At 37.1% G+C, this 65216-nt stretch overlaps 1 protein-coding gene across 2 annotated transcripts; it reads left to right on the top strand.

Annotated features, from left to right (window-relative positions):
* Positions 1–25357: 25357 nt before the first annotated feature.
* Positions 25358–63753, top strand: MICAL-like (protein). 2 transcript variants are annotated; one of them, XM_089235817.1, is made up of 13 exons: positions 25358–25639; positions 42617–42792; positions 44378–44426; positions 46598–46739; positions 48552–48616; positions 49614–50148; positions 51723–53536; positions 55501–55618; positions 57426–57528; positions 57754–57827; positions 57950–58064; positions 60723–60772; positions 62622–63753. In XM_089235817.1, exons 2-13 carry the CDS (start codon positions 42641–42643, stop codon positions 62822–62824), a joined length of 3420 nt encoding a protein of 1139 aa, XP_089091943.1. In that variant the 5' UTR covers positions 25358–25639; positions 42617–42640; the 3' UTR covers positions 62825–63753. The 2 variants fall into 2 exon arrangements, with proteins under 2 accessions (XP_089091943.1, XP_089091944.1); XM_089235818.1 differs by having other exon boundaries at positions 25359–25639; positions 62640–62958.
* Positions 63754–65216: the final 1463 nt, after the last annotated feature.

Genomic DNA, 65216 nt, shown 5'->3' with positions numbered 1-65216 from the left:
AAATATTTCTGCATTAAGTAAGAAAAAATTACTTTTATTTCTAAATATTTTAATTAAAACACTTCAGGCAATCGCTTGTGGATACACAATATTTTTGTTTGTCCATCTGGTGTGTGATTTACAGAATCAACCCAGCAGTAGATTGACAACTTTCATTGATGTGATAGTTACTGATCCAATGAAAATCCCTGAAGAGAAGCAGATCAAATTTTATCAAGAACTATTCCCGATTATGACGATTATTATGAGATTTATAACCTGTGATTTACAATTGTGATTTATTTACAGAATCACCATTTTTCGATTACAAATTTTATACTTGTTTACTGGCGAGGTGCGTAATGGCACCTGCCCATGTATGTAATGTATCTTTCTCAAGATCAATAAATGGTTAGGTTTCCCCGGAGGCACCCGAGTCCCCAGGGACAATGTGCTTATATCACTGAGTGTGACAGAGCCTGGGTGTCTCTCGGTTCCTATCACTATCATCTGGTGTGTAGATGTAAAAATTTTCGGGATTACCAACACGCGACATAAAGCTGTCCGTGTGAAAATCAGGGCTCAAGTAGGTTGATACCTGCCACTGGTAACGACTGGCCTTGCGCTTTGTTGATTGTCATGGCAAAAGCTAAATGAATCGGGAACTGTGATCGCTTGAAAGTGAATGGCATTTCTTCAGTGATAATTGGGATTTACGTGGAACGAAGACGTCTTCTTTCCTTTGGCACATCCAGTTAGAATCGTCGCTTCAATGATGCAATTGTGCAATTTCTTCACGCAGAGTCTGACGCCATTGCAGAGTCTCGGTGTGTCCAAATTTCTTAAAAGCATTATAGGTGCTGCTCCGACTTTGAGGGTCAAATTGTGTGGTGGCACACCCGGAATATCCAAAGGAGTTCAGAAATTCTGCAGGACACAGAACTAAATCTCTGTGCCGTGTCTGTGACAGTGTCAACCGATTTGTAAGATGTGGAGTCTCCTGGAATAATGTTTAGGATTTTTTTCATTGATCTTGTTCACACTGTCATTTTTCGGTGCCAGAATCGCTCTCAGAAAGCCACTCATGGTTTTGGTCATTTTGTTGAATTTTTGGGAAGACTTTGTCTGCAAGTTCTTGAACTGAATTTAACAACTGGCAAAATCCATTTGGGAACGTAATCGGTCCAGTGCTTGGGTCTACTGGTTGTTCAACTGATGTGAAAATGATAGCAGTGCTGAGTCATTTTGCAGTTGAACTCGCATGTTGGTGGATAATGATAATTTTTTAACTTCGTGCCAGAGTGTTGATGATTTGAGGCAAGCATTGAGTTCATCAGTTGGCGTTGAACATTTTTATTCCCAGTTTTGTCAGCGTAGTTGTTGTTCTCTGTTGTTAGCGACGTCCTACGTCCAGCTTGTGCAGCGAATATTATTCAAACGCTTTTTACGCATTTTTTAAATTGAAACTATGCCTATACGATGGGCGGTTGATGAGATAAAGGCCGCATTATCACTTACAGGATTACAGGACAACCTGTATATAGGCTAGCAGAAATAACCGGCGCTTCCCGGGTTTTCTGCAATCAAATTGGAAAAGTGACAAACCGTTATAAAAGAATAAACTGTTATAATGGCAGAATTAAAGGTGTGAAAAACCATTGTAAAGGCATATATTCACGTCTGAAACGCATTGTTGGAAACCACGGTAACCAAAGTAAACGTTCCGAAAGTAATTGTTGAGGCCCCAAAACCATTGTTGCCCGACAGTTTTTCGCCCATTTTGGGCATTTGCCCAGCTCTGACGAACTTTTAAAGTAGCCTACGGTTCAATTCCGGACCTGTTTGGTATATATGCAAAATCTGGCGACGATCGGTCTAAAACTGTAGATTTGTATAAAGAGCATACATACATACATACATACATACATACATACATACATACATACTTTCACTTTTATGTATAAGATTTCTAGTTATTAGTACCGTAGCTGCTCACTAATAGAAAGAAAAAGTTGCTCGAAAAAGAAGCAAACTACACGTGCACACAAGTAACAAAACATGAATAATGTCAAAAATAGGCGGATTTTTCTCCTGAGATTTTACTTCTTTTTACTTGAAAAAAAAGAAACGACAAGCAAATAAAGCACCCGGGCTTCGGGTATGGTCCATGTAGCTAGAAGGTCCTTGGAGTTGAGCAACCAAACTATTTGAAAATGTCGAATTTCCGATTCGATAGACGATGTTGCCTGATCCATAAATCCATGGAAGTGAGCATGAATGTAATAAGTTCAGACTTTTAATTGTTCAGTTGGTCATCTAAACCGCTTTGATGATACGAAATTCTATGGAAAACGTCTTATACTCTTAGAGAATCAACTGATTTGAGATCAAAAATCAATTTCACATGACTAGAGTTCCGTTCAATCGTTAATATTAGAACGAAATGATCTCAAAGACGTCCCAATGCAGATAAAGCAGCAATTTTCAATAATTTTATGTTCTTACAGAGCGAAACGTGAAAATTCGTTTATAATGAGAACTACGTTACAGCGAAAACTTTTCTTGTGGTTGTGAGCTGTTGTTATAACGAACTTTTATTGTATTTATGAGCAATATTAATTTGAAAAATTACAAAAATTTAATTAATCTTCCGCACAACTTGAAAATTTGCACTTATTCTGAAAATTCTTCAATTACATACATTTATACACACATTAATGCTAAAAAGAGGTTAATTTATATAAATGCAACAAACAGGACTAATCATAACAAATTTATAAATAGTGCAAAAAAAAAAATGAATAAATCAAAAATAAAAAGGTCAATTTCCCGTGACCTTTCATTAAATTAAGTTGTATAATAACCAAGAATGGCCACTGAAGCTGTGCTTTCCAAAGTGTGAAACATCGACCCCTGGGGGAAGGGGTCGATGCAATTGTCCAAAGGGTCGATAGAAGCTATGGGTTTAGTATAGGATCCTATGGGTGGGCTTGAGTTGGGAGAAATGAGAAAGAAATTTTTTTTAAAGAAGAGCTATGGAACACAAAAAGTTTGGGAAACTTTTCACTGAAGCAGCGGTTCTCAACCGGTGCTCCGTGTACACTTCCCGGGGGCTCCGCACCCACTCGAAGAAAATAAATCAGTAAATTCGATAAATGAATATAAGAGGAGAGCGTACGGGGCTCCACCATAGAAATTTTACGCCAAATAGAGGCGGCCACTGATGCATATTTGTGTTTGAGTGCAGGTGATCATTTGTGGAGATTTTACTGTATTTAGGAAAATGTAATGGAACCCTTTGTATATATCTCCCTATTACGTTTCTGACCTTACTTATTTGTACGAGGTTTTGCTTCAGTTGCTATACATTTCTATACATTATCCCTGTATACAGGGCCTAATTTCTTCATGGGCAAATGAAGCCTTTATAACTTTGAGCCCCCGAAATTCAAACAACATACATTCACTGACCAATTAACATCTTTGACTCTTGTCGCAAGAGCCTCCTAATTCCTGCTTTACCCAGGACCCTGCCTGTATACACTTCAATTAATCGACGTTTTCATTTCGATTCGAACTCCCAAGTCTTTGGAAAACACCTTTTCTATCAATCGAATCACATAATTTTTCAATTGGTGAAAACGTGTCACTGAAATACAGTGTTTTACGGTTTTCAAAAACCCATCATGAAGAAACGTTGTAAGCGGAAAAACTAAGCGGGATCGACTGTAGTTTCTCATGCATATTTTTTACTGAAAAAGTAATAAAATTTAAAATGATTGACTGGTTCAATCAGGGCTGCAACTAGATCCTTGGTTACCCGGGGCAAGCGCGCATTTTGACGCCCCCCTTGTAATGTTGAAGGAGAGGTTTTAGAATGAAATTTGCACCCCATCCGGTCTAGCGCCCGGGGCACGAGACCCGCCTGCTCCTCCCTAGTTGTGGCCCTGTGTTCAATGGCTTTTGACAGGTACTGAAATAATTATTGAACGGGCTACGGTATGCTGATAGCCAGGGCTGTAACTGGGATTTTTGTCGCCCCCACATTCGATAATTTTGTAACGGTGTTCTCTGTCAAGTAAAGGACGTTTTACATAACGTTTAAATAACACTTTTTTTTGTTAAATCTTGAAATGAATACCGTAAAATTGCGTGAGACTTTAGCAACAGTAATGTTATGATAGTATTATAAGTATATTTCTTCTCAAGCATAAGATTTTGAATCAAAACGACAGATTTTCCACAAAATTTTTTTTCGGAAACGTCTGTAAAAAAAAGGTGGGGGGGGGGGTAATTTTCGGAAAAAGTTCGTTTTTCAGTACTGCTTTCGCATTTATACGACGCGTCGTATAAACGAGGTTCCATTAGAGCCTGAGCCCCCCCCAACATTTTCAATAAGTTTACGCCTATGCCCTTCTCCCATTGTACTAGCCGGTAATTCCTAAAATTTGCCGCCCCTTTGAACTTGCCACCCTGGACTACGACCCGCTAAGCGAACACCTACTAGATAACTGAAAATTCTCTAGTAGATGTTGGCTAAGCCCTCTGAAAAATACTTTTAGACTGTACGTGCAGTCTAGTCATTAGGAATGTTTATGCTGGCAAGAAAATGCTGGGTACGTAGAAATGACTGAGTGAACGCATGTGTACGGTGATACCCCTGCTAACGAAGATAATTCGTTTCGATTAAATCACATTCGTTATCCGAAACGCATTGTTCCATAGGTTTCCATAGAAGCACTGTAAAATAAAATTTAAAAAAAATGGGATAGGCTATGTCATAGCCACTGCCGCAAGTTCTGATGTGAATAAGTTCTTTGTATCTACCTTTGCGAGGTAGGTACTGACATAATGAAATCGTTATCATCGTATTTGACTTAGAAATATCTAACAGTCGTTACCATTCTCTTTTATCTATATTGTGAACATCCCGAGATATACCGTAAAACAATTTCTTTACGAAAGCGGGTCGCGAGTCTGGTGCCCAGACCAAAAGAGGTATTAAAATCAGAGTAGTACCACTGGGTTTGTTTTGACGAGATCTACCAGCAGACATACAAAACACTGCTTTATTTTGAATAATTCCTGAGATATGAACGTTTAAAGAATTTCGTCACACAACTTTTTGCGAATGCACCCAGTATCTTCAGATAATTTGAAGACGCATTCACGTCAAAAAAAAAAATTCTCTGACCGAAGGCTGAGAGATGAACAGCTTCTAAATTGAAGGAAAATGAGATAGTGAATATATTTTAATTTTATACTATGCACTCACCCACAATCGGGTTTGTAGGTATAAGAGGACGCACTTATATGATGTGATCAGCCATATGTGTAGTTATTAGAAATATTAGAAGGGTTCAAACCAAATTTTTCTGTAGCTCCTTAATGGAGATGGTGACAGATATTGGGGGAAGGGGGGGCCAGTCTCTTGACCCAAGAAGACCTACAATTATACGCTTGTGGACACCATATGTAGTTGCCGGAGGTGATAATGACATTTAAATTGAAGTAGCTATTTATCCATAGTTAAATTTTATTTGACTCCACTAAGACTGTTCAATTCTAGATACGGTTAAATATACGGTTTATTAATTAGAAGAAACACACGGCACGTTAACACATATATACGAAATAATAATACACGGACACACAGTCAAAAGACATCTCTACTCTGCAAGAAACCAAAGCCTTCTCTGCCAAAAAGCGGAAGAGAGGCTAAGAAAAGGCGCGCGCACATAACGAGGTGTTGGCAGATTTATGCTATTCGAAACCAACACCTACACACTCTTGCCGACAGCATCGCCACAGTACTCCCCCACGAGTCCGAAGGACGTTAAGCTTGATAAGGTGTTACAAAACGGACTTTCCGTCCGGACCTCGTGACGAAGCCCTGTGGCGAGGCTGGGGCATTACATATAGATGATTTGCGAACATTAGATTCTTTGCATTCGAGAGAATTAAACAAAAATGCAGGTTTTAAACGATCAATAGAAATACACTTAGATTCATTATTGATACGCAAAGTAAAAAATTTATCAGTCCTATTCAAAACTTCATAAGGTCCTTGGTAAGGCTGCTGTAGCGAACGCCTTACAGTGTCAACCCTCACAAAAACGTGTGTGGATCTGGCCAAGTCCTTGTGCACAAAAATGTTTTTTGAGGAATGATTGGACAAAGGCGAAGGACGAAGCTTTGACATAGTCATACGCAAGTTCGTGACATAATCAGATTTTGAGGTGTGCTTACCGGAATCTTTGAAGAAGTCTCCTGGTAACCTCAGAGATGTTCCGTAGACCATGTCCGCCGGCGTAGCACCAAAATCAGGTTTGAAACTTGAGCGTATCCCGAGTAGAATGGTAGGAAGAACGTCAACCCATCTTTCAGTGGCGTGACACATGATGGCAGCTTTCAAGTCCCTGTGGAATCTCTCGATGGCTCCATTGCTTTGTGGGTGGTAAGCGGTAGTACGCACCCTGTCCACACCCAGCAACTTCGCAAGAGATCGGAAGAGTTCAGATTCAAACTGAGAACCCCTGTCCGTAGTAATGCGTTCTGGAACGCCAAAACGGGAGATCCAATTCGACAGGAAAGCGAATGCCACAGTTTCAGCAGTCTGATCGGGTACAGGAATAGCTTCCGGCCATCTGGTGAATCGGTCACTGCAAGTCACAACGTAGCGATTTCCTTTACTTGGTGGAAGTGGACCCACGATGTCAATATGGACATGCGAGAACCTTGCGGAAGGTAATCCGAATGCACCAATAGGAGAATGTGTGTGACGACCAACTTTGGATCGCTGGCAATGGATGCAAGTTTTGCACCACTCTTTGCAGTCCCTTTCTAAAAATTTCCAGATGAATCGTCTGCGAACCATTTCAGTAGTAGCTTTGGCACCAGGGTGGGAGAGGTTGTGCACTGCATCAAAAATAGCGCGGCGAAACGTTGACGGTACGTAAGGTCTAATTGAACCAGTGGAAACATCACACTGTAGAGTGACTTCAGGAGAACCGAAAGTCATTGGTTTTAACTCGAGACCTGAGTCCATTTCACGAAGTAATCGCAATTCTTCCTCATCCTGAGCGCGAGCCATCTCGGCGAAATCGATACTAGGAGGTATTTCAATTTCCGATATTCTTGAAAATGCATCGGCTACTGCATTTCGATCGCCTGAAATGTGCTTGATACGGGTTGAAAATTGACTAATGAATTCTAGATGACGAATCTGCCTAGGTGAACATTTTTCACTTTTTTGGGAAAATGCATAGACCAATGGTTTGTGGTCTGTGAGAATTTCGAAGTCAGATCCCTCCAGCATATGTCGAAAATATTTAATTGCTGAATATATCGCTAGCAATTCTCGATCGTACGCACTGTATCTGCGTTCAGCTGAAGTTAGCTTACGCGAGAAGAATCCTAATGGCTGAGTTTGATCATTAACTGCTTGATTCAAAACTCCGCCAATCGCGAAATCAGACGCGTCGACAGCTAGAAGGAGATGCGCACTTGAAATAGGATGAGCCAATAGAGCAGCATTGGAAATCATTTCCTTGCATGACTCGAATGCAGATTTTGCTTCCTCAGACCAGACGATTTTTGTTTTATCCCGTTTTTGTTTGCCTTTAACTAGATCATGTAAACATGCTTGCGTAGAGGCAGCGTTTTTCATGAAACGATGATAAAAATTTATTAGTGCCAGAAAACGTCGCAGCTCATCGATTGTGTTGGGCAATGGATAGTCCAAAAGTGCGGTAACACGATCCGGCAACGGGGAAATGCCCTTTTCTGACACAAGATGACCTAAAAACTGAATTTCTTTGAGTCCAAATTGGCATTTGTCAGGATTGAGAACTAAACCGTATTCGCTTAGTCTCTTGAACAACACATCGAGATCTTGTTCATGCGACTTCTCATCAGCTGACGCAACAAGAATGTCGTCTAAGTAAACATAGCAGAAGTCGAGATCCGAGAGGATGCTGTCAACGAATCGTTGAAATGTTTGTGCGGCGTTCCTGAGCCCAAAGGTCATGAAAACATACTCAAAGAGACCGTGCGGTGTAATCACAGCCGTCTTGGGAATATCACTTTCTTTCACAGGAATCTGGTGGTATGCCTTTACAAGATCGAGTTTAGAAAATATTCTTTTTCCAGCCAGACCGAAAGAAAAGTCTTGAATATTGGGAATAGGATAACGATCAGGAGTAGTTACGGCATTCAACCGACGAAAATCACCACATATGCGCCAACCACCTGTCTTTTTTGGGACTAGGTGGATAGGACTAGCCCAAGGGCTTTTGCTAGGACGAATGATGCCTTGCTTCAAAAGCAAGTTAAATTCTTTCTTGACGGCAAAAAGTTTTTCAGGAGAAAGACGTCTAGCCTTTGCGAAGACGGGAGGCCCTGATGTTTCGATGAAGTGGATAATGGCATGTGGTTTGGGTTGAGAATTTAAGACCGAACCAGTGAGATTTGGGAACTTGGTCAAAATTTTATGGTATGTAGTGGCACCAGAAACTGTAGTTAGACCGAGAGAAGGACCAGTGGTAACGACACCAAGAGAGTATAGAGTTGTCAAATTATCAACCAACCGGCGATTCTTGACATCAACAAGTAAACCGAATCTCTCCAAGAAATCGGCACCCAAAATAGGACTCGTGACGTCGGCCACTAAGAAATTGAATGAGAATATTCTCCTCAGTCCGAGATCAAGTTCAAAATGCTTAGTTCCATATGTGTGAATTTTAGTGCCATTAGCCGCATATAACGAAAGGACGTCAGGCTTGGAAACTTTGGCAAGTGATTTAGGAAAACAGCTCACAGCTGCACCACTGTCAACAAGAAAACGAATTTTCGATTTTCTATCACAAATGAATAAGCGACTTTGAAAGTGGCAATCTCCGGCCGCCGCTGTAACAGGATTGCCCACTAGTTTTCCGAGTGTTGGCAAGGTGAAATGCAACGATGTGCTTTTTCACCATATCGAGCATGATACCAGCACAATTTGCGTCGATCGGAGCGATCTGAAGATTTTTTCCGCTCACGAGTTTTCGAATTGTTTCGCGACCGACCTCTGTATTGGTTTCGAGAACGAGAGAGCTCTTCGACTCGTGTAGCGAGCGATGCAATTTCTTTTTTAAGCTCATGCAACTCTGAAGAAGGCAGAGGAGGTTGAGACACCTGAGAAACGACAGCGTTGAAACTCGAAGCTTCTAATATGCGATCAGCTATCTGAGCTAAAGAGTCAAGAGGATCCCGACAAATCGACAAAATTTGTTGAACACTGACGGGTAATCTTTGCTGCCATAATGTGCTCAAAACATCATCACTGATTGTGTTATTCGACAAGTTTCGCATCTCACAAAGTAGCTGGGACGGTTTTTTGTCGCCTAGCTCGCACTCATGAAAAAGAGATTTCAAGCGAGCAGTTTCAGATTGAGCAAATCGGGAAAGAATACGTTTCTTTAGAGTCTCATATAAATCGTGTGAGGGAGGATTACGTACTAAATCACTCACGTAAGACAAGATTTTTGTGTCGAGAACGGAAATCACCGAATGAAACTTCGTCTTATCCGCGGTAATGCCTGCCGTGATAAACTGGGATTCCACTTGAAGGAACCATAAATCAACGTCGGCTTCCCAAAATGGAGGCGCACGGAATGAAACACGTGAGACTTCGGTTCCCGAAAGGGAAAGTTCAGTCTGACTAGCAGTTGCTTGCGGATTTGCCATAGCGAAAGAATGAAGACGGCAATAGTCCTACGAAAGAGAGAAATATTCACTCACCACGAAACTGAAATTAAAATCCACATTGCAGAGAGGTATTCATGATTCGTTGTAACGAATCCGATAGTCCTGAGTCACCAGTTTGTGGACACCATATGTAGTTGCCGGAGGTGATAATGACATTTAAATTGAAGTAGCTATTTATCCATAGTTAAATTTTATTTGACTCCACTAAGACTGTTCAATTCTAGATACGGTTAAATATACGGTTTATTAATTAGAAGAAACACACGGCACGTTAACACATATATACGAAATAATAATACACGGACACACAGTCAAAAGACATCTCTACTCTGCAAGAAACCAAAGCCTTCTCTGCCAAAAAGCGGAAGAGAGGCTAAGAAAAGGCGCGCGCACATAACGAGGTGTTGGCAGATTTATGCTATTCGAAACCAACACCTACACACTCTTGCCGACAGCATCGCCACACGCTTATGTGATCGGCTCATTTCTGTTTCACATACGTGCAGATGGAAAAAAAGAAGTTTCTAGAACAGTGTTTCCCCAAAGTGGACAATATCGCCCCTGGTGGGCGATGGAATAGTCAAGGAGAGCGATAGAATCTACAAATCTAACATGGAATCCTAGTTTGGGGGCGATGAGAGAAAAAATATCTGAAAAAAGGGGGGGGGGCATGGAACAAGTTTGGGAAACTGTTCTAGGGGTCTGTCAGGATCGGGTTCAGTTTGGTTAAACGTCTCTTGCTTTGAAACAATATGTGTACTGAAAACATTCACGTTTAGAGACTTTTTTTCCTTCATTTACCTCTTTTATCAGCCTAATTTTTCATTTCGTGTGATATTGCTCAAAAGCTTTCTGAAAGAGAAATACTGTATGTATACAGTGATACCTCGGTTTTCGTTGACTTTTAAAGATTTATCTTCTTTTTTCATTTATTCATATATAATCGAGAGGATCGTGTAACCAAGAATAAATGTTGTTTTTTTTTTTTGGGGGGGGGGGTGTAGAGTAGCAGACCTCCCTGTGGCGCACCCTGGGTAATGCTAAATCTGCTACGAAGATCAGATTCCTGTGTTTTTCCGTTATAGGCAAAAGTTTTTACGCGCTTCACAGCAATGTTCGCTTCATCGCACTTTTTGAAGCTCCTCGTGAGCCCTCTTCGGGCACACCCACAAAATCAAAACGGTTAGTGCAATCTCTACAAAATTATACCTGCGTACTCCTGTAGGCCTGAATAGATTGCCTACAATTTTTTTTTTTTTAATTCCAACTTTAAAGGGTAGCTTGCCGGAAAGTGTTAAAGTTTATGTATAACCAATCCATTAAATTTTAGACCAATCGCCATCACCTCTACCTGCTACAAGCTTTTCGAGCACATAGTTGCCAAGGGAATCCGTTCACATCTCGACTCAACTTTTTTTCCCTAATCAACATGGCTTTAGATCATCATTATCTGTTTCCACTCAATTAGCCCTTTTCATTCATGACTTATTTAATAGTATTGACAACAACCTACAATTTGATATCGTATACTTGGATTTTTCCAAAGCATTTGACAGGGTGCCCATAGTAAACCTTTTCTTAAAGGTTGGATTAAGTGTTCAATTACTGAAATGGGTGGAGGCCTTCCTTGTTGACCGCAGTCAGTTTGTCTGTTTCAAGGACCAAAGCTCCTCATACCTCCGGGTCAAGTCCGGCACACCTCAGGGATCGGTCTTCTCCCCTCTAATATTTCTAATTTATATTAATAACCCACCGTTATCAATCAATTGCTCCATCAGACTTTTGGCCCAGATTGTGTTATTTATCAACGAATTTACAGCAGATCCGACCAAGATTTTCTCCAGCACAACTTCAACTCTATATCCGATTGGTGCTCGTCTTAGCAACTACCCCTAAACATCTCCAAAACAGTCTTCACGAAACTTACCCGTAAAAGATCTCCCCTCAAATTCCCTTATTCAATTAATGAATCTTTAATCACAGAAGTTTCCTATTGCAAATACCTGGATGTGATAATTTCTGTCGACCTTCGTTGGAACCTCCACCGGATTATATATTTCAAAAATGCTTTCAAAAAATTTTTTTCTTCGTCATAACCTTAAGTATTTCACCCGCCACCTCCGACATCTATGCTTCCAAACTTATATCCTTCCTGTCCTCTCCTATGCCTGCGAAATTTGGGATCCCCATACACAAAGCAATATAGATAAGCTGGAATCTATCTAAAATAAACCTACCAGATTTATTTTGAATTGCTGGTCTTCCTCTGTTTCCATCACACAGCTCAAACGCCAACTTGATATCCCCCCACTAATTCGCGTACGCAAAGGGAGGGTGTTGGGGTTCTAAAGCCCCCCCCTCCAAGCTGAGATTATAATGTTATTTCGCAAGAAACAACGTAACCCCCTTCCCCCCCCCCCTCGAGAAAATTCTGCGTAAGCCTATGCTCCCACTTACCTCCCGTAGATATATCGCTCCGTACTTTTCAAAATTATCCTCGGCTATTTTAACATTGACACTACTCACATTCTAAGCAAATACTCACATTTTTCCAATAGATTCAATCACTCTCAAAAATTGAGAGATTTTTTCTTGCATCCACAGATTGCTTCAAATTTAGTTCCCCCCCCCCTCCCTCCCTCCCGTACAATTATTGATTGAAACAACCTTACACCAAATTCTGTAGACTGTACTTCAATCTCTGATTTCGTATGTAGCATCAATCGCCTATGTCAAATCCCATCACAGCACCCTCTTGTATAGGCCTCGACCAAACAATATTGTATAAATAAAAATAAATAAATAACGAGATAATTTTTATATCAAGAAATTTATTTCAAAGGTGTTTCTGGTGCTCCAGGGACTGGTCAAGTGAGAAGAGCGAATCTGTTCTTTCGAAGAGCGAAGACTGTTCTGGAAAAAAATACTACGAGACAGAACCAAAATGCTCCGAAGCAGGATGGGAGGGTTGCATGGGGAGGGGATAGGCAGAGAGCTTAAAAAATATGTTCCGCACGGGTAGAAATTCTGTCTCGTGTCACCCCTGATAGATCGCATTCTTGTTTCTGGGACCATAGTCTTAGGCCTTGTCTATTCCCCCAAATTTTCAGCTGCGTTGTCGAATTAGGGCTCAACAAAAGCGTGATGTTATGTGAATTTTTCGTGGAGAAAATTTTTAAAATGTTTGGAGTCTAACCAAAGTTTATTCTGCCGTCCCTTACAACCTACCACCCGGGTGCACTGCATCTTTTTCACCCTCGCTTAAGCAGCTCCTGCTGCCTTCACTTCATTCACAGCTGAAGATGTTTGCCTCCACTCAAGTGCGAATCCATACGGGGGCGATGGGAACGACAGGGGTGGGTTCTCCAAAGAGCCAAATACAGTCGAATACCGTTACAGCGAAATTTTCGTTTTAACGAACACTTTTCTAATCCTTCAGATAAGTTTGCATAAGAACAATGCAAAAAGATGGAATTCGTTTATAACGAAATTTGATTTAACGAAGTGATGTCTCCGGTCCCTTGGACTTCGCTATAACAGGATTCGACTGTAATATTGAAAAACATTTCTGTCTCGTCAAATACGGGACTGTAAAACGAAGCAACACAATTTTCCCTTCTCATCACATCAACCTGGATCCACGTCTGGCCCCCGGGGCTGTAGCAGTGCCATCTTAACTCTTGGGCACGGACCGGGGGGGGGGGGCTCACACAAATGCGTATTAGTTGAAATTTTGGAGAATTTGCCTTGCAGGGCCTCAGAAAAATCACTTGGCCGGGGCCCATGATGCTCTCAACACGGCCTAGGGTCTGGGACGTGTTGCTGTCTGTCCTTGTATCACCCTCCGTTCAATTCTTCGTAACTTTCGTGTGAATACGTGTGGAAGTGGACAATATCTACCTTTTCGATGCATCTATTGAGAAGCCATCATGGCCAGCGTCACTAGTTTCCAAATAACGGTGAAATACTTCAACAATGAAGATGAATTTTTTTTATTGTTGAAATATTTCCGGCATGCCAACAATAGAAAAATCATTTCAAAGCAACAATAGAGAAAAAAAATAACTGTCGATCACTACACTGTACAACTTATATAAATAGGACTTCCATGAAAGCAATGAGAACAGTAAATAGTGTATGTCTGAAGCTTGTAGCATAGTCGACATTGTTTTTCTTTCATGTCATCTTTTTAGATGTGTGGAAGAAATAAACATTAGTCACTTCATCACATATTCTGTGAAAGTCCCTGGTTATTATGGGAGGGGACAGTTCATATAATGGAAATTGTACAACTGTCCGGGTTTTGCCTGTAGCACGCGCGCAAAGGGACGCTGGTGGCTTTAAAAGGCAAGTAGAGTCGATTTCTTCTCTACTCGCCAGCAGTTTGTGTGGAGACCGGTGACAGCGACGTGATAGCTTCTCTAGATGCATCGAAGAAGTGGAGATTATTCACTTTCACACATATTCCGCGAGAGTTCCTGGCAATCGAAGGAGGGTGAGGTTGGTACAATGGCAACAACCAAACGGGTCCTGTTTGTAAAAAGACAGAACATCAGCGGGGAACCATGGACTTTCAAAACGGCAGGTAGGATAGCCATTTCCTTGCCGCAAGTAATATGTGTGTTGGGAACCCGTAGCTAGTCATTGGTTGGTTTCCAGGTGCATCAAAGAAGTGGAATTTATTTCACTTTGGCACATGTTTCGCGAGAGTCCCTGGCAATCGAAGGAGGGTGAGGTTGATACAATGGCAACAACCAAACGGGTCCTGTCTGTAAAAGGACAGAACATCAGCGGGGAACCTTGGGCTCTCAAAACGGCGGGTAGGACAGCCATTTCCTTGCCGCAAGCAATGTGTGTATATATGAGAAATCAGGCTTCTCAGGTGCATCACCGAAAAAGTAGAGTTAATTCACTTTTACACGTATTCCGCGAGAGTTCCTGGCAATCGAAGGAGGGTGAGGTTGGTACAATGGCAACAACCAAACGGGTCCTGTTTGTAAAAGAACAGAACATCAGCGGGGAACCTTGGACTTTCAAAACGGCAGGTAGGATTGCTATTACCTTGCCGCAAGTAATGCGTGAAAGGGAAAGCAATGGTTTGCCATTGGATTCGGATCATAGTACAGGACAGTGATTTCCTGGCCGCAAGTAATGCGTGTATGGAAAACATGTGGCTTACCATTGGATTCAGATGCATCAAATAAGTGGAATCTATTTCACTTTGGCACGTATTTCGCGAGAGTTCCTGGCAATAGAAGGAGGGTGAGGTTGATACAATGGCAACAACCAAACGGGTCCTGTCTGTAAAAGGACAGAACACTGGGGGAACCATGGACTCTCAAAGCAGCAGGTAGGATAGCCATTTCCTTGCCGCAAGTAATGCGTGATGAGAAACTAATAATGCAACAACACTGACGCAGGGCTGTATTGTAAAACGTAGAACCTCGGGTTGAATTAACATCCGGGACTCTGATGTTAATTTTCTCTAAGTATAATTAGAAACCCCAGCGACCGTGATATCGTTACTATCATCCCTGCGTATGATCTCCGGCAATGGAAAGAGGGTGTCGGTTGATGCAATAGCAACAACCGCCATTGGGTTAGGGTGACCATACGTCATGCATTTTCCGGAACGTTCCCGTATTTTCACGTCATTTTTACTATCTCAATTTTTCAAAAATGTCGCTTTTTTTCACGTATTTTCAACGGAACCGACTTGAATTTTTAATCTTTATTGAAATAAAGAATTTAAATTATTTTTCAAAACATTATTATTTTTCAACAAATTATACGTATTATACCAGGGCTGTAATAGAGACGACCCTGATTATACATAGCTGCCAAGTGTCCCGAATTTCTATTCTATCTCTCGGACTCACGAAAAAAATTTTATCCTCTGAATTTCGCCCATGATTGCAAAAAATCCCAACATTTAGGGAAGAATTTATTCCCCAAAAATTTACCCGAAAAACTGTTGCTTCGTAAGTGTTGTGTAAATTGTCACCATTTCATCAAATCACAAAAAAAAAAAAATTTCATTTTTGGGGAGAAAACACAAAATTCACCAATAAGCAAGCGTCAATCCGTCCTTTCAGTATCCGAAATCGGCACGATCGAGTGTATCTGCTTTATGCATGTGTCCCGTTTCGGGCCCAACGGGGATATTTTTGTTTGAGATTTAATTTTTGAGAGGTGATTTAACCCAAGGACTTTAACCTACTGATTGGCCATGATTAGCGATGGCTTGCACGGTGTCACGGTTTTTGCAACGGAAAATTATCCCTAAAATTTCCCTTTTATTAATGAAAAATTCCTAAAATGTTTTAAAAGATCCCTTTTACATTTATTTTTGTACGGAATTTGGAAACCCTCAGAATTCTCATTCTCCAAAGTTAGCATCTATGGTATTACGATAATCACAAATAAGCACATCCCAGCAGAGGGGGGGGGGGGGTCTTACTGCAGGATCGGGAAATGGGGAGGGGAGGTGAATGTGCAGCAACCAAACGGACGCCTGTCCAGGGTCCATTTTACGAGTCCTATGGGCCCCTCTCGGGCTAATTACTTTTTCTGAGGCCCTACCAAGCAAATTTACATGCATACTCGAAAATTTCAACTATAGATAATTTTTGTGAGGTCCTCTTATTTTGACTCCCCCGGGCCGGGACCGGGTGGGCCCATGCGTTAAGACGGCACTGGGTCTGTCTGTAAAGGAACAGAACTTTGGGTGGGGAACTACGGACTCAACCAATTAATGCGTGTATAGTGGCTTGCCATTGGTTTTAGATGTAATTTATTTCACTTTGACACGTATTTCGCGAGAGTTTTTCGCGATCGAAAGGAGGATGAAGTTGATACAATGACAGGAATTAAACGGGCCCTGCCTGTAAAAGAACAGAACATTAGTGGAAACCATGGACTTTAAAGAACCACAAGTTTGTGAGTGACGAAAAGAATGACCTGGTGAGCGAGGGACGAAAACAACGACCTAGAGGATGTGAAATGAAAGCATGACCGCAAAAGAGTGACTTGGACACAGAGGCATATTTTACGGGGTGGGACTAAACTGGCTGTGATCCAGGATGGCTAATTTGGAGGAATTAGTAGTCAAGAAAACTAGGCTAGAATGGGTGAATGTGTATAACCCACAGACCACAAGACGATAAATCCAACCCCGAAGGTGGGCCGATGCGGTAAGACAGCCCTGGTTTAGTTTATTAACCACTTCCCTCACAAGCGATTGACGAAAATTCGGATTTTCGATTTTGATAACCTTGTTCTAACCTAATGGCATGTTAAAAAAAGGAAGGAAAAAGTAGAAAAGTAAAAAAAAAGAAAAGCAAGAAAAAAACAAATGAAAGGGAAACAGTTATATTAATACATATCTGTAATACTTGCAGATAAGAGATTGTCGGTCGTATTCACCGACAGAGCTTAAACTACAATTGCAAGTAAAAATATTGGGGATCGACCACATCAATAATTTTGAGAAGTGAATCTTTGGTTTTTGAAATATTGAGCTCGCTTAGAGATACGAAGACTAGAAAATTAAATATAAAATAATGAGCCAGACCCACTTTTGAGGTGGATATTCATGCAATAACATTGATTTCAAATTTTTAATTATATCTTCTCAAGCGGGAAAATGAGAATTAATGTCACCGTATTGTCTTATATTATCCAATTGCATCAATCCATATAGTTTAGGATGTTTTTAAATTAATTACGAGCCCATATAAATCACATTGAAGAAATTCCGCGGCTTTAATCAAGCATTTTTTGAAGGAAAAACAGACAGATCGATAACTTGAAGTTGAAAATAAAAATTCCAAATTTCTAGCTTCCTTAAAAAGAAGAAAAAACGATTCATTCCTATGTTTTCTTTAATTTAGATTTGTTTCTTTCATAAATCGCACAGGAAGTCGCCATATTGGTTATCTTGTATGTCCCTCAAAAAAAGGGAAATATCACGTGATCCAAAAAGCCTCATTTTTGTTTCTACTCACCCGAAAATGATTTAAACCTTTTAACTTCCTTTGCTGATGCAATACATTTTACAATATATTTTGACGACTCTAGGACCAATACCTTCTAGAATCTGCTGTAGAAGGTATTGGCGGAACAGTGATGCAACAAGGTAGACATTTCCACTGATGTTCCGCGAGACATTTCAAACGTGCAATCGCGCTATTTTCAATGTTATTATAAAAACGATTTCATTTTTTTAACCAACAAATTTACGCATTGAAAGCAAACTTAAATATTCAAACAGTAAAAGGAGGATGACTTAAATTTCTGAAAATTTGATAGAAAATCCTTGTAAATTTTAGTAAAAAATTTCTCCAATTTATCAATGTATTTTTCGATAGTAAATCGACTAAAAATAAACCGATAAAATATAGTATGAAAAAATATATCGTGCATGTTAATAATCGCAAAAAAACTATGAGATATTTAAACACCTATTTAAATATCTGAACTTCAGAAGAGTAAAGATATGCTAAAAGAAATTACATTTTTTAGAGCATTATCTCCCACCTATGCTCCCACTTACCTCCCGTAGATATATCGCTCCGTACTTTCAAAATTATCCATGGCTATTTTAACACTGACACTACCCACATTCTAAGCAAATCTTCACATTTTCCCACTAGATTCAATCACTCTCAAAAATTGAGACCTATTCTTGCATCCACAGATTGCTTCAAATTCAATCCCCCTCCCCCCCCCCCCGTAAAACTATTGATTAGAACAACCTTCCATCAAATTCTGTAGACTGTACTTCAATCTCTGATTTCGTATGTAGCATCAATCGCCGATGTCAAATCCCATCACATCACCCTCTTGTATAGGCCTCGACCAAACAATATTGTATAAATAAAAATAAATAAATAACGAGATCATTTTTATATCAAGAAATTTATTTCAAAGGTGTTTCTGGTGCTCCAGGGACTGGTCAAGTGAGAAAAGCGAATCTGTTCTTTGCCTTCATTTGACTGTTCTGGAAAAAAATACTACGAGACAGAACCAAAATGCCCCGAAGCAGGATGGGAGGGTTGCATGGGGAGGGGATAGGCAGAGAGCTTAAAAAATATGTTCCGCACGGGTAGAAATTCTGTCTCGTGTCACCCCTGATAGATCGCATTCTTGTTTCTGGGACCATAGTCTTAGGCCTTGTCTATTCCCCCAAATTTTCAGCTGCGTTGTCGAATTAGGGCTCAACGAAAGCGTGATGTTATGTGAATTTTTCGTGGGGGAAATTTTTAAAATGTTTGGAGTCTAACCAAAGTTTATTCAGCCGTCCCTTACAACCTACCACCCGGGTGCACTGCATCTTTTTCACCCACGCTTAAGCAGCTCCTGCTGCCTTCACTTCATTCACAGCTGAAGATGTTTGCCTCCACTCAAGTGCGAATCCATAGGGAGGCGATGGGAACGACAGGGGTGGGTTCTCCAAATGTTGATATACTCCCACTAATTGGCGTACGCAAAGGGAGGGTATTGGGGTTCTAAACCCACCCCCCTCCAAGCTGAGATTATAATGTTATTTTGCAAGAAACAACGTAACCCCCCCCCTCGAGAAAATTCTGCGTACGCCTATGCTCCCACTCACCTCCCGTACATATATCGCTCCGTACTTTTCAAAATTATCCTCATCTATTTTAACATTGACACTAGTCACATTCTAAGCAAATCCTCACATTTTTTAAAATTGAGACCTTTTTTCTTGCATCCACAGATTGCTTCAAATTTAGTTTCACCCCCCTCCCCCCCTATTGATTATTGATTGAAACAACCTTACACCAAATTCTGTAGACTGTACTTCAATCTCTGATTTCGTATGTAGCATCAATCGCCGATGTCAAATCCCATCACATCACCCTCTTGTATAGGCCTCGACCAAACAATATTGTATAAATAAAAATAAATAAATAACGAGATAATTTTTATATCAAGAAATTTATTTCAAAGGTGTTTCTGGTGCTCCAGGGACTGGTCAAGTGAGAAGAGCGAATCTGTTCTTTGCCTTCATTTTACTGTTCTGGAAAAAAATACTACGAGACAGAACCAAAATGCCCCGAAGCAGGATGGGAGGGTTGCATGGGGAGGGGATAGGCAGAGAGCTTAAAAAATATGTTCCGGACGGGTAGAAATTCTGTCTCGTGTCACCCCTGATAGATAGCAGTTTTGTTTCTGGGACTATAGTCCTAGGCCTTGTCTATTCCCCCAAATTTTCAGCTGCGTTGTTGAATTAGTAGGTCTCAACAAAAGCGTGATGTCATGTGAATTTTTCGTGGGGGAAATTTTTAAAATGTTTGGAGTCTAACCAAAGTCTATTCTGCCGTCCCTTACAACCTACCACCCGGGTGCACTGCATCTTTTTCACCCTCGCTTAAGCAGCTCCTGCTGCTTTCACTTCATTCACAGCTGAAGATGTCTACCTCCGCTCCATTCACTGCTAAAGTTGCTTGTCTCGGCTTTATAGGCAACTGAAAATGCCTGCCTTTGCTCCATTCATAGCTGAAGATGTTTGCCTCCACTCAAGTGCGAATCCATAGGAAGACGATGGGAACGACAGGGGTGGGTTCTCCAAAGAGCCAAATACAGTCGAATCCCGTTTTAACGACTACCGTTATAGAGAAAATCTCGTTTTAACGAACACTTTTCTAATTCCCCAAATAAGTTAACATAGGAACAATGCTAGGTAACCTGGAATTCCTTTATAACGAAATTTAGCTTTAACGAAGTGATTCCTCCGGTCTCTTGTTCGTTTTAACGAAATTCTCGTTTCAACGAACACTTTTTTAATCCTTCAGATACGTTTACATAAGAACAATACAAAAACATGGAATTCGTTTATAACGAAATTTGATTTAACGAAGTGATGTCTCCGGTCTCTTGGACTTCGCTATAACGGGATACGACTGTAATATTGAAAAAATTTCTGTCTCGTCAAATACGGGACTGTAAAACGAAGCAACACAATTTGCCCTTCCCATCACATCAACCTGGATCCACGTCTGGCCCCCGGGGCTGTAGCAGTGCCATCTTAACTCCTGGGCACGGACCGGGGGGGACCTCACAAAAATGCGTATTAGTTGAAATTTTGGAGAATTTGCCTTGCAGGGCCTCAGAAAAATCACTTGGCCGGGGCTCATGATGCTCTCAACACGGCCTAGGGTCTGGGACGTGTTGCTGTCTGTCCTTGTATCACCCTCCGTTCAATTCTTCGTAACTTTCGTGTGAATACGTGTGGAAGTGGACAATATCTACCTTTTCGATGCATCTATTGAGAAGCCATCATGGCCAGCGTCACTAGTTTCCAAATAACGGTGAAATACTTCAACAATGAAGATGAATTTTTTTTATTGTTGAAATATTTCCGGCATGCCAACAATAGAAAAATCATTTCAAAGCAACAATAGAGAAAAAAAATAACTGTCGATCACTACACTGTACAACTCATATAAATAGGACTTCCATGAAAGCAACGAGAACAGTAAATAGTGTATGTCTGAAGCTAATACATAGTCGTAATTGTTTTTCTTTCATGTCTTTTTTTTAGATGTGTGGAAGAAATAAACATTAGTCACTTCATCACATATTCTGTGAAAGTCCCTGGTTATTATGGGAGGGGACGGTTCATATAATGGAAATTGTACAACTGTCCGGGTTTTGCCTGTAGCACGCGCGCAAAGGGAAGCTGGTGGCTTTAAAAGGCAAGTAGAGTCGATTTCTTCTCTACTCGCCAGCAGTTTGTGTGGAGACCGGTGACAGCGACGTGATAGCTTCTCTAGATGCATCGAAGAAGTGGAGATTATTCACTTTCACACGTATTCCGCGAGAGTTCCTGGCAATCGAAGGAGGGTGAGGTTGGTACAATGGCAACAACCAAACGGGTCCTGTTTGTAAAAAGACAGAACATCAGCGGGGAACCATGGACTTTCAAAACGGCAGGTAGGATAGCCATTTCCTTGCCGCAAGTAATATGTGTGTTGGGAACCCGTAGCTAGTCATTGGTTGGTTTCCAGGTGCATCAAAGAAGTGGAATTTATTTCACTTTGGCACATGTTTCGCGAGAGTCCCTGGCAATCGAAGGAGGGTGAGGTTGATACAATGGCAACAACCAAACGGGTCCTGTCTGTAAAAGGACAGAACATCAGCGGGGAACCTTGGGCTCTCAAAACGGCGGGTAGGACAGCCATTTCCTTGCCGCAAGCAATGTGTGTATATATGAGAAATCAGGCTTCTCAGGTGCATCACCGAAAAAGTAGAGTTAATTCACTTTTACACGTATTCCGCGAGAGTTCCTGGCAATCGAAGGAGGGTGAGGTTGGTACAATGGCAACAACCAAACGGGTCCTGTTTGTAAAAGAACAGAACATCAGCGGGGAACCTTGGACTTTCAAAACGGCAGGTAGGATTGCTATTTCCTTGCCGCAAGTAATGCGTGAAAGGGAAAGCAATGGTTTGCCATTGGATTCGGATCATAGTACAGGACAGTGATTTCCTGGCCGCAAGTAATGCGTGTATGGAAAACATGTGGCTTACCATTGGATTCAGATGCATCAAATAAGTGGAATCTATTTCACTTTGGCACGTATTTCGCGAGAGTTCCTGGCAATAGAAGGAGGGTGAGGTTGATACAATGGCAACAACCAAACGGGTCCTGTCTGTAAAAGGACAGAACACTGGGGGAACCATGGACTCTCAAAGCAGCAGGTAGGATAGCCATTTCCTTGCCGCAAGTAATGCGTGATGAGAAACTAATAATGCAACAACACTGACGCAGGGCTGTATTGTAAAACGTAGAACCTCGGGTTGAATTAACATCCGGGACTCTGATGTTAATTTTCTCTAAGTATAATTAGAAACCCCAGCGACCGTGATATCGTTACTATCATCCCTGCGTATGATCTCCGGCAATGGAAAGAGGGTGTCGGTTGATGCAATAGCAACAACCGCCATTGGGTTAGGGTGACCATACGTCATGCATTTTCCGGAACGTTCTCGTATTTTCACGTCATTTTTACTATCTCAATTTTTCAAAAATGTCGCTTTTTTTTCACGTATTTTCAACGGAACCGACTTGAATTTTTATTCTTTATTGAACGTGAAAACGTGATGAACCGACTTGAATGTGTATCGTGTCAAGTGTTCGTTCGGAAATAGTTGATCGGAGGTTACTTGTAATGTTAAGTCTGAGACAGAATCCTTTGGTTTCAACAAAATATGGCAGTAGTCTGGAGGTGGCCATTATAAGAGGTTTAGTGTATATGAAATTAGTATTTTAATTCGGTTTTTTTTTTTGCAGATTTTTAAAAGGTTGAAAACTGCTGTTCCTAATCATGATAACATGGCGAACACTGATGAATCAGATGTTCAAAATGAATTTGAAGCAGCTGCTACAGCATTATCCCTTGTCAACAGTCTATTGGCTATAGTCACTTTGTCAAGGGAGGATTGCCTTAATTTTCCAGACCAGATCAGTTCTGAAGTGCCAAAGTCAGATATTCCCACCAAAGCTGAACTGAGGCGCAAAATAAAACTGCTCCATGTAAAGATTGAAACGGTTTGACAAAAAAATATCAGATCTTCAATGTTAACGACGGTGCAAAAAGTATGTGGAATGCCCATGCAAACTGTTACCTTGTTAAAAGACACTTTTGGAGTTGTCCCATTTGAACTCCTAGTATATCAGCTGAGAAATAAAAATGTGAAACCGAGTAGGAGACGATACACATCATGTATGAAAGAATTTGCGCTTACTTTATATTTTTATTCTCCTTGTTCATATAATTATATATAAATTTGTGAAAGAAGTTTACTATTCCCCACCCAGCGATGCTGAGATCATGGGTGAGCTCTACCGAATCTTACCCAGGTTTCATGAGCGAAGCTTTCTCACATGTTGAAAATGTTACAACACAAGGAAGCACTCCCCTGGATTGTGCTGTAATAATTGATTGTCTATTAGGATAAGTCCTGTAAGATTTGATTTGTGTGACTTACGTGTTCTTCCATGTCAACTCCCCAATTAATGAATACACAATGCCCTGCTTTCTTCATGTTGGCACCTCTGGTCCCTCCTTGAGCTTCGATTGCATAATTGTGAAAATGCCAATTTAATGCAGTTTTTTTTGGATAGTTTCAAGTTCATTTAAATTCTAATGTATCACCTGTGAAATATCTTTTATTGAAATTTTGGGCCACCACCTGGTCATCTTCCTTAATGTGTTGATTACTGCTAAGCTATGTATTCAATAATTATTACAAAGTCTTAATTAGAGGAAAAAGTATTGTAGAGTCATGATGAAAATAAATCTAATGAAAATGTAGAGAATTTCTTATATCAGGGGCGTAGCCAGAAATTTCGTTCGGGGGGGGGGGACCAAAGTGACAGAACAATGGATTTGGCCATCTTTTTCCCCTTTTTCGGTCATTTTCTGACATTTCGGGGGGGGGGGGGACCAGACCCCCAAGTCCCCCCCCCCGGCTACGCCCTTGTCTTATATGCTGTGAATAATTGCATATGTTGGAAAGGAAAAAATCCCTTCAAATTTAGAGTTTGCCTGTGTAGAATACTAGACAAAGGTTTGCATTGTAACTAAGTAATTATTTGATAGCAAACATATGAGTGCTCTTGTGAATTGTGATTTCAATATTCCAAATTATTCTCCGTGGACCTGTTTGTAAATTGTTTATTGGAAAAAACTTGTATGTGCACATTGTTGTATACATGTTTGAAAAAAAATATTAAACATTTTTTTTTCTCTCTAATTTTTATTTCATTTCTTGCATTGAAAGTTCTTTTTTCAGCAGTTAATTCGCGGAAATATTCACTGATACGAATTTTCGAAGTGGAAGCCTTTACCAAAATGAAAAACACAATATTAGAAATGTATGTTGTTTTTTTTATTTGGAAACGAAAGGGTATTTCGTGTACGAAAGTAAAGTATTAATTTTTATACATTTTTTTGAAGATAAATAATACATAATTATTGGCCGAGAAGTGAAAAAAACCGGAATGTACATGTCTCGTATTTGGAATTGCCCCATTGCATTAACATGGTCAGGAAATGTTTTGCCCGGTTCGCTCCAAAAGGGTGATGCGGTCGCGTAGGACGACGGCTCGCGCAGTCCTCACTCCACTTTACTTATAGCTCAGTGACATGAACTGGCTCTCCGAAACCGTCCATCCCTTTGGGAAAGAGCGCAAACCATCCCAAGATGGTCTCTCTGGGCGGTCAGCGGTCATGTCAGTCTGTCTGTACATGAACTGTCCGACATAATTCAGGCCAAAGCTCACAATTGCTGACACCGGATGGTGACGTAACCGAGGAACATACACAGGTTTTTTAACAGCTGGCTGATATGGATAGCGGGTGTTGATATCACTTTTTAAAGAAGTTGATTGATATCATAAAAGATGGCAGCAGTAGCAGTTTGATGGAAGGAAAACGATGTAAGAAAGAGAACTAGATATTCAATAAAAAAATTATTAATAAATAAATTATAAATATTGAATAATTTAATGTGTTTAATGATAGCATCGCATATTTGATGTGACAATTTTCAAATTTAAAAAAAAAAAATAGATCACGTGACATCATGTGAACCAAGAAGAGATGTCAAGTCCAGTCACCTGATATGATCCTCAAAATAATCAAAACATCAAAATACTTGAGATTTGGGGTTTGTTGTCAAACCTCTTTTCCCCTCTTGCGGTCATCACGTAAGCGCTGCTCACCCATCATCACCCCCGACTGATTTGCTTTTAATTAACGTTTCTAATTGATTTCGTAGCCATAGGATTTTAATTACTAAAGGTGATGGACGAAGCTCTTTTCGGAGACATGATCAACATCATGTGAAGATTTATTTTAAATCAACTTGGATGGTTTTAAAGGTAAATTCACATCATTTTTGTAAAACATTAGTATAAAAAAAAATTATCTCTAGTAATTTATAGTAAATGTTTTAAGTACTCAGTGACATCAGGGATTTGAAAAATCTTATTCAATTATTAGATTACCTTCATTAGGATTCACTTCAGCTATCACTGATAATTGAACTGTGTTGAGTATATCAAGATAATATTTCAAGTTTATAAATCGAACTACTAGGTATGATGTTTTTGTGTTGATGAATACTGAAACGTGGGTCCTGCATAGAGATGGGGCTGACAATGCAGCACCGGGGCAAACCCTATTATTTTTTTACGCTATAAATTTAGAACAAACCCATGACCAGCAACCTTAAACCTAAATTTGTAAAAATGAACTTAAGTGGCATGTCACCAGATCACTTAAGTTGCTCGTAATACAGTTCCACATCACTTCAGTGGTTCATGGTCACTCAAGTGACCTAGGGCCAAGATTCCATAAGTGGGGTTGCTTCGAATTTGGTGGTTATTTGATGACACCAACTGATTGCCTTGGTACTGTGGCTCTTTCAAAAGTTTTCATCAGCAGCAGAAATGTTTTTCAAGTCTTTATCTATTTTTGCTGCATTTTCATTTCTTATTGTCAGCAGTGTCTTAGGTCTGATTTCATTGTGTTCCTCATTGAAGTTTATTGAGCCGAATCCCTGTTTGTCATTGTGCATCCTTTGCTTGGGAATTTTTCAATTTTTTTCAGATGAAAAACACGAGTTTTTGGCTGAATTTGGCATGATATCTGCAAAAAAGTTATGGTTTCTTGTCCTCCCACCTGAAATGTGTCACTGGCATGGTTTTCAAACAGCAATCACCAATAAATTCGGTTGGCATATTGGATTTCCCAGAATAGGGAAATTCTCATCAACAATTAGTGCACTGTGAAGAAAGTTTGAAACGGAGCATTGGCATGATGCAAAAACCAGTCGCTTCTCTCTCACAAGTCTGGTCTTTTCTGTGCGCACTATTGTTGCAGTCGTCTTAGCAGTTAGTTTGGTTGTCAGTCAATATTTCACTTTCGGTTGATACATGGGAAACCATCCATACACTTGAGCTTTATCCATAATAGCATCACTGTAAGCTTTTTCTAACATCTCAGTAGTTTCTACTGATTTTTTCCCAAGCAGGAATCAAAACTTCATAGACCAGCACTGTTCGCAGAAGTCTGCCATGACCAAAAACAAAGAACAAGCTAAACAGCTTCCATGAAAATATTCACAGATGCCGAACACGATCTTCTCACTTGTCACATTGGCCCAAGAGGAGGAGGTTTTACATTTACCTAGTAGAAGAACCGCATACTAAAACTGTTCCGCTTACTGTAAGACAATTCTGATTACTTTTGGGTGCGCCTTCATAAGTTATAAAAACGAGATATAAAAACAAAGACCGAAACTTATGTATCTACTGTATTGACTTCTCTTTGTGGGGTGGAGAGTGTGCATCACTGTTTCAAACTATAGCTGCCCAATGATTAATGCATTAGTTTTGGGTTTGAAAGATCTGAGCTTCAACTCCTGGTGAGAGCCATAACTACTTGTGATTGCCTCTAACTTTGAAAACTGTTAAACTGAGAAATACCCAGTCCACATTGCCATACAGCGATATCCACTTATTGTCCTCAGGAACTGGGTACCTCTGACAATTTATCATAGAAAAAAAAAACATACATTACAATGGAAAGTTCTTAAATATATATATTACGAAAATCCATCAAATTGGCCGAATGTATAATGCAATTAAACCTTGCTTTTCCCATCGTCTCGGGAATGGACCAGACCGCAATATTTAAAAATCTGGTGTTTCTAAAATTTTGCAGCATTCCAGCTAATGCAGGGAAATAAGTAATATAAACATAGCAGGTGTAAAAAAATCAAATATAAAGAAGTTACAAGATCGTAATCTACATACACAATCATAAATCAAACATACAATCCTATATTGCTCGTTATAGTGACTACGTTTGGCCCATTCCATTACTACTGTTAGGATAAGTCTCAAATGTTTTCATATAATGACTGTCATATATGTTTTCCTTTTGATATAACGACCCTCCCTATATAACGTCCATTTTTGATGGAACAGGGGGGGGGGTCATTACATCGAGTGTCGATTATATATATAACTAATTTTCTGTGTGTATGTTCTCTATGCAAATATATACTTTTAGACCAATTGTCTCTAAATTCGGCAGATAAACAAAACAGGACCCAACTTATGATATAAGCTATTTTAAAAGTTTGTCAGAGCAGGACAAATCCTCAAATAGGCCAAAAACATAATCAGAGACCATTGAGCAACAATGGTCCATAGGTCTTAACATTGACTTAAGGAATGTTTATTTTGGTTATCATGGTTCCCTAACGATATGTCTCATACATATCTTACAATGGTTTTTCACTTCTTTAATGCTCCCAGTATACTGAGAAAACCTGGGCAATGTCAAGTATTAAAGCTAGTTGATTATAAAATCATAATCGATTTAAATTGTTCGATTTCCATAGCATTATACTGTGTTTGTTCCATAAGTCTTCTATAGTTTATCACTTTCTTTTTTCTTTGTGAACAGTGAGATAGTGCAGTCACAGTACTTTTGTTACTGGTTGGTTGATATGGAATTCGCCTTTGGGACCAAAAATTTTGTCTGTTGATATGTAGTAAAATACGTTGAAGCCTGTTGATGGAATTTTAAAAAGTATCCATTTTCGGAGGTTCCACTCTGCTATTATATTTGTACCCGAATTCCTTTTATAGTTACATTTTTTGGGGGTAGAGAACTGGTGTTTTTCATCATGATTATGCTCCCATGCATATGTCCAACATTTCGAAAACCTATTTTAAAATGAAAAGTGTGATTCTACTGGACTGGCCACAGATAAGTCCTGATCTCATCCAAATAGAAAGTCTGTGGAGTATAATGACTCATATAGTCTACTCCAATGAGTGAAAGTTCAGTTCAGAGAACAGAAAATGTTGTTATTCTTAGAGTCTGATTTAGCAATCACTTATAGAAGATTTTAGTCACCAATCCCGATTTTGTAGTCACCATCATGACCCGGCGCCTGGGATTTGTCAAGTCCTGATCTACATTGTGGAAATATCTCCCACTTTTGTGTTCAACTTGTGTCAGTCTATTCGAATTTAGGATGAATTTCATACAGGCAAGAGTCAGGGAAATGAAAAATGGTCTGGGAAAACGTAAAATTTTTGGCATAAATTGGGGAAATACGCAAATATTTGATAAAAGTCAGGGAAAAATTCTTTGTGGAGGGGGAAAAAATGAACTTGAAAATTACTTGGCAGGGAAAGATTTGAATTATATATATATATATATATTTTTTTTTTTTTTTTCATGAGTTTGGATCAGGAAAATGATGAAGCAGATTTTCCTGGGAACCCTGTCATAATTTACAGATTGTATTTGAGTTGGCAAAACTTATTTGTGTGTGTGTTTCTATGAAATTTTATGTTGAAGCCATTAATTAATAAATAAAATAGTCGCATGTGTCGTGAGCTGAATTTTAGGGCCAATAATCAACAGTATTACTGTTACTCGAACCCGATTAACTCATGTCCATCTAATAATAATGATTTATTGACAAAAACATACAAAACAGGGGAAGATAAAACATGAATAGGGAAAAACAAACACGATGGTGGGGGGAATCAATGCAAATATTCATGATAGTGATCCAAGGGATCCTGTATGATCTGTCGAGGGTCAAGCCACAAAATATTTCAGCGTTGGCAAGCACATGCTATTGAAACGTAGTACTGAACACAACAATGAGCTGATCAAGTCACAAATAGATGGGGACACCTACGAATTCTACTGGGTTGTGTCACCACCAGCTTTAGTAGGTTATAGCTGGTGTTAGTTGTGTATACAGTGTAAAATAAAACGATCTTTCAGTATCATCTTCCTGTAAATTCTCATTTATCTAATTTTGAAGCTGTACATTTTAGCCTTTGATCAGTTTGTCATTTTTATAGCTCTCTTGGGTTGTTTTAAAAAACGTATTTTTAAATTCTGAGCAATATCTGGAACAAATTAAACGATTTTTTTCCATAGAAAACTATGGGAAATCGTGATTCGACTAACGGACACGATTCCGAAATGAATTATCTTCGTTAGCTAAGGTACCACTGTATTTCTTGTTTAATCTGAAATCGGTAGTCACTGTAGAAATTCATATCACATTCTGCTATGGGTTCTCTTTATCATGAGTGGAATTTCGAGTATAATGTCTGCATGACAAACTGCCCCTTAAGGCATATGAGCTGGCAAAACAATTTAAAAACTTTCTTCTGAGTTTCATACCGTAGCACAGTATAGCATTTGGGAAAGGAATCAGTTTTTATTATCTCATCATCGTAATCATCCAGCCGTGAGATACCATGGATCTTTTCTCTCTCTCTCTCTCTCTCTCTGCGACCATTTTCTTCTTTTATTTCTTCGGATATTTTCTAGGTAACTGGAACAATGGCAACGTGATGATGATGACGACGAAGACTGTTATCAAGCGTTATTATTTTATTTTTATTTTAATCTCGTTTGTAGTACATGCGCTTCTTTTCATTTTGGTTTTGTTCGTAATCTTTTATCGCTAAACGAGGACAATGGGTTGAACTAAGGGAGTAAAAAATAAATGAAGAATATACCATTTATATTAAGTCTTCTTCCTCAATGAGAGCGTGGCCTTCTCATGGCCACTACGCATCTCTCACGTCCGTCTGTCTCACTCGTGATATTAATTAATTGTAAATCGTAGATTACGTCTAAACATGACGGAATAGTTGTAATGTATTGCTTAAATACGGGAAATGACGTCCATCACCGGATTTTGCCAGATGAGTGAGCAGCTCTGGAATTATTTTGAAGGACATTATTGGTATTGAAGTGCGAAGTTGGACATAAATTTTAATCTGTCAAAATTTTTTCTTTTCTCCCATGATTCAGACTCCCTAAAATTATGAATCAGAAATGCATCTAGACAGGGGAAAAATTGATTTATTCTCTCTTCATGTATTTTACATCGAATCTTTGATGGAAAAACACTGACAAAGGACTTTTAAGTAGTTATCAACGCCTGTGAATTTATATAAGTAAACTTTATTTTCGTTTTCAGCAACCGTGAAGGAATATAGCTAGGCTGTGTGACATAGCACACGTCGAGTTACGAGTATACTTTCGTTGTGCCTATTGAATAAAATAATAAATGCCTATATTTTTGTTAGGGTCTTTATTGCATCCAGAAAGTGCAAATTGCTATCACGCCATTAAACTCAAATGAATTCTTGTTGGTTGGGTCCAGACACTTTCACTTTGACCGAAAGCCCATTTGACCATTGTTGTTCGTTTCGTGGTGAAAACAGCGGTCAGGAAATCACAAATAATATCCTTGTAAATTGCGGATAGGCACAGACCCTATGATTTTCGGTCAAAATCTTTGTTCCTTGGAAAATGATGTGCCTCCCTCAACGTTTCGCTTCAGAAAGCATTAACGCGTGTTTCTGTCTGAGTGTATCTTCTAACACAGCATATTCCTGTTTGAAAGAATTTTAGGTTTTTGTTATGATGTGAGTCAGATAATCACAGTGATTTCTTTCGTGATTCCACTGTAGGAGAATGACGGGAAAAAGTGTCTAAAAATTCTAAAAGAACAGAAAAATGGAAATAAGTAGATTCCTACACATCTCTTTTTCGCGATTTTATTTCAAGAGAGTAAACTGCGGTTATGAGGTGTTGTGTTTTTAGGGGGCCTCCCACCCGACCTTTTCGCTAGTGTAAAAGACAGCAAGAAAGTTCTTTCTACATATGACCTATTTCCCAGCATTGGGAAGGATTGATAGTGTATGTGGGCGACGCCCAAAAATTCCTAAAAGAGTCTCTGGTTTCATTTTCCGGGTTTTCTTACCTCGAAGTTCGGTTTCGCTCAGGGGATTCCATTGTATTCCCTGTGAATAGTCTGATTATGTGAGGAAAAAAATTCTTCTAGTGCAGTTTTTTCCCCCTCCATGCTTTCATTATTGTTTTGATACCGGCCTCGAGACTGGGTAGTATGGAACTAGTTATGAATGCACTTGCTTCTTGCTTTGATCTTCTCCGTGATAGATTGCGGACGATTTTTATATGCAAAACATGATTTCTCTTAAAAGACTTGGCATGACCTTAAAGGGTTGCTCACAAACAACTGGTTGAGGGTCATTGTTCGTGTTTCTTCTTCAGATATTTTGTGGTTGTAGAATTTGCCCTAGTGCATTTCTTTGCTAAATTTAGGTTTCTTACGAAAGAAAAACGTCGATATAAACGCTAAGAAAACTCTCAATAACTGAAAAATAATACGGATTTTTTACAAGCTTTCTGAAACCATGTCCATTTTTAGACAAAAATGTTCAAATTATAATTTTATTCGAAAAAGTAATCGATCGTTTCGAACTGATTCGTGAATTAAGCATTCATTTTGTAAAAAAAAAGAGAGAGCATTCTCTCTGGAAGTGTTCGCTGCTAGTAAATGCAAACATGTACGAAATTCCGTTTTTTTTTTTGTTTTTGTTTAGGTACAGTAGAACCTCTCTTTTGCGGACAACGGTGGGACAAAAAGATTCGTCCATAAAAGAGGAGTGACCGTTAATCAGGGGTTTGAAATGCATACTTTTATTATACAATGGGGAAATTATTATTTGGCCGTAAAAGAGAGGTGACCTTTAAGAGGAGTTTCACTGCATTGGGTGATAGGCCTAACTCTTTTGCATGTCGGTGACTGAATAGCATATAGACCTACAGAGATGAAAATTCACTAGAGCCACTGTAGTAACCCTTTGATCACGTTTTTTTTTACCTCATTTAATATTAAAATGGACAAAATAAGTCACAAATACAATAAATTCAGTTTGGAATTTTTTTTCTTCAGCGCCTGAGTAACAAGATAAAACATGAGTAACTGGTCTAGCTTTATGACGGATATATTACAATTAGCTTCTGCATAATTTTTGTCCCAGTAGTAAATTTTGAAATCTTAGTGGGACATTTATGCTCCGTTAGTATTCAAAGGGTTAAATTTAAATAGACAGACATATACATCAATAAACATATTTTAGCGTATAAAGTGGAATGTGGGGTAAGGAAGTGTTTTATGTATGTGTTCGTTCGACTTTAGTTTCGTGTGGGAGATTTTGATTTCTGGATTGATTGTGGGGTTGCTCGACCACGTACTAAAAAAATGGGATTGATCGAGCACCCCTGGCTCCAAAGCGCCACTGAATAAAACCTCTCTGAAGTACCACCTTTCTATATGACCATTTTTTTCTATTCCGGAATTTTTCCCTTACACAGTAGACGCTCGTTATAACGACCATTCTATTGCATACATAGACTAGTAGGATAAGTCCCAAATGTTTTCATAGTGCGATTATTGTATATGTTTTACTTTCGATGTAACGACCCTCCCAATACAACGTACGTTTTCGACGGGACGAAGAGGGGTCATTATATCGAGCGTCGACTGCATATTATTTTCCCTCTCTGAAGTGGCGACCTTCCCGAAGAACCAGTCCCCCCCCCCAAAAAAAAATGGGTGGTGGCCCTCTTGAAGGGGTTTCAACAGTGGCGTAGCCAGGTTTTGGTCCATGGGGGAGCGAAATTGGGAAAGGCGCCATTTTTTTGTTCGTGCTTAAGGCGCAAACTTAAAATTATGCATTAGTGGAAAGAACTTTAAATTTCCCAATTTAAAAAAAAATCAAATTTATTTTGTTTTCAGTGGATGTTATTTTTCAAATTAAATTAATTAGCTTTCAATTTGATTAATGTATTTTAATTAATTTAAAAAAAATGTAAATTCCATTTTATGTTTTGTGTACTTATACAAATGCAAACACCAAAAACAACTGGGAAGTCACCCTAACAGGTAGTTTGAAAAAAAAAATTAGATTAACATATAAAAAATGATAGAATAAAAAATATATATATATAAAAAAAAGAAATAATATATATTTTCTTTCTCTCTAAAATTATTCCAAGATATGAAAGTACAGAGAAATCTTCATGCTTCCATTTAATCGCTTTTATCATCTTACACTCGTATCGTAAGCACGTGTGTGTGTATCTCATGTACACTACTTCTACTCAATCGTGCATGTACTTCCAAGACATTTCTCTTATGGAATTTCTAACAAATTAATGCATGCCGGAAAGTTCTTTCTTATATTATGCGTGACCATAACGTATATAAGATGTCATAGTTATGCATGGTTTCGATTCGAGAAGTTTTGCCCTGTCTTCCATATTAGAAGTAAAACTGGCAGATACCTGAAGTTTCGTGTTATGCAAATACCACGGTGGAAGCCTGTCTGCTCTCTGCGGGAAGGCTTTCCAAACGAAAGATAGGTTAACATTCGTACCTAAATTGAAAAAAAAGAAGACTCGCTTTTCAGTCAACCGCGACTGTGCCACTAGTGGGGTTCAAACCGGGATGAATCCATCGTGATGCCCACACGATCGCAGTGGTTATCACATACTACTAGATTGCAGACGGACGGACAAGCGGAGGATGGCCTGAATCCAAAAAGGTTTAGGAACCACTGCTTCAAACGAATTAGTGTGAGCTAGAAATTGTCTTGTGTGTCTGTAATCTATTCAAGTATTTCTGATGCGTGTTTGTGATGCCACTGCTCATCTTCCGAATCGAAGTGAAAGTGGCAGGTGTATGAATCGATTGAAGTATTTCTTACGTTTTATTATCTACCGGCTTCCTTTGGAGATACTATTTAAAGGGGAGTTCTCTCTCTCAGCTCGGAGTTGAACAACTTAAAAAGGCATTGCGCATAGTATATGTATATTTATTTCTAGTGAAATAAATTCATGATGTGTTTTATAACAAATCAGAGAGGAATGAAAATATATGAGTGATGAATGGTACAGACTAGCGCAGGGGTTTTCAAACTTTTTCCATCTGCGGTGCCCCGTTACTTTAATCAATGCTCGCCCGTGGCTCCCCAGAGCAGTTTAACAATGAATCTCTTTGAAAAACCTTCGGGATGCTCCGTGGTGTCCCCGACAAAGGTTTTTCGAAAATATTTTTTTCGTAAAAAAAACGTTTAACAGCTCTAGGGAGCTGACGGAGGTTGTGGATAAGCATTGAATAGGGGAAAGGGGCACTTCGGGAGGAAAAAAGTTCGAGACCCCCCCCCCCCCCTGCGCCAGGCTATTCTGGGCAGTCACGGATAAATGATGACGAAGTCGGGGGGGGGCACGGGTGCCAAAAGTTTAAGAAACACTGGATTAATTGGAGGGGAGATGTAATACATGCCATGAGTTAACAAACACACCAGCCATAACTTTTTCCATGGAATAATTTCTCCGATTCGGCACTGCTGTATATGCATAATGATGAAACAGACAGTGATTCATAGAAAAGAGAAATTACATCATGAAAAAGGATAATGTTTCTGAAAAAGTCACGTTTTGACATAAAACTATGCACTCTATCACCGTATAATATATTATCGTACAAATATAGAAGACTATAATTTCCTCTACCATTCTTTGCATATCAAAGCTCTATTGACTAAAGATTATAGGTTTTTATTTACCCACCTTTAAGAAACTCTTCCAGAACCCCCTTTTGTGCCCCAAAATCTTGGGTTTTTAGAGCTCAAAAGCCCATAGCTGTTTTTCACCTTTTCCTAGTATTTGACACTGCCCTATACACAAGCTAGTAGCTCTTGCCAAGATACCTGCAGATAACGTGGCAATACTAGGCACTATGAATCTAGCTAAGTCCCCCATACACAAAGTGGTATTTCTAGGAGCTCAAACTCTACCTAAAGCGCCCAAAGAAAAGGCGATACTTCGTGGAGCTTGAATCCTAGCCATTACTTCATAGATTCAGTGGTCTGTCCACAATAGGTTCCTGTGCCTAATTTCTTCAAAAGGCGCCTTAGTCAATGCTCTTGGTGGCCCTTCAGAACAGAATGAGCATTTCGTGAACGCCATATCCTCATACCTATGAAAGGTCTAGGAGCTCTACCGAGAACGACCAATAGCCAGAGAAAAAAGTTACAGCTAGAAGCGAGCAAGAGAGATTCTGCCCTTTAATAAAGGTGGGGGGAACAGGGGCTGATCTGAACATGCTTCCAGATGAAGAGCTTGAGAGTAATTGTCAAAAATGGTATAATGAAAACCTCCACTTTCTTTTTTTTCCTTCTTCTCTTAAGGATTGGTACAAACCCAATCACCGTGAAACTGCAAGAGGCGCAAATATAAATGTCGATTTTTTTTTTCCTTAACATTTTAGTCAATGAAGTTAGAAAATGAAAAAGTCAATACATATTTTTTTCAACTTTTTTTTAAAGATCAAAGTCATTTAGAAAAATAGGCGCCAATGTAGGCAAAATTTTCAATTGGGGGAGCAATCGCTCCCTCTGCTTCCCCCCCCCCCCCGGCTACGCCACTGGGTTTCAAGTTCACTTATAATATGTACAGATGAATCATAATTGGCTCTCATCCATTTCTATATTTTTGATGACATTGCACATGCTTCTCATCAGGTATTTATGAAAATGAAGGTGTTATCTAAAAACAAGTGTTCTTAGCATTACATGGTCGAGGTAGTGATTCATAGGCACCGTAGTATAACTGCACGTAATCAACAACAGGAAGACCGGCTTATTATCGTCATTCTCATTTCAATGACTATGGGTGTAACTTTTACCTTCCCAATGAGAGTTTCATTTTTAATGGTCGTAGGTTGACATTACATCGAGCCTATCTCTGTGCACGTGGAAATCTGCTCTGTTGATCATCCATGTCCTTTAAAGAGGTGGTAAGATTTCTTTTGTCGCATGTTTGTCGGTCTGTTCCGTAAAAAGATTGGATTTAAATTATTGGTTGCTGATATTTCTCGATCGTTTCCGAGCGAACTGGCTGGCGTGAATGTCACCTCCGCTGGTCAGTATGTTTCTCGAATGTACATTCCCTCCCCCTCCAGTTCCCTTTGGAGATCTGCATGATATATCCAGACATTGGAAATATGGAGTAGCCATTGATTTTCCGTCTCGCTGTTTCACAAGCATGAAATCGTAGATTCAGAAGAGAGTCGTACTTCATTAGATATACGTACATCCGATCATAATTAGGCCGGGATTACACTATAAAAGTTTGATAAAAGTAATTTTATAAAACTTGTAAAATGCCACCAATAAGATTATCAGTTTCATTTGCTCGAATGTAACCTATGAACTTTATTGGTTGAATTTTTTGAGTTTTATACAAGGGATTGTATCAAACTTTTATAGTGTAATACCGGCCTAGACGCATCTGTTTCACAATCGAAAACCGGAAAGATTTCGCTTCCGTTTACAAGGCTAGAAGCTAATTTGAATAACCTAATTGATTTCAAAAGGGGTTATTTCAACAGAGAAAATACGTACTAGTGTTTTCCCGATGATAGATGCCGACGGTGTTGAATCAGAATGTCAAGTATTTTCACTTCTGCTGATTGCAAATCGAAACTTTTATAAAACGTGAACAGAAATTGTGTGTATTTATATTAAAATAATAAATTACAATCGTGAGAGGGTTTGGGAGCCTATTTATTGTGCGAAATATTTATCCTCTAGTGTCCTGCAGTTTTTATCCTCGAAATGTCATCAATGTCTTACCCATAATTCGGATGCTTTATCATCCGCAGTAGAGATTTAACCACTTTTACTATCGAAGCACTTAATATTACGACTTTCATTTTTTTTTTTTTTTTTTCTTCTTCCTTTTTTTCTAACGTGCAGTTAGGTTGGGACACAAGGTTACGATTTGACGATTCGTCAAATAAAGAGCATCCGAATTCCTTGCCAATTCGCTTGTAAGCGAAGGGGTTAAAATTGCATGATTTTTACAGGAAGCGATAAAGTTGTTTGAATGTAATTCAAAACAATGGCCAATTTTTATTCATTAGTCAAATTTCTTTTAAGTAAAATATTTCATTCCGTAGCTCGTTTTGAAATCAAGCGAGTTGAATAGGTTCTTGGACTCTGTATCCGATCCAAGTCCAGACATCATTAAAACGGGCAGCGTGTAACTTGAGCTGTTTCGCGTGCACACAGCTTTTCCAGTTGAATAGACCGAAACCTGTTCTGTATGTAGAAAGTATATCCGTCGCTTTTGTTTTTTCGCCCTCGTCGTTTTTAACTAATAATGCTACCGAAATAAATTAGCATAATGCAGTCTAATTAGTCTAGAGTTACTCGTTTTTTTCTATAGTCTGTGAAGCGGATCGAATGAACGAAAAAAATTAACCTGAAATTAACTTGGATTTTTTTCACGTCGAACACAAATCACTCAATTACTAGATTCATCAAAAATAAATAAAAATTCAGATAAAAGATTTCGTATCTAAAATTTCTACTGGTGGAAGGAGTTATTTGTCAAGCCACAGGAAAGAAATTAACAGCAGCTTATATCGTCAGATCTTATCGATTGTAATCAGTGGTTTTAGGATTAATGAATGTGTCGATGGCGATTAAAAGGTAATTTTCCATGCCGTGTTCCTTATAAGTTCTGTTCTTGGGCGTGTTTCAAACGTCTCTGACGAAGCTGTTCCTCGCGTGACAGTAGTACGAAAGTGTGTTATCTTTACAATAAATTATTGCAAGTCTAGGATATGAACCATAGTCGGAGATGGGCTTGAAGGGAGGGGGAGTACGATGATGATGGTACATGCAAGTGCATAAATTTGCGTATAGCTTCTGTGCGATATAACCTAGATAAAACCATTCAAGGTCTGCGTTAGATCGTAAACGGGATAGATTTTGATTATTTGGAACTAGTAGTTTTATTTCATGACACATAAAGACTCTCTAAGACGGTTTTTCAAAATTCGACCCTTAAGAGGAGTTGAAATTTTATGTAGAGAAATCATGCCGAGTGAAAGCTGCTGAAACTATAAATTTGAAATTTTGTCAGTATCTTAATTTTATGATGCAAAGACTCGTCAAGAAGGGATTTCTCAAAATTCACTGAAGCAACCGCGTGACTACCATAATGTTATAATTAGCTGTGTGAAATCCATCACTATTACAGCTCTTCATCTGGTGAACGAGAATGACTATTATTGCCACTGTACCTGCGATCGTGTGGGTATCATGAGAGCCGGGTTCAATCCTGCAGGTGGCGCTGAAAATGATTTTCCAACTTCGAAGTGCAAATGCGAGCCGGTCTTCTCTTCAAAAAAAAAAGTCTCTATAGCAGTGGTTCTCAACATTTGAAAGCCTCGGCCCGATTAATATTTTTATTTATTTATTTTTATTTTTTTGAGTGAAAAGCCCGGTGATACGAAAAATGGAAATAAAATGTGGAATCACTCACTGCTCAGTTTGACACTAATGTCAGGAGCAGTTGAGAAACGCTGCTCTACAGAGGAAAAACTATTGTAGTGAAACGCCTCTATAACGATATTCAAGGAACGAGCAAGGCGTATCGCTATAAAGTAGTTATTGTTATAGAATTCCTTCTATGAACACTATGGAAAGGCACCGAGACCAGAGAGTAATATCGTTAATATTGGCGATTATCGTTGCAGAAGGCGTCGTTATACGCGGTTTTCACTGTATCACGATCGCTGAATGTCAGGTACTTATCGCTTTCACTTCCAATTTGGAAGATTGGTAATACAGTAAAACCTCGTTAAGTCGTCACTCCAGTTAAGTCGTCGGTTTTCTTCAGTCCCCTCCAGCTTTCATAGACAACAATATTATCAGACCCTCGTTTATTCGTCACTTATTTCGGTTTACTCGTCACTATGAAAAAGTTTGAGAGAGAGAGAGGAACAGATTATTTTTATGGCTCCCTTTAAAAAAGGTGCTTGTTAACAGCATTGTCGTATGCTTAAAAGTCACCAACGAGCCTATGTACCAAAGCAGAACAGTTTAAGTAACGAAAGTTACGTTGGGGAAGTTCATTTGCCGACGACTAAGATTTTTGAAACGTTAGGGACTATTCGAGCTAGATCTGATTTCTGCATGGGTCTCACTAATTTAGGGCTTCAAGTTTAAACAAATTATCCTTGTTGAAAAATCAGACATTTTTTTCTAAAGTTAAGGTATTCTAATGTGTGCTTTTTCCTATCCGGGGCCCTTGTGTTCGAGATTACCTTGTAATTAGTATGTGAAAGATTACCATGATAACAATTACCAAGATTACCTTGTAGTTGTATCATGAACTACTGATGAATTAAAACGCTAAAATTTTTTAAATTTCATGTATATATGTAAAATAATGAGCAATAGTTCTATTGTAAAGAAAAACTAACTATTCTAAAAGTTGCTCTGATTAGTCTAAATAAAAATAAAAATTACTAGTATAAATCAAAGTGTACGCTTTTATTTTACTGCAATAATTTAAGTAATAAGAGATTAAAAAAGGTAAAAACAAATTCCAATTTTGCAATCTATAAATTTTAATATTGTAATTTTGATTCATATTTTAATAAATGCTATATTACTTTAAATTTATACGATTTTCACAATATTGCACATTGAATCTGATGGCACTTCGCTTGAGTCGTCATAATTTCTCGATAACATGAGGTGACGACTTATCGGGGTTTTACTGTACTTCGAACGTATTACAAGAACACCTCAAACACAAAAATACGTAGAACAAGGGTGCACAAGCGTTTCGTGTTGTGTAGATTGATAATTTTTTACATACGCCCATGGCCGCAACTAGGGGGGAGCAGGCGGATCTTGTGCCCGGGCGCTGAACCAGAAAGGGGCGCCAAAATGCTGGCTTGCCCCGTATGACAAAGTATCTAGTGGCGGCCCTGCGTACGCCTTTCGCGGATGGGAAGTTGTGCACCCCTGCGTTGAGGGAACTCATGCACCAGTTCGTTATAAATTCTTCAGAAGAATGTTTACGAAGTGCATATGCAGTCTAGTAGTAGTGGTATGTCTATGCCGGCGACTTTGTGATGTAGGTTAAGGGCATCTAAAAGAACATAATAAAGAAAATGAACTTCCTTTTCATATGCAAAATAAGTATCTAGTCAAGAAATATCTTAAGTTCCGACATGTTCCTCAGAACCGTCAACGCATGACGAAGCCGTCTTTTTCAGTCTAATTTACGATCCTTTTGTTTTGAGACCTCTTTTAAAAAAAAACCGTTTGTACCCATTTCCCCCCCCCCCCCCCCCAACTTGTCTGAAAAGGTGTCGAAACGTTTTTTCTTTGGTATGAAGTGATTTATTAAATTCTCTGTTTTTTGTGTTGAGCACGTTTCGCTCGAGTACGGTTGTAAAGAGCATTTTGTTTGTTTTTTTCTTCTGTCTCTTGTGTGTCTGTGTATGCCAAATGTTATACGGTGCAAGTTTTCTTCTTATATTCGTGGGATTAGAAAGCCAATTACATGCGTGTCTGATGGAGCTGCTACAACTCCAGTTGTAGGCTTTCGACTTCCTTGGTATCTTATTTTGCCGCGCAGTTTAGCGCAACAACCTCAATCGCATGCATCTTTAACCTTTTGCTCGCGAGCAACACGGTGCTGACTGAAAAACCCAGGAGTGCTCAATATTTGTATGTGATTTCGTCCTCATGAGAATTTTTATGGACCATCCAATTAGAAATTTTTTTTTACTCTGTCTTAGTTCAATCGTGTGTAAGAATCGCCATGTGGGTGCTGTGGACATAAATGATGGTCGCATCTGGAAAAAGGTTTTAGACCCCCATCTGATTATGAATCCGGATACAATTCTGTTTGTGGTAAGGAAAAATAGCCATCTGAAACCTGCTTCTAACTGTAGGTCATGAGCATAAAATGACCATTTTATCAAATTTACAAATCAGATGCGCATGGGCAAAGATACGGGGAGGTGGCCCCCCCCCCCCCGGCGTCACTGGTGGAGCCGACTGATCTAATGGATATGTATATATATATGAATTGGCATCATAATCATCATCGTGCCTCCCCCAGCCTTCCAAGTCTGTTCCGCCTATGTTGATGCATTGAATGCCATTCTGTAATACTCTGCAAATGTTCTTGATTTCCCCCCCCCCCCCCACTGAATGATGGGGAACAAATTGAAATGAAAGCATGTTAAATTTTTAAACATGTATTACTTTTTTTTAAATAAAACGTAAAAATTCTCATCTCTGGTAGAAAAAACAGAAGAAATACTCTTTAATATTCTGACTCTAGTATGCAGTAATACCCCGACTTATGTTCGATAAAAGTTCTTTTATAGAACTAGAAAAATGCAGCTAATGAGCGCATCGGTTATACATTCGAGAAAATTTAACCAACAAAATTATTGGTTGTTTTTTCAAAGTTTTATATCTAGTTGACCGATCTTTTGCAATCCCGGCCTAAAAATGATTGTTTTCAATTAGATGCATTTTGGACAAATCCTGAAAGCTTCTAAGCTTCTGAAGTCACGTTCTCGGAGAGAAATGTTTCCCTGATAGAGTCCTCATAAAAAAGACAAGAAAGTAAGAAAATGTGCAAGTTTCTTCTGGGGAAAAGGCCCTATTGCGCCTTCTCGCTGCCCGGGCAGACGTTTTCTTGGACCTTTCTTGAAAGGGTTATAACCAGGAAAAGGAGGGGTTTGGGAACCCGCTTCTGCTCGGGTCCCCCGCGGCGTTGTCCTAGTTGCTCCAGCTTAGTTAGTCCTCTGGAGAGGTATTACCATTGGAAAAATGTACCCCTACTTCCATCATTACTCTTGGAACTAATTTCTTACATAATTCAGGGTATTACTGTATTGAAAAGGCGGATCTACCTACCTCATTTTTCTAGACTAGTTTTCATTAAATTTCAAAAAAATTTTCATAAAGACTATGAAAGTAAAGTCGTTCCAATGTTAAAAATTGGTTTCAGTAGAGGTTCGAAATGAATGTTTTCAATAATATTGTCAATTATCAAGTAGGTAATTTCATAACAATGAATTTTCTCCTCTTGTTTAGTTCTAAGGACAACCAGTAAAAGAAATGGCAGAATCAAGGGGCTTGAAAGGCCTTGAAAACTGGGCCAAAAAAGTGACAGCAGGCTATAATGGAGTCAACGTCACTGACATGGCTTCGTCTTTCAGGGATGGCCTGGCATTTTGTGCTATTATACACCATTACTATCCCGAATTGATGTAAGTTTTGTTAATGAGCATGAAATTTATGTATTTAATGTTTTTTTACTTGTAGTTGACTAATATTCTGTGTGATATGTTAGCACATTTCCTCCCCTCCCATATTCACGAGCTGGGCCTCCATGCTAAGATTTTCAACATGTCCCTAGGGCACGACTTCTAGCGGGGCTTTTATATATTTGTCTTCTAATTTATTTAATTCTTCACACTATCAATTTATAATGAATGAGATAAATCTCTTAATAAATATACAGTCGAATGTGCAGAAAAAACTTTGAGCTATCATTAGATCAGCTTAACGGAAATTCTAATTTCGAAGTGAAAAAAAAAAAGAAGATATATTGAAATAACTGCTATTTACAAATATTGTATTAGTAAGGCATGCCAAACTACTGTAGATGAAGATATTCACAAAAAATAAATTGAATGCACTTTTATATAATTATTAAATGAATATTTAGAAATAAACTAAATTACGTACTATATATAGTGGAAATGAACATGTACATGATACTCTTATAAATGAAATAAATTATAAATAAAGTGAGGATTATTTCCTACAAAAATGTAGTGATTTTTTACTGCCTTCTTTGTCCTTTCGTGAGAAATCAGCTTTTCGCAACAGACAAATCAACATTGACTCGCTCACCATAAAATGTTGCACTGTACCAATGGTAAAAGTCGCTTCTTTGATCAAAAGAGAAAAAAAACAAGAATCATGGTTGCCCCATGAATTATCATCTTTCTCGTGCAGTAAATCAACAATACCCATATCAGACATTTCATCGCAAATCAGTACCATATCATCAATGTTGGGAACATAGCATTTGCCTCTACAGCAAATCATCCACTTCTCAGAACTGATCCATACTTGATACATTTTGATCCCCAAGGGGAAAATCTACATATTTTAAAACGATTGGCAATCTTTTGCATTACGAATGCCATACCCATAGATTCTCATTGGGAGGCTAAATGCTGGTGTTTTAAGTTGTCCTCATTCCCATAAACTTTGACTTAAATGAAGAGAACTTTGATTTAATGTAAAATTTTAACACTGAAATAGAAAAAAGTTCTGCGTCCAAATAAAAACTTTGACTTATATCAGAGATTGGCTAATTTCTAGTCCCCTTTGACAGTGGCTTCTTCTGTATTAATTTTTCAACCAAGGTTATACAGATTTTTTTGGATCTTTTTCCCTGGAATGTTAAAAAAAAGGCAGTCAGTGCTTCCCTCACAGGCAAGAGTCTTGTAAGCTTTCTCCTCCTTGCGGGAAATGGGGGCGGAAAACATATTAGTTGTAGACTATGCTATGTATGGTATGAGAGTGAAAGTCTTTGCAAAATTATTTTCATCTGCACTTGATACTAACTTGCATGAAAACTAACTTTAGTGTTAATTTCATCATGTTCAAAATTGTTTGCCATACGAAGTATGGCATTTGCCATTGCACAGTGAATATCATTAGTTAGTTTTCCCTCCCCCCCCTCCCAATATTATATTGTTTCCAACTTTGGTATTTTTCATTTCTTCGGACAGTCATGCTTTGGGTATTACAATTATAAATTTGTTATTATTTTTACAGTGAATTTGAATCTCTCTCTAAAGAAAACATATTGCATAATAATTCATTGGTAAGTAGGAATTTCGTGTTTTTTTTTAACATAATATTCTTTTTGTGGATATTTTATGTAATTGTTAACAACCTATTTTGATAAACCATATAAAGAAGCTTCTTAAAGTCTAGCTTCGATACCAAAAAGTGCTTCCAAAAATTTATATTATTTTGAGTTAACAAAAATTCAATATAAAGTAAAACCTCACCACAATAATACTTGAAATAACAATAAACCCTTCTGCAAAGATGCTCAATATTACGATAAACCTATCTAAAAGGATATTTTTCCAAATTTTGGGTGGAATTGCTTTGATCTGAACTCCTCGATACAGTGATATCTTTTACTATGATAAACTCCTCCAGGAGCATACACAGAATTGATCCTTTGAGGAGGCACAACAATTTTTTTCGAGATATTTTGAAAAAAGCATTTAAATTAACAGAAATTAGTTAAATACAGCAGCATATGAAGGGTATTTCTTCTGATATTTCAATTTTTTCACTGAAATGTTAAATTTTTTTTCTAATGTTTGGTCAGCTTAGGGGGGGGGGGAATGGGTCCCCGAGTACCCCACTACATATGTGAACCCCTCTATAACGATATTTTGTCAGGATATTTTGAAACCATTACAATGATATATTTTATATTTCACTCCAGAACAACTTCACTTTTTTTTTAAATTCCTCAACCAGTCTTTGTTCTCTTGAGGGTGTTACTTAACATGCATTTTATGAGGGGTACTAACAATGCCAATTCAGGAGAGATACCAACAACAGCACAAGTTCGGCTATGCCTGATGATATAATGATAGCTCCTCTACAACAATATTTTTTCTTGGTCTGCAGAGTATCGTTATATAGAAGTGTTTTATCATTATATCACTGTATCTTTATTATCTCTTCTAGACCCTGGTGCCACACATGCACCTTGTCCATATTCCTCTGCAGAACTTCTAATGAATTGGTACATGTTAGAATGTCCATGTACATGTTGTGAACCTGACGTGAAGTTTGTTTCTGTGTAATGCTTGTTATGTGTGGTGCTGCCATCTGCCATTAGCTTTTATAACTATGAGTGAAGTGACTGAATAATTGTACCATTATATGCCTGTTGCTCTGTGTGCCAAGACTTTTTAATGGACAGATTGTCCTTCATTCACATCTTAAAATTGGCAAACACGGAAAACTGACTTCAACCAACTGCTACTGTGGCAACAATGGGGTTAGAACCCAGATCCTCATGACATGAGTCTGCCACTATGACCTAGCAGTCACCATAGCGGCTTTATCTCACTAGAATTTTTTCTTTTGACCTCAGGGAGTTAAGCCCTGACCTAAAGGATTGTGTAACTTTTGAGTTAGAAATGTGGTTAATGTGAGCTTCGGAAGCTTTCATCAGAGGGCAGCACTCGAAGTTGAACTTCCAGGGATTTTTGCAATAGAAGATGGCTTCCGGGAAAAGTGTAATTTATTACATAACATTTAGTAATAGCATTTTGGGAAAAATTGTATGTGGAAATGAATATACCCTGCATCATTTTGGCCAAAAAATTTGAATGAGTCTGAATTATATTTTTTTCATTAAAAAAAAAATAGAAATAAAAAATTGAAACTTTGAAAAAAAATTGAAAAAATAAAGATTTGCTGACATTTATGTTGTTAGTACATTTTTTGAGTTTCAGAAATGCAAAATTATTTTGAAAATTTCGAAAAAATGAATGCTTGGGTCTAAAAAGGTTATACCACATTGGAGATTGAAATTACTTCAAGATATTTGGATATATTCAGGGATCTTTGTAGAGAATCTTTCATAAACTAAGTGTAAATCATTCCCATTGAAGTTTTTTTTTTCCAAGCCCTACATGCATGTTCATGTTATTAATTATTTTTCATTTAAGAATAATATAGCACATTCTCAAATTCCATACTCACCTAGCTTGGATTTTTTTTTTTTGCCAATTTAATTAGATAATACTCTAGTGTCATGCCTATTAATCAAAACATTTGAATCATTATTAACTGAAATCTTATTTTTGGTATTATTTATTGGAGTTTTGGAGAGAAAAAAGGTACATTTTTTTATCTTGTTTTTTTTTATTGTGGTTTCTTGATTCAGTATTTCTATCTACCGGCGATGATTTGGTAATTTATCAGGTCATTTATTATGTTTTCTAATGGTATTTATAGGCTTTTAGTACTGCAGAGAAGCAGTTGGGTATTCCAGCTCTTCTTGATGCTGAGGATATGGTAAAATATGCTAGACCTGATAGATTGAGCATTATAACTTATTTATCGCAGCTGTACAATTGCTTTGAGAATCAGAACAGAGGTAAGAATGTTTATGAATCCCTTGAATCTGTATGATATAAATGAAAAAAACTTTCTGATGGTTGGAAATTTGTTTATATATATATGTATTTTCAATCCATATTAATTGATTGATACCCCTATATAAGCTGCGCACCACCCTGATCTATCACTACAATCCTGTACCTTAATCCATAAATCAGCTGTTTTTAATCTCTTTACTTATTTGCACCTCTAGGGAACTGTAATTTTCGCACTCCCCCCCCCCCCTCCAGTGTACATCAATTTAAATTCTTACAACTCTGAATAATTACATGATGTTTTGATTATAATCCTGGAATATTTTCCAGCTCTCATTCCCTCCAAGATCATTTTCTCACACTCTTCATCAAGAACCACCAATATAAATAGATTGGTAAATAAATTAATTCAGGGGTTGGAACTCTGCTCCTATTGTGCCGCACTGTGCCAAAATTAACATCTTGCACCATCCTGTTTCAATAGTGTATTTTAGAATTTTTCTGCTCCAAATAGCCAAAATAGCAAATTTTTGCCTCAGTATGCCCGGAATTTCGGAAAGGATGCCGAAAAATTTTTGTTCCTGCTTACTGTAAAACGATTCTTTCCAAGAAGAGCGTGTTTTACTCCTCAGCACCTCCTCCCATCTTCTGTAGTAGTTGTGTTATCTCGTGACCTTGAAAAAATAATGGTCTCTGTTAGAAAGTAGTTTGACTACACTGTAAAGTAACAAAACAAAGTTTTGCCACTGCAAGCAGCAAAAATTACTATAGTCGATCGGCATTACGTCAAATCCCGATGTTTCATGGGAAAAAAATTCATTCCACAAGTAAAAAGAGCAAGTCCACCGAATTATGAATGCTAATTTAGCAACTTTGCCAAATAACGAGTCAAATCACCAAACATCGTGTTGAATCTTCCGAAATTCTCTCCCATTTTGCAACAATTTCTTTCAGAGTATAAAAAAAATTGAAAACTTATAGAAAATTTTTAGCCTATTTAAACTGTTGCTGTGCCAAATAGACTAGTGTGAATCATTTTATGACAGCAGCTATTTCAAGCAAGGTGTCGAAAGCATGAAACGCCAAAAACAAAAAACAAGCTGATGAAAACATGTTTGATAGCTAAAGACAGTGCAGTTTTTTTTTGAAAAAAAGGGGGGGTAACAAAATATTTATTTTTGATATAATTATAAATATTAATAATTTTGTTACTGCAATTTATAAATATCTGCTCCAAAACTGCTCCGAATCCTATATTTTGCTGCTCCGAAATGGACGTCACTTCCCACCACTGTTAATTGGATTATGATGGAATTAATTATTTTCAAGTACCTCTGTAATTATAAATTAATTAATTTTTTTTTATCAATTTTTTATTTTAATTTTTCAAGAAAGATAATTCAGATATAAATGAATGTAAATTATTCCAATCTATTACCAAAAATAGTATTTTACAGTGATAAATATTTTTCACCTATTCAATAAAATTACTCCTAGGGACATTAATTATTTATTACCTGTTAGTTAATTAAAGCTTTAACATAGATCATGCTAGGATTTTTTTATTATTTGTCTGCAGAAATACTGGAAAAGCCACCTTTTCAGTACTATATAATTTATTGAATTTATTTCCTTAACAAAAATTAATCATTCATTTATTGAAGAAAAAATATTGTATGCTGTGAATAATCTGTATATAAGTTACCAAGGTTCTCAAACTGGCCTGAAATTCTCAAGTGTATAAAAACATTAATGTGATGAATATATCGTATTCTTAACTTATAAGTTTTAATCAATGGAATTTTTATTTCTAGTCAATAAAGTTAGACCAGCTTTAAAGCGTGTCAACTTAGAAAAGCCATCTGGTTCTCCTGCAAAAGTGAGCAAACTTCTGTTGTGTTGTGTGTAGTTGTTTTATCAAAGTGTAAAGAAAGTAAAAATAATGTGGGTTTTTTTTCTCTCTTCAAGTTCAGTCGAACTTAGTTAATTTGAAGTCCAAAGTGACTGGAAGAAAGTTTGAATTATTCAATTAATCTATCCTGAATCCGTGAAATTACTATAAATTGCAACGTAATTACCAACATTCACTAATAATATTAATTATCAATAATAAACAATAGTATAAGAAAATTAAAATTTTATCAGTTGTGAAAAACTTTCCCAAACAATTTTTAATAACTTATAATTATGATATAATTGATCTTTACTGCCACATTATTCCATTTTTTTCTGGAATCAGCATCACTGCAGAATTTCTTGACCATGTTCAAAGACTGATTTACAGAACCAGTTCATGATCATCTATTACAAAACTGATTTCCAAGTTTCGCTCATAATTCTTAAGCTGTAAAGGAAATATACTTTCATCAACATATTAGGATCTGAACTTTCTGATATTTTCCATACCCTTAACAGCAACAAAAAGATTCTGATTTTGAATGTTACACCTTGATCTATGAGTTGAAAAACATAATTGGTATTAAGTGGTACACATTCTTGATGCACTCCTGCTGAACAATGTTAAAATGGGCATTAAATCATCAATAACAAAAAAGAGTAGAGGAAAAACAGAATTTTTAATCTTTTATTTGTCTTTAAAAATTTGCTATTAACAACTTATTATTTAACAACTTGATCAAGAAAAGCAAAGTCTGACTTCTTGTAGAATATTTCCAAACTGAATTTGCTCCTATAAAAATCATTATTTTTCCCCCCCTCAAACTTGAAATTATCCAAAACATCTAAATTGAACAAGAAATTTAACATTAAATTATATATAGAAATTTTAAGAGAGTTGGTAAGAGTTTGAATTATTTAAAATTTGAATCAACCAAGTTCTACTGTATTTTCAATCATTTTATTATGAAATTTTCCAGGTGCCATTAGGGGAGCAGAAAAACACAGGCAGATCCCATGAAACTTGTCAGAACTGCAAACATAGGGTGTTTATTTTAGAAAGACTTATGGTGGAAGGAAAGCTATACCACAGGGCCTGTTTCAAATGCTCCAAGTGTGATACTGTATTGAAGCCTGGTGCCTATGTTGAAAGTGACACACCAGGCTCATACGAATGTGCTGTCTGTCCTAGGGATGAGAAAAAATCTAGTAGATCAAATGGTGCTGTTGAACCAAGCAACCAGAATCAATTGTCTAAATTAGAAACTTCTGCAGAATCTTCGAGAGAAGTAACTCCTGAAATCAGCCCTGCTGTCACACCGAAACCCAAAGTTTTGTCATCTAGGTTTGACTCAGCGAGAAACTCGTTCCTACAAGAAAGTGTGCAAAGCACAACAGAAGCTAAGGATTTGAACAACCGTGAACTAACGAATGGTGATTCTTCTTTATCTCCCCATGATTCTTTTTCTATGAGTTTAGATCAAGCTCTGGAATGTTTACAAAGTGAACAGGGAGGTGAGTTTCATTTACTTGTATATATTTTATGGTGTTTTAATACGAATACTTAAAAACTTCAAAAGTGTTGATACTGGTTTATTTCATCAAAGTAAGGTTTTTATATACAGAAATCTGTACTTAAGAAATTACACCAGAACCTGTTAGGTATATCACAATTTTGTATTAATGTTCAAAGATTGAATTTTACTGAGTTGCAATTCATAATTAAGTGATTATCATTTATAGATCCAATAGTTACACATTATTTTGAATTACTGCATACTGGTATATATATATACTGCATTTACATATCATCACTAACAACACGGCTTGGCAAATTACATGTGCCAAATCATGGTGACTAGAAAATTAGTATTGGCACCTAATGTTTTCTGTGGGTGGTTATGAAAAAACAGAATGAAAACAATAGAATATTTGTTGAATTTACATCAGCGTATGTGTGACTAAATGTAATAAATCTGATGATTATGCATAATTTGCCAGTTACTATGCATAATCACTGACCATTTTGGCAAATTTGATACGTTTTGCAGAATTTATTGCATTTACTGGTGAGTATGTATGATTTGCCGGGTTGTATTGGTATAAATATAATACCATGAAATTTACTTAAATTTTCTGAACATTTTGCTCAAACTTAAGTCTACGATGATGAATATGATTGGTAATATGGATTATGTTTAAAAATTTTGGTGAATGTGAAGAAAGCTAACATTATACAAGACTGATAATAATTTATACATTTTCATACTTATTACATTTATTTCCCATTTAATTTAATTTTTATGGCAAAATATGTTTCATGTACCCATCACGTATGGGAGATACAGATAAGTGGGTGAATTTAAGTGATATTTTTTTGCATGATTTCTTCTATATTTATTTATGGGGTTCTCATCACCTGGAAAATCAGGGTAATGGAAGTGATCAGGGAAAACAAAATATTTGCCAAAAAGTCAGGAAATATAAAAATGCTTGATGAAAGGCAGGGAAAATTTTGGTGAAGGGAAAAAAAACAAACTCTAATAATAAAAATTCAAAATTTGGAAGGTTAGGATTTTGAATTATATTTCTTTCTTTTAGTTTTGGTCAGGGAAATGAAGCAGAAGCGTGATTATCAAAAATTCGACTATGCGTGATCACAGGTAAACGTGATAAATGTAGGGAAATTTGTCAAACTTACAGAGACAATTAGTGATTCTGCATAATAACCGCCAATTATGAATAATCACAGATTTATCAATTTACCCTAACTGATCTATCAACAATGAAAGGGGAAACTATGCCATGGAAAAGTCGGAAGAAAAATTATTTTGAACCTGTTTTTCCTCAACAAAAAAAAATATTTGACTTGTAAAAAATTGTTCTGGTGCCCCGGCTTACAACATCAAGTAAAAAACAGGACTTGTTAATGTTATTTTAGGGAACAGCTCACACAAGTTTTAATGTGTAACACCTTATTTTTTATTTTTTACTAAATTATATATATATATTTTAATCTGCAGATATGATTCCTTCAGCTCAGAGCGTTATAGTTTATTGCCATATAACTTTATTTTTTCTACAAACAGCGAAAGATGATGAAATGTTAAGTAGGACCAGTAGAGGCGATTCATTCTCTAGTTTTGGTTCACAAGAAGAAGAAGCAGCAGAAAAGCCCAACTCCAAGGGGTCTTACCAAAGTGTCTTCACCAGAGAAGCCCTGCATATAACCTCACTGAATACTAATTTTGTGCCAAAAATGAAACAGTCTTCAGCGACAACTTTGAACTCATTATACAGCTTAGGAAGCAAAAAAACTGCCGCTAATAGGCAGAATAACTTTGATATTCCCATGATAAGGCCTTCTAATTCCATAGCCTCTACCTTGCCTAGGCCAAGTAGTATTTCTAATTTTCAATCAGCCAGGAAATCTAGTATTTCAAATTCTGATTCCCTAGAGAAAGTTCATTCAGAAAGCAACATCTGTAATTCTGATGATAACCTTGATAATGTTATTATTAGAAGAAAGAGCTTTATGAATACTGAAAACGAAGAACCAGCTATGGGTCCTGAATCAGTGTCGAATAGGAAAGGGAGTCTTCCCGAAAACATGAGTGTTACTAAACAAAATGAATTCATAGCTGATGCTGAAAATGAAGTGGTGATGAGACAAAAAACGAGATCCAAATCCAATGATAGCACAGATGTTGATAAAATTTCACCCAGCATTGACTCTTCCTCTTCAAAAAAAAGAACTTCATTTTCTGTTAAGGAATTAATACAGCTCAGAGAAGCCAGCATCCATGAAGCCAATTCCTCTTTGAATCTGAAACCAATTGTGCCAAGAAAAAGTATTGATAAGTCTATATCAGAACCAGACACGACAACTTGTGCTTCACTGGAGGCAGAAAGTTCTCCCGAGAACCAAAAAGAGGATGTTGAAGAAACAGATTCTAAAGATATTAGTGCTGCTGATGTACCTGAACAAATAGCTGTTATGAACAAGGACAGTAGCTCAAGTGATATCACAGATAATGCAACAAAAGAACTTGAGACCAAAACAGTAAAGATAAAAATTGAGGCCGAAAAAGAACAAAATTCACAAGAATCACAAAAGGTGCCACCATTTTCAGATGAGAAGAAAATTTATCCTGATGATTTAAATCCTTTTGGCGATGACGAGGATGATGAAATGTCTGGATTTGTGGAACCAGGATCCTATCCAGATACATTGAATCCATTTGGTGATGATGATGATGCTGATGATACCAAAACTAAGGTGCCAGTACCTAAGAAAGTAGATGATTATGATGACAGCAAGAATCCCTTTGCTTTCGATGATGAGGACGAGGAAGAGGAACAAGAATTTCAATCACCTGCATCTAAAACAAAGTCTTCATTACCACCTGCACGACCACCTTTACCTACCATCAGAACTAGCTCCACAACAAAGTCGCCACAATATCACCAGTCATCACCAAGCTTAAGTAATACAAGCTCACCAACAGGCTCAGTATCAGGAACACATAAAAAGAGGAAAGCTCCAAAGCCACCACATGTGAAAGAACTGTTTTTGAACACACATGCGGAACCTCCATCATCACCCATACAGGCCCCATCTCCAAGATCCTTACAGACGTCGCCATCACCAAAAATTCTCAAGAGCAAGCGAGCTCCTCCACCACCCTCACCAGTCGCGCAAAATAAAGTAGGCCATTCTGGTGAGGTGTTGCAAGATTCACCTGGAAAAGGAAAACTGAAGAAAGATGAAGATAATATGAAAGCAAAGTCTGTTGATTCTCTACAGAGTCCAAAATCGCCAACTGATAGCCAAGATGATGATAGTCAGTGGAAGAAGAAAAAGAGGCCAGCACCCCCTGTTCCTATACCATCTCGAAGGGAGGTGAGTTGAAATTTTCTTTCATCTTCATAATTTTTTATTGTACACTTTGTTCATACAATATACATGGCAGCGAAATAGATTATATATTGTTAATTAACTTAAGTAGTGATTCAATATATGTATGTTACTGCCAAAACCCAAAGTGCAGCCAATTGGTGACTGGGCCGGCCACGAGTTTTGATCAAAGTATGAATTGCAGAAATGATTCGGACTTTGGTCAGCCATTTTGCTGCTTGTCTCTGGAAATCCTTGGCCAAAACTCAATGTGTTGATGCAAGATGGCCCGGTAGGAGCCAAATTATTTTTTAATCACCTATGTGTGATACATGTCTATATATATAGCAGCTGTACTGGATTAGCTCCATGTCACAAGAGAAAAAAATATTATATTTGAGAGAAAGAACTAAAAATAATTGTTTAGTAAAACCCATCTTAATGGACATCCCTCAGACGCGGTCATTCATCTTTTATGGCCAAATAATAATTTCCCCTTTTATAATAAAATTATGCATTTCAAACCACTGATTAACAGCCACCCCTCTCTTATAGATGAATTTTTTCATCTCGCTAGTGACTACAAAAGAGGTTTCACTGTATAAACATCCAAATTTTGGAGGAAAAAAATTATTACAGCATTGTGACTGCAATTTGATCAGTTGCCATAGCTAACATGGATATAAATTATCACAAAAAAAATCCACCAACTTGACAATGGTCTCGAATCATGTCTTTTGTTATCGGACTTTGGCCAGAGACCACTGGCTACTTCGCGAACTAGCCGGACATTTGCCGGATATATAATATTTAACAAAATTGGCCAATTTGCAAAGTGGTTGGCCCTGTGATGAATTGGCCAATTTCAGGCTTTGGCAGTAACATATGTATCAGACATTTAATTGAAATACGTGGCAACAGAATTGAAGTTGATAGACAAAAAAACCGGCATTCAGTGCAGTTTGCAAGATAAAAGCATTACAATGTCAAATAGATAATTTAGATCTTGAGTTAACTGCCAAGATTTTAAATTTTTTTTAAAAGATGTACATGAAGATTGTTCACTTATTAACTGAAGAAGTAAATTAAATATTTTGGGAGCTAAATAAAGAAAAAATTTTTGGAAATGAGTTTTATTTGGCCTTTTAGTATGTGTATAGTATGACGTCTAAATTGTATTCCAGATTTATGTAATTTCAGATTGAGATGGCCACTTTCATGATTATGAAATGGATTCCTGAAAAAAAAAAATTTTAATGTGCAAGTAATGTTCATTGAATACAGCCAAATTCTGAAGAAAAGTTTTGATTTTTTTTTTTCTCGCATACTTAACCATGTCATTTTGCTTCATGCTGAATTATGAGTGAACACATGTAGTGTGCTTTGATATATATATATATATTTATATTTATTGCAATAGTTGTTGTTGACTGTTGTGTTTGTTATTTGAGCAGAGGCTTAGCTGTAAGATGAATAACCTATAATTTTTAATTTTTTTTATAAACTCTTCAAATGGCATCACCAATATGCAGTCCATTCTCGATACAGGCCTACAGTCGATTCCCATTTTGACAAATAAAGTTATAGCGAAAATCTCATTATAATGAAACATTTTCTAATCCTCCATATATGTTCACATATGAACAATATAAAAATCTGGAATTCCTTTATAACAAAATTTCATTATTATGAAGCGATTTTTCCAGTTTCTTGGAGTTTGTGGAAACAGGATTCGACTGTATCTCGCCTCTTAGTTTATCATTGACAAGCCCAAATACTTCGAAAAGTTTATTTCTCATTGAAACACTTTTCACTATACCCCCCCCCCCCCTTAGTTTGCACTGGCTGAAAATCTGAAGAAATCTTTTTCCATTAAAAAAAGGTTATGGCATTTTGAAGGAGGTTTAGTGATTTCGGCTGTGCTGTTAAAATAGTTAAATAATTAACTGTCATTATTTTTTCCCTTACAGATTAAAAAAATTCCTCTACACGAAATACAAGCAGAAATGAATGAAATTGAAGGAAAACAGATTGATCTAGAGAAGCAAGGTCGAGATTTAGAAGTGATGATACGAGATCGAGATCAAGGTAAAATGTGTTCTGGTTAAAAATGGCGTCATAGCGGGTGTGTATTGAAAACATAGACGCATTTCGCATTACAGTCGTCCCTTGTTTTTGCGGGGATTATGTTCTGGGAGTGACAATGAATACGGAACATTTGCAAATAACCCAAACCTCATAAACTTTTCTTTAGGCATCTCATTTATATCTGCTTTTGCGCGAAAGGAGTAGAAGGGGGCGTCTTGTGATTCTCTGCTATGTTTTTTTTTAAAGAACACCACAATGTCTGTTAGCCATTTAATGTAATTGAATAATGATGGTTATAGTATGGAAGTTATGCAAAACATAGCTTGCATACCTTTTTCGTCGCACCTACAGAAAAACTCTTTCTACGTACAAGACGTGGACCCAGAGGTATATAGTAGCTAATGTAGTTACAACAACTGATAGAATTTAAAGTTTTTGTTTTTTGATATATCTAGATATAGATTCATTGATGCTGTGATAACGGTAAACAGCAGCTGTGAAACTAGCCTGCGTCAATAGTTTGAGTTTTCCTTGCAAGTTTTAAAATATATCCACGTCCCAAAAACAAATAAAACATTTTTTTGAAAAAGTTACTCATATACAGCTCCATGTATATTGAGCTATTTGAGTAGCATTAAAAATAAAACTAATGTTACAAATTCCATAAAAGGTATTCTGTCAATTATAAAAAAACTTAAATTATGCAGATATAATATGCGAGATTCATTTACTTAAAATTAAACTTTTTTAATAATTTTTTATCAAAAATGTAAAAAAAAAAACCATGCAATCTTTCACTATTTCCACCTGAATATTATTTAAATAAGATTAGCAAGCACAATACTATTTTAACCAATGAAAATACCATAGTAACCAATTCTGTTGCATTGTAATAACTTCAAATATATCTCTCATCTAGACCTAATGGAAGGATTGCAAAATCCCTATATGTCACAAAATGTGTGTTTATTTTATTTTTTTCTGTTTGTTGTTTTTTGTCTATATTGTAGTGTTTTGTGTTTGACGTTTACTGTGTTTTTTGTGTTTTTGTCTGATTGTGTATGTAATTGAAATTTAGAAGAAAAAAAAACTTGAGCCCCACCCCTTTATGAACCCCTTACGGGTCAAATTTTGGAAAACCTTTTGATGAGTCTTTATATCACGAAATGAAACTACTGATAAAATTTCACATTTATAGTTTCAGTGGTTTTTTTCACTTTCAGAAACATTTAAACAACAGTCTTCTAGAAACATTTTTAGAAGCGCTAGAAAAACCTTAAGGAGTGGTTTTTAAAATGTTCGTTTAAACATGTACTTACTTCTGATATGAGAATTATCACTGCAACAGTGTTTTCCAGAAAACTGGGGTAGAGAAATCCATGAATACTGGGGTAGAGAAATCCATGAATACTGAGGAGCAACTGTATTTACTTTTAATCAGAATGAACATTTATAATTGATACACCTTGGTAACAGTAATGATTTCACACACATTAGTATATAATGATTTCACACACAAAAGTGTGTAATGATTTCACACACTTTTAATAAATATGTACGAAGGAGTTATCATTATAAAGTTCACCAAAATCTTCCATTTGTACGCAAGTATGAATATGTTTGAAGCAATCTTTGTATATAAGTGTTGTTTAGAGCTCTGGACAATTATGCATTAATTTGCATAAAATTAAATTATTCAAATGAAATGAAATTTTGTTTGATGTTTTTAGCACTGATTTCATTATCATTACATATGAATGTTGTTATCTGTTCATGAATTTAGCCTGTGCTTTTTTGGTGTTTTCAGATGTTGAGCCAACAGTTGAAGAAGAGGAGTGCATCATGCAGCTGTTTGAGCTGGTCAATCAGAAAAATGCATTGTTCAGAAGGCAGGCAGAACTCATGTACATGTAAGGACACATTTCATATGTCTTATTCCATGTCTATTGTACCAAACATCTGAGAATATCATATGTCATTGTTTCTTAATTATAATTTTTTTAAGTCCTCACTTATCTTATCCTTTTATCTGAAATCAATTGAATTTTCTGATTTGGAGAAATGTTCTATTCATTTTAATTTTATTGAAATTTTGTGAGGATTTCAATACTTTTTTTTTTGTTGTTTTATCGCAGAAAGCGATCACAGAGACTTGAAGAAGAGCAAGTTGAGTTAGAATATCAAATAAGATGTATAATGATGAAGCCAGGTTTGTTTTTATGATTGTTTAGTCTTTTATGGCATAATATATGATGGTTATGAATGTCATGTATTATGTATACATAAATGCATTTTTACCAGCATTTGAGTTCTTTTTTATTCATTGTGTAGCTTCACAAAGGACAGACGAAGACAAAGCAAAAGAAGACGAGCTCGTCCAGAGGTTGCTAGATGTTGTCGATCAACGTAATGAGATAATTGACAGCATTGAAATGGATAGAAAAAGGTAAATGCCACCTTTTTTTTATGTTATGTATGGACAGGGTGTCCCAGAACTCTATAGTAAAGGAGAAGGGTAACAGTAAATGCCAAGACAGATAGTTTTTGCAATGAAATCTAGAGTTGTAATTTTTTCTTTTTTATTTTGTTTTGGTTAGCACATATTAAGTAAATTTAAGCCACTGGTGCCAAAAAAAGCAAGGGGGAAAAAGTCTCAAAGTAACCCAGGGAATGAGAGGGAAAACATTCTTCCCTCCCTCTTCCCCCCCCCCCATACACAATACTGCAATACTGTTAGAAAGTAAAGTGAGTGATATTTTCTCATCCTTGGTTGGAAGGATGAAATTTCTCTGTTGCTTGTCATGATATGAGCAGTATTGCTAATATTGACAACTTTTGAAGTGAAGTAATGCACATATCCCCCCGAATTAGAGGATTGCAACCCAGGATTTCATTGGAAAAATTGTGTGTTTTAGCATGTATTATCACCGCTCTCATTTTGGTAGGTTCTGGAACACCTTGTATGTTACTATAAGAACACTATCTACAAACTTATAAATATGATTTATGTATGTTGATTGTCCCATGGAGCCTTAGGACTGGGTTGATGGGTGCATTCTATTCATTATATGGTAATAGTATGCATAAACTGATAACTACAAAAGGCATATGAACTTGAAGGTTGCATTAGTACCATGCACATAAGTGCCTGAGTGGTGTGGTGGTGGTGAGATTCTCATCTAACACCATGAAGGGTGCTGTCACGGTCCCAGGTTCAAACCTGAGGGAAGACATAGATAAGATATTTTCCCTAACAAGAGCTTGAGGCAACTACCGATAGACACTGCCTTCATTTCCAACCCATCTCATTATTTGCTGTAAATTGCATTATATAACAATGTGACCAGAGTTGGTGTTTGGTGTAGTAGTACCATACTTGTAGCAAGTCTTCTTTCTGTCATGAAATAAGATTGTCTGAGAGTTTACATGCAAAAAAGGGAATTTTCCAAATATACTGAATAGAAAATGAAAATTCCCCATTTTACTGAAAGTAGATAACTGCACTCTAAATCGAGTTCGTCATTGCCTGGTTACATAAAGCATGTTATATGTCTTGTTTGAAGGTGAAAATTAACGCTCGCCATGTGGCAACTAAACATTCATGAGAGTGGAGACAGAGATTTTTAGCTTTTGTCACCACCAACTACCCACAGTGTCACACTAGAATAGAAAAAAAATCATCCAATGAGAAGTAATCATTTCATGAATTACGCCACATGTCAGTGGAAAAATAGAGAAAAAAGCCCTGGAAAATATCAATGTGTTCGTATAACTCAAAAATTAGATACCATCATGTTCTTCATGTCAGTCTGACAAATTTTTGCAACAATATAGAAACAGTAAGCTGAAAGAAATTTGTCAATTATTTGGTGTCCCTGAAGAAAGGTGATGTTCCGAGTGGGAAAATGCTCTGAAACATAATATCTTATTCACAAATTTTCAAAAATCAATGTCTTTGGAATCATTGTTGGAGAAAGCCAGGACCATACTCGTGTCAAGCCTGGCCCAACAGTCATTTTTGAATATTTTCCTTCACTTGATACTAAGTAGCAGCGCCATAGGCTGGCTACACACTGGCCCCAGCTTGGCCCAATATTCTTTGACAGATATTTGTTTCAAAACACTCTCCATGTTGCGGCTGTTGCCGTTCTTTGACCAATGTGTGGCCGGTCGGATTGAAAGATTGAGAAGGAAGGCAGCACCTTTGACTTGGGTTGGAAGTTAGAAGGTATTGGTCATTTGGTTCGATCAGCCCTCCAATACTCTCCAGCCTCCAACATTTGATGATAATTGCCAATGGTGGAGCATCCACACTACTTGCCCATGACCAACCTTGAAGCATATTGAGCCAGCCTTGACACAAGTGTGGCCCTGGCTGAAGATAACTTTTTCAAAGTCCATTAAGTTTTAGACGATAAGAATGATATTGCAAATTCTATTGATGATTTCACTAAGCAATGCCAAGTTAGAAAATGTATGAAGCAAAGTAAAAATCATCAACCGTAGCTGAAACTCAATGATAAAAAATTCACTTAAAACAGGGTTTTCATAAAATATACTACTGAAATATCATTAGAGGACTTAAATCCTGAACCAAGGGTTCAGTTGTGGTGGCAGGATTACATTCAAAACAGGCATCCTTACTATGATTGACTGTGTAGTATAGTTTCAGTTTATCTATAGACTGTGTAGTAGTTTCAGTGTATGTATATATTCCTATTAAAAATAAATGATAGATAAAAAATAGTTGAGTCTAATTATTTTTTATTTGCACTATGTTTGAAGTGTTTCATACTGTTAAAAAGTAGTATCTGTGTGGGGTTCTCAGCCAACGTTGAAATTGGTTTTTTTTACTCGTATTCATGAATGGCCATTAGATTTAGCAGGTCTAGTCAGTAGGGAAATTTCTTAATTTTCACCTCTAGTCTTCATTCATATTCATATATTTATTCACTGGATCAGTTAGTATAAATTTCAAACATCTTTACTTTTAGGTAAAATATTGGAATTTCAATTCACACGCACTCGTGATAGTTTCTGAAACATTGAATGACTTTTTTTGTTGATGCTGTTGGTTTAAAAATTGTATGATTTTTATTCACAGAGAAAATGAGGAGGATGTGATGGTGCAAGAACAAATGGAAATTAAGAACAGTAAGTTATTTTCTGTCGGAACTGAAGTTTGTTATTTCAGTTTTGACATAAGTATATACTCTTGTCAGTGATTCTTAAATGGCATGCCGGGAAACTCCAGGGTGTTGTGAGATGGTTCAGAAGTCTGTAAGATGTCTCTTGTGGTAAAATTATATTGAATGTTGTAATGAACCAATTATTCCTATTGTTGCCAAAACGCCTTAAGAGTAATGTTGCAAGATATTTGAAATTCTTGAGGGCATCAGAAATGTAAAAGTATGAGAATCTCTGATCTGTATAGGGTGTTTGTAAACTGTTTAGAAAAAATTGGTTGGGTTACAGAACCCATCAAGATGAACAATATTTAAAATGAAACCTATCTTCTTGCAATTCACTCTGAGTGTCAGAGAAGCAAAACTCAGAAACACCTTCAACAATCCAACAAACACAAGTCCCCACTTCTGATGTCGTTTCTGCTGTGCCAAAGAGAAGCAGCATTTTTCCTCAATCATTTGCAGTATGCAAATTTCTGACAAATGCCCAATATGTTCTGAATGCCAGATATCCTGGACAATCTAGTTTTGGCATGGCCTCCATGTTTACCAGATGTAAATCCACTGGACTGCTTGTGGGAGCACATGGTAGGATTGTTGTACGAGATGCCTGTAGAACATCTCGTCACAAGAATCCTTCTTGTAGCGGACAAGATCAATGCGCCACCAGTGGTCTACAAGAAGATGTATCAATGCGTCTTTCGTTCACTGATGTGAATTGTGGGAAGACAACCTTGGATGCCACTGAGTCTTTTTTTCACTGTTGAAACTTCAAAGTGAACAATTTACTTTAAGCTTTTCTGACACTCTGAGTGGATTGCAACAGTAGGTTCCATTGAAATATATTTCATCTTGATAGCTACTATCACCCTTCCAGTTTTTTCTAATCAGTTTACAAACACCCTGTATGTATACCATACAAAAACACCTGTATACCATAGTAATTTCAATAAAACATATGCCTAATTAAACTATCTCATTATCTGAGATGATTCCCGAAGTTATTTACCCTGCTTAACTCTTTCTAAGAGGCCGTAGGAAAGTATTCCCTAACTGCTTATATTAAATACTTCATTGGGAAGTGCTTTTCTCACTATGATAGTTTTGTATTGCTATTATGTGACTGGATTTACTTGTTGCCACCTCAAGATAGTGAATTTTTAAGAGGGACAAATACTTCCCACCTCCAAAAAAAGTGGGGGAATAGGTTCAGTAAAATAAATGTTTTTTTTTCAATGGTATTCTCTAATAATACTAAATCACCAGAAAGTTCCAGAAATTCAAAAGAGAAAAAAAAATGGCCCTTTAAAGGGTTGATCGAAGCTCAAAGAGGTTCAAAAGATTCTTCATGTTGTGGAACATAAATGTTTGGCTTATAAATAATTATTGATTTGTAGTGCTCCCATGTATTTTCTCTAATCATTTTCTCGTATAATTTATTCAAGTTTGAATTTTTCTTAGATTACCAAGCGCTTGATTTTTCATTTCTCTTTTTTACAATACCATTTATTTCATTGAATTTTTTCCTTCTCCTAACTCCATGCAATAGATGGTGATGGCCGTTTTTTATATTTATGGGCATGACTAGTTGTTATATTTTCTTGTTTATCCAAAACGGTAGTATGTGGTGTTCGGTTTCTTTCAGCTTCTTTTGCCTTTGATAAATAATTTTCACTTTTTTAAAACCATTTTTAAAGGTTTCGTTCATTTTGTTTTATGACCACTGTTTTAACTTTTCGTTTTCCTTCATGCATGAGGGTGATGGCATGGCGCTTTTTTTTTCTCCCTAACCTCATGACCATTGGGTTCTCTAACAGGTGACTCCTCAATTCCAGCTGAAATTAAGGAAAAAAGTGAGAAAGAAAAAAAGAAGAAAGAGAAGAAGCAAAAAGAAAAGAAAGATAAAAAGGTTGAGAAAGAAAAGAAGAAGGAAGAGAAGAAAAAGGAGAAACTCAAAGAGTCAAAGCAGCAGCAGCAGGAAGGGAGTAATTTCAAAATGAGAACGCTGCTTCGCAAGTGATTTGAAAATAGTGTCAATCCTAGATACAAAGCCATTAATTTGTTACAAGGTATTTTTTTACATGTGTTCCCTGCACTTGGTAGTAAGTTGAACCAGATGCTCTGATACGATATCCAAGGAAAATTATATTGTTGTTGATGTGTTGTTCGCCAAGTTCCAAACCATTTTAATTTTTAATTTTTTTTTTCATTTGATGAGATTATGTGATGATTAGTTTTGTTTTTAATTTTGCGATTTGTGATACGTAGATGTGATGTGATGCTGTACTCGCTAAGCTTTTTTATTGAGTTGGACCAATTTTTTTTTTATTTCGCTAAATAATTTTTATTTTTGGTTTACTGAATAGTGGAATTCCAATTTTTATTTGTGTGTGTACTTATTTTTTTTTTCTGCCGGTACCATTTTCTAAATGGTATTTATCGAAATATGCAATATTGTTGTTTAGGAAAAGCCATTTTAGCTATTCAATTAGTTTTTGTTTATAAATCAAATCCATTCCGTTCTATGCCTTTCAATTTTGAACTGTGAATCCCAAAAAAAAGTTGAATCATTTTTTTGACAAACGTAAGATAGCACTTACTTTTAGTATTAACAATTCATATCATAGTAAGTGAAACATTTTAAGGCTTGAAACACTAAATAAATTTTAAATGGCTATGTTTAAATATACTTATGCCTTCCCAAAATAATCCTAATTATATTGCATATTGTTTGATCCTGGAGTGCTCCCATGATGAATGTTATGTTTAAGATCGGAAGCAGTATGTCATCAAATTCTCAATTCTTCAAAAATGTGTCTCTCTATAAACCATATGTGGTGCCCGAAAGTTTTTTTTTTTTGCCTAAAAGCTGTCTTATAATGTATCGTTACATTTATTTTGTTAGGAATATATTGCCTAAATAGACATATAAATAAATAATAGTGTAGCAAAAAAAAAAAAAATAATAATAAATCAGCCATGTCTTCTGAGTGAGCCACTGTAGGATTAAATTGATTCTGTAATCTCCTTCATGTAATTTGCAGGCTATCCAAGAAAAAAGTTTTCCAATGCTAACACGTAGGATGATTTCACAAACTCCTTCCAACCCCTAATGTGAGAAAATTATATATTTATATGGAATCACATGATTAAGCTTACAACACTGGAAAACTTGTTCAAGAGAGTGTATGTGTAATACAAAGATGTTAGTGTTAAAAAAGTCATTATCCAGGCTGTTGAAAGCAAAACGGCAAAAACACGAAATATCACAGCCACAGATAAAAATGTGCAAATGAGAAGTGTAGTCCTCCAATTGCAAGATAAGACTTGGCTATGCCAGATGTCAAGCTATTCTACTCTAAAAGAGTTTTAGGTAAAGCGATTGACAGGCCCCAATTTCCGCATGGACATTTGCCCAGGTCCCCATGTTTTGGACGAGGGCAAATTTATAACAGTATTTTTCATTTAAAATAGTGCATATCCTTTTCTTTATATGTGTTTACAAACATATACTGCATTTGGTGGCCTACCAAACCTCTTCGACCACAGTTGAGGGCCCCCACCCAATACCTCTTTTGCACAGGGTTCCCCCTCCCTCAAGTCAAATTCTGACCCTGTATCAAGAATCGCTTGTCAGAGGCTAAGCTTTCATGTTTGGCTTCTCCTTGTAGGAAAGAATAGAATCATTGAATCATAGCCAAATCTCATCTTGTGCTTGGAAGACTTTGTATTCGAATTGCAGTCTGTAATTATAATGATGAAGTAACTATGCTTTTTTTTGGGGGGGTGGAGGCGGATCAAGTCCACCTTTTATCATAATCATAAAATTAACATTCATTTTAACTAAATTTCTTTAGGTATACCAAACTGTAATGGAAATATAATTTTTCAGATTAAATATGTTCTCCTTATTCTAAACGCCCTTTCAAAAATTTAAAGAAATAATAAGTGTTAAAATATTTAGGAAATGAAAAAAAAAAAATTACTGTCTACCCTATATGATCTAGTCATTGATATGTTCATCTCTATTGCTAATAGAAAATTTCTTTTCTCCGTTTGACAAATTTGCCATGATTTTTTTTTTTCATAATTAAATGGATGATACTTCAAAAGGTATTGAACTTTTTGAATTTTAATCAAATTCAAACAAATAAATTATGTGTATGTGAATTTCGAAGATAAACGAGATAATGCCAATTGATGGAATTTAGTGCCTTGAATGTTCCAAATTGTTGAATTATTTTAGTTTTGCGTCAATTGATTATGAATTGGTAATATGTATGTAAATGGTGTATAAATGTCCGTTGATCTTTAGCAACAAGAGGTCACAAAACTTTTTTTTAAATGACTATTTTTAATTTCCTTAGAAATTTTATTTGTCTTTTATGAATTTTTATAAAGTTTTATGTATT

The sequence above is a fragment of the Pholcus phalangioides genome, unplaced genomic scaffold (genome assembly GCF_987345545.1).
Source record: "Pholcus phalangioides strain wild (caught in Gottingen) unplaced genomic scaffold, Ppha-v1.0 ptg000009l_1, whole genome shotgun sequence".
Taxonomy (NCBI): Eukaryota; Metazoa; Arthropoda; class Arachnida; order Araneae; family Pholcidae; genus Pholcus; species Pholcus phalangioides.
The sequence above is the reverse complement of the archived record's forward strand: the minus strand, read 5'-3'. Positions and strand labels throughout refer to the sequence as shown.

Excerpts from the sequence above, each read along its gene's own strand:
- MICAL-like (XM_089235817.1), top strand. The coding sequence starts at position 42,641 with ATGGCAGAATCAAGGGGCTTGAAAGGCCTTGAAAACTGGGCCAAAAAA. Across the intron at positions 57,828-57,949 it reads ATGTATAATGATGAAGCCAG|CTTCACAAAGGACAGACGAA; the intron begins GTTTGTTTTTAT and ends TTCATTGTGTAG. Across the intron at positions 60,773-62,621 it reads ACAAATGGAAATTAAGAACA|GTGACTCCTCAATTCCAGCT; the intron begins GTAAGTTATTTT and ends GTTCTCTAACAG.